Source organism: Oryctolagus cuniculus, chromosome 5 (genome assembly GCF_964237555.1).
Source record: "Oryctolagus cuniculus chromosome 5, mOryCun1.1, whole genome shotgun sequence".
NCBI classification, from domain to species: Eukaryota; Metazoa; Chordata; class Mammalia; order Lagomorpha; family Leporidae; genus Oryctolagus; species Oryctolagus cuniculus.
The window spans coordinates 104,724,730-104,796,818 of record NC_091436.1 but is presented as its reverse complement, the minus strand read 5'-3'; the positions used below and the strand labels follow the sequence as shown (position 1 = coordinate 104,796,818).

Here is a 72,089-nt window from a genome sequence, read left to right as displayed (position 1 = left end):
GTTCAAGTGGTTCCCATCTCTTTGTTGGCCTTCACTTTCTGCTTCCACTCAACTTACTCAACAAGTTGTGAAAACTTTTTGTTCCACATTTTCTAACACTGTATTCTATATTGGGCATGTACATGGGTTTCTAAAGTCCCAAATCTAGTGTCTCTCCGTTGTAATATTTTGCCTGAGATAAAATGTTCAGTGTCTTGCTACAATGAGTGAGCTCTATTTGAGCTGAAATAAGGGCATTTTTTACCATTAAATATAGACAAAATCATGGAACTTGGCACTGTCTGATCCTTCTCCTTGAACTGTGTATTTAATTATTCACAAGTCCCAGAATACCAACCCTAGTTTTCTCTCAAACCTTTTCTGGTACTCTTATTTTGAATTGTAAGAATATAGTTTCTGGAACCAAATATCTCTTCATTATGTAGACCCTTGCAAAGTATACCATATTGCGTACTCATTCCAATTTACATATCTTCTACATATTTATAACATATTTGTTTCAAAATCTCCCCAATTTGATAAACTTGTATGTCTTTTCTCTGCATTCCTTTGGCTTCTTTGGTGCTCTATTACATGTATTGTGCTCTGTATCTTAGTCTATTTCTCTACATCATGAAGTTCTTACATATAACAAACGTATGGGGCTGGCCCTGTGGTACAGCAGGTTAGGCTGCCTTCTGCAGTGCTACCACACCATATGGGCACTGGTTCGAGTTCCAGCTGCTCCACTTCTGACCCAGCTCCTTGCTAATATGCTTGGGAAAGCAGCAGAGGATGACCCAGTCCCTTAGGCCCCTGCACCCATGCAGGAGACCTAGAAGAAACTCCTGGCTCTTGGCTTTGGACCAGCTCAGCTCTGGCCATTGCAGCCATTTGGAAGTGAACCAGCAAATGGAGGATATTTCTCTCTCTTTCTCTCTGTTTCTCCCTCTCTCTCTCCCTCTCTCTCTCCCTCTCTCTCTCTCTTGCTCTCACTCTCTCTGTAACTCTACCTTTCAAATAAATAAAAAAAACTTTTTTAAAAAATAAGAAATATATTAAAGATTGATATAGATAGAAACATATAGATAAATAGATGCAGAGATAAATAAATCCTGAAATTAGTATCATTCATCTCTATTTTCCAAGAGTTTATCATTTACTTTGCCTAACATAAATGTGAAATGCATATTTGTTGAATTAAATTGGCAAGAAGTAAACTAGATATTTCTTGATAGTGAATCAATGCATTCTGACAACTTATTTACCTACGTATTATCACCAAACATAAAACCTCATGTTCTATAAGAGAGTACTTGTCTATTCTTTTTTATTTTCCAGTTTTCAAGGAAAATAGAAAACAACTATTTATCTCAATGTGCTACATTATTTTGAATTGCTATTGTCTTGACTTTCTGCTTCAGTGTACACTTTATAAAGTCAGTGATGAAATTTAATGAATATGATGTAGCTTTTGAAAATATTAGTGTTCCTCTAAATATCACATTTTCTCATACTAGTGGAACATTACCTTCAAAATAGTTTTTTGAGATACCAATTTATATAGACTATATCTCTCATGAGAATATCAAACACAATTCACAATCATTATAGTACATATTTATAAAATTTATGAGTGCATTTTAAATACTATTTTGTAATTTTAGCACATTTATCTTATATTTAACTAACAAAAAGAGAACAGACTGTATGCTTCTGAGATATTCTACCATGTTCTACATTCTTGCACACAAAAAGATATTTAACTTCTAGGATTCTAGGGTGCTCTCCTTAAATAATGAACCAGATAGATAGATTGATGATAGATAGCTAATAGATTTTACGTAGGTGGATAGATAATAGATAGCTGATACATAGATGGCAAATAATATAAAATTTATGCTTAAAATCAATATTGAGAGGCAAAATCAAAATGGTGTCTGAGAAAGAGGCTCTGGTAGCCACCTTTTCACAGAGACACCAATATGAACAGCTATTCACACACCAACTCACTTTAATAAGTGAGTTGGCTATGGATGCCAGATAAGAGACCATAGTGCTCCAACTTGTTATGATCCTAAGAAGAGTGACATTGAAAAAAATAAAAAGGAAAGTGGCTTGTGTTACCCCTCCTACAAATTCAAGGGGTAAAAAGGTGGAGAAAGACACTTTGCACTTGGGAGAGGAAGAGTGAGCAGAATCCCAATGCCAAGCCCATTTTGAAAAATTCAACCAGACTGAGCTTTCAGTCCTGCCTTAATGATCATGCCTATCAGGTGAGTGCTGGAAACTTCCACCACCACCAGCTGCTGGCAGAGAAATAAAGTTAAACCACCCAGAGATGTTTTGATAGGGAACACAAGACAATAACTTAGGGCTCAAAAACAGGCCTACCATGCTGACAGCCAGCACCTAAAAAAGTTCCTAAGGCCTCTACCAACAACTGGTGCCAAAGACTAAACCTCTAGGCTTGATAAAAATAATACAGAGCCTTGTGCTCTGGTCAGTTGGGTTCATTAGAACATCTGTCACTGTGTATCTTGAGTGGGCTTGGTGGTCACTTGTGGGACTGTGTGGATACTAAGAACTTCCAGGTGTGACCATCCTGTGGCCAATCTGGATGGATAGATATTGTCTAAATCACTCCTTCTTCCAGCCTTGGGAAGACCAAAGGCCAAGTGACTCTGTCTCGAAAACAGTTTTGGGCTGATAAAGCCCAATGTGGCTCTCAATCAGTTCTCATCCCTAGGCCAGTACCTGTGGACAAAGTCTCTGGGCTTGCCCCAGCATCATGTGGAGATCTGCCCCTGGTGACACTTAACATAGATGTGTATCACTACTAGCCTCCCATGAACCTGGTATGTATGCCCAAGATTGGTACAGGTACAGGGCATGGTACCTATAATACTCACAAGGGACTCACCCGGGACCTGACTCGAGTGGCTAAGGGGCTGCCTCCATCACCCCTTATACATTCTTCAGCTGCCAACAAGGAATATTTTGAGACTCAATGTCAGGTTGATAACACCCAGCTTTGAGCTCCTGCCCCCATACCAATGCCTGCTGACAGAGTCTGTGTAACTACTTCAATGTGCAAAAGAGCTCTGTGGTCCTGATTAAGCAATCTTGTACCCCAGCCATTATTATCATATAGCAGCAATCTTGTACCCCAGCCATTATTATCATATAGCAGCATCATGCAGTAAGCTCACCTTAGCAGTACACAGACCATAGCTGAGTGAGTTTTTAGTCCTGCACTTGCCTTGTTGGGTTGTGAGAATGAGATAATATCTTGCATCACAGCTTTCATGAAAACATGAGAATAAGTTTCAGGTACAGAGAGAGGCTTTTAATAATAGACTAACCTTTCTTAAACAGTTCCCCAGTTAATATTGAACAACACATCAACTGCCGATTTGGGACAAATTTAAATTTAGGGAGTACTATGTAACTGAATCAGTAAAAACATATGAACAGAAGATATGGGGCAAACCTTGACATGGGACATTAGTACTAAAATAGCAGAACAATCCATAGGCCTTAGATAAAGTTTAAGAGATGGCTTAGAATTTCTAGAATGGCAGCCACAAACAAAGTTGGATTCCTAAAACTAATTCAATTGCTAGACAGCACTGTCCATCAAAAAACATCCAAAACTTCCAGAGACATGACCTCTGCCAAAGAGCAAAATAAAATTTCAGAAAGTAACCATCTAGGAATTAAAATTTCCAAATTCTTGGATGAAGAGTTTAAAAATTTGTTTTTAGAAAGCTCAATGTAATTCAAGAGAACATGGAGACATGACTCACTATTTTTAAAGAGAGAGTTGATGGAGAGATGGAAGTAATTAAACAAAATGAAGCAGAAACTTTTTAACTGAAAAGTACAAAGAGTGAAATTAAAAACATAACAAATGCATTAATAGCAGAATTGATCTAACAAAAGGAAGAATCAGCAAACTTGAGGATAGGCTATTTTTAAGCACACAGTTCAAAGAGAAAAAAGAATCAACTTAAAGAAACTTAATAGGAAATTAAATTAAAGAAACTTAATAGGAAATATAGGATTATATGTAAACAACAAATATCTGAGTTATTGGGATTCAAGAGAGATTTGATAATGCCTAACTAGTAGAAAGTACATTGAAAGAGATAATGATAGTAAATTTCCCAAACCTAGAGAAAGATAAAATTATCCGGATTCAGAAGGTCAAAGGTCACTAGTTAATCAACTCAACCAACTCTTCTCAAAGACATATTACAGTGAAACTCTTCAAGGTTAAAAACAAATAGAGGATTTTTACCTATAAGAGGAAAGAAGCAAATAATAGATAAAAAGGTCCCAATTTATGTGACTGCAGACTTCCCCACAGAACCCTACAAGCCAAGAAAGTGGAATAAGATTTTCACAGTACTTATGGAAAGAAATTGTCAGCCAAAAATATTTTCCATCAAACCTATCTTGTATATATGAGGGATTAATAAAGACATTCCCAAACGCCAAGAAAGTTTATCACCATTATATTTATGTTACAGGAAATATTAAATGGGCCAGTGCTGTGGCATAGCAGGTTGAACCTCCATCTGCTGTTCTGGCATCGAATATGGGCACTGGTTAGAGTCCCAGTCACTCCACTTCCGATCCAGCTCCATGCTATGGCCTGGGAAAGCAGTAGAAGATGGCCCAGGTGCTGTGGCCCCTGTACCCATGTGGGAGGCCCACAAGAAGCTCCTGGCTCCTGACTCGAACTGGCCAACCTCCAGCTGTTGCAGCCAACCAGGGAGTGAACCAGCAGATGTAAGGCCTCACATTCTCTTTCTCTCTCTCTGCCCCTCCCCTCTCTGTGTAACTCTGACTTTTAAATAAATAAATCAATAAATCTTTAAAAAAAGAAATAATAAAGGTAGTTCTTCAAACTGAAAGAAAGAGATACTAGTAAGAAGCAAATATCAGAAGGTAGAAAGCTCACTGGTTTTAATTATATAATCAAATATAGAATGCTCTAATATTATAAACATGGCATGTTACCCATTTATATCTTCACCGTGAAGACTAAGACAATTATAATTATTACATTAAAATGTTAAGAGTCAGGCACTGTAGAAAGAGGTAAAAAACAAAATGAAAAATTCAAAATGCACAAAATAGAGCATAAATGTAGCATTATTGTTATTTAATTTTTGTATATAATTTTAATTTTTTTAAACTTTTATTTAATGAATATAAATTTCCAAAGTACAGCTTATGGATTACAATGGTTTCCCCCCCGATAACGTCCCTCCCAACCACAAGCCTCCCCTTTCCCTCTCCCTCCCCCCTTCCATTCACATCAAGATTCATTTTCAATTCTCTTTATATACAGAAGATCAGTTTAGCATATATTAAGTAAAGATTTCAATGGTTTGCACCCACATAGAAACACAAAGTGAAAAATACTGTTTGAGTACTATTTATAGCATTAAATCACACTGTACAGCACATTAAGGACAGAGATCCTACATGAGGAGTAAGTGCACAGTGACTCCTGTTGTTGATTTAACAAATTGACACTCTTGTTTATGGCATCAGTAATCACCATAGGCTCTTGTCATGAGCTGCCAAGGCTATGGAAGCCTTTTGAGTTCACCAACTCTGATCATATTTAGCCAAGGTCGTAGTCAAAGTGGAAGTTCTCTCCTCCCTTCAGAGAAAGGTACCTCCTTCTTTGAAGACCTGTTCTTTCCACTGGGATCTCACTCGCGGAGATCTTTCATTTAGGTTTTGTTTTGGCTTTCCATGCCTGTAATACTCTCATGGGCTTTTCAGCCAGATCCGTGTGCCTTAGGGGCTGATTCTGAGGCCAGAGTGCTGTTTAGCACATCTGCCATTCTATGGGTCTGCTGTGTATCTTGCTTCCCATGTTGGATTGTTCTCTCCCTTTTTTATTCTATCAGCTAGTATTTGCAGACACTAGTCTTGTTTATGTGCTCCCTTTGGCTCTTAATCCTATCATTATTATCAATTGTGAACAGAAATTGATCACTGGGACTAGTGAGATGGCATTGGTACATGCCATCTTGATGGGATTGAATTGGAATCCCCTGGTATGTTTCTAACTCTACCGTTTGAGGTAAGTCAGCTTGAGCATGTCCCGAATTGCACATCTCTTCCCTCTCTTATTCCCACTCTTATATTTAACAGTGATCACTTTTCAGTTAAGTTTCAACACTTGAGAATAACTGGGTATTGATTACAGTATTCAACCAAAAGTATTAAGTAGAACGAACAAACAAAAAAAAAATACTAAGAGGGATAACATATTAAGTTGTTCATCAACAGTCAGGGCAAGGGCTGACCAAGTCACCATTTCTCATAGTGTTCATTTCACTTTAACAGGTTTCCTTTTTGGTGCTCAGTTAGTTGTCATCGATCAGGGAGAACATATGGTATTTGTCCCTTTGGGATTGGCTTATTTCATTCAGCATAATGTTTTCCAAATTCCAAACAGGGATCACTTTTCAGTTAAAATTTAAACACCTAAGAATAATTGTGTGTTCATTACAGAGTTCAACCAATAGTACTAGAACAAAAAAAAATACTAAAAGGGATAAAGTATTACATTGTACATCAACCGTCAGGACAAGAGCTGATCAAGTCACTGTTTCTCATAGTGTCCATTTCACTTCAACCAGTTTCCCCTTTGGTGCTCAGTTAGTTGTTGCCAATCAGGGAGAACATATGATATTTGTCCCTTTGAGACTGGCTTAATTCACTCAGCATGATGTTTTCCAAATTCCTCCAACTTGTTGCAAATGACCGGGTTTTGTTGTTTTTGAGTGCTGTATAGTATTCAATAAAGTACATGTCCCATAATTTCTTTATCCAGTCTACTATTGATGGGCATTTGGGTTGGTTCCAGGTCTTAGCTATTGTGAATTGAGCTGCAATAAACATTAAGGTGCAGACAGCTATTTGTTTGCCAATTTCATTTCCTGTGGGTAAATTCCAAGGAGTGGGATGGCTGGGTTGAATGGTATGGTTATATTCAGGTTTCTGAGGAATCTCCAGACTGACTTCCATAGTGGCTTAACCAGTTTGCATTCCCACCAACAGTGGGTTAGTGTCCCTTTTTCCCCACATCCTCTCCAGCATCTATTGTTGGTACATTTCTGAATGTGAGCCATTCTAACGGGAGTGAGGTGAAACCTCATTGCGGTTTTGATTTGCATTTCCCTGATTGCTAGTGATCTTGAACATTTTTTCATGTGTCTGTTGGCCATTTGGATTTCCTCTTTTGAAAAATGTCTATTGAGGTCCTTAGCCCATCTCTTAAGTGGGTTGTTTGTTTTGATCTTGTGGAGTTTCTTGATTTCTTTGTAGATTCTGGTTATCAACCCTTTATCTGTTGCATAGTTTGCAAATATTTTTTCCCATTCTGTCAGTTGCCTCTTCACTTTTCTCACTGTTTCTTTTGAAGTACAGAAACTTCTCCATTTGATGCAATCCCAAATGTTAATTTTGGCTCTGACTGCCGGTGCTTCTGGGGTGTTTTCCAAGAAGTCATTGCCGGTACCTATATCTTGCAGGGTTTTTCCAATGCTCTCTAATAATTTGATCGTGTCAGGTCATAGATTTAAGTCTTTAATCCATGTTGAGTGAATTTTTGTGTAAGGTGTAAGGTAGGGGTCTTGCTTCATGATTCTGCACTTGGAAATCCAGTTTTCCCAGCACCATTTATTGAATAGACTGTCCTTACTCCAGGGATTGGTTTTGTATCCTTGATCAAATTTGAGTTGGCTGTAGATGTTTGGATTGATTTCTGGTGTTTCAATTCTGTTCCATTGGTCTATCCATCCGTTTCTGTACCAGTACCATGCTGTTTTGATTACAACTGCCCTGTAGTATGTCCTGAAATATGGTATTGTGATGCCTCCGGCTTTGTTTTTGTTGTATAAGATTTCTTTAGCTATTCGAGGTCTCCTGTGTCTCCATATGAATTTCAGCACCATTTATTCCAGATCTTAGAAGGAGGTCTTCAGTATCTTGATTGGTATCACATAGAATCTGTAAATTGCTTTTGGGAGAATGGACATTTTGATGATATTGATTCTTCCAATCCATGAGCATGGAAGATTTTTCCATTTTTTGGTATCCTCTTTTATTTCTTTCTTTAAGGTTTTATAATTTTCATCGTAGAGATCTTTAACGTCCTTGGTTAAGTTTATTCCAAGGTATTTGATTGTTTTTGTAGCTATTGTGAATGGGATTGTTCTTAGTTGTACTTTCTCAGCCGTGGTATTGCCTGTGTATACAAAGGCTGTTGATTTTTGTGCATTGATTTTATATCCTGCTGCTTTGCCAAACTCTTCTATGAGTTCCAATAATCTCTTAGTAGAGTTCTTTGGGTCCCCTAAGTAAAGAATCTTATCATCCGCAAAGAGGGATAGTTTGAGTTCTTCCTTCACAATCTTCCTTCACAATTTGTATCCCTTTAATTTCTTTTTTTTTTTTTTTTTTTTTTTTTTTTTTTTTTTTTTTTTTGCCTAGTAGCTCTGGCTAGAACTTCCAGAACTATATTGAATAGCAGGGGTGAGAGTGGGCATCCCTGTCTGGTACCAGATCTCAGTGGAAATGCTTCAAACTTTTCCCCATTCAATAGGATGTTGGCCGTGGGTTTTTCATAGATTGCTTTGATTGTATTGAGGAATGTTCCTTCCATACCCAGTTTGCTTAGAGTTTTCATCATGAAAGGGTGTTGTATCTTATCAAATGCTTTCTCGGTGTCTATTGAGATAATCATATGGTTTTTCTTCTGCAGTCTGTTAATGTGGTGTGTCACATTGATTGATTTGCGAATGTTGAACCATCCTTGCATACCAGGGATAAATCCCACTTCGTCTGGGTGGATGATCTTTCTGATGTGTTGTTGCATTCTATTGGCCAGAATTTTATTGAGGATTTTTGCATCTATGTTTATAGGGATATTGGTCTGTAATTCTCTTTCAATGATACATCTTTTTCTGGCTTAGGAATTAAGGTGATGCTGGCTTCATAGAAAGAATTTGGGAGGATTCCCTCTTTTTCGATTGTTCCGAATAGTTTGAGAAGAATTGGAGTCAGTTCTTCTTTAAATATCTGGTAGAATTCAGCAGTGAATCCATCTGGTCCTGGGCTTTTCTTTGTTGGGAGGGCCTTTATTACTGTTTCAATTTCTGTCTCAGTTATGGGTCTGTTTAGGTTTTCGATGTCTTCCTGGTTCAATTTAGGTAGGTTGCAGGTGTCCAGGAATCTATCCATTTCTGATGTATTTCCCTGTTTGCTGGCATACAAGTCCTTGTAGTAATTTCTGATGATTCTTTTTATTTCTGTGGTGTCTGTTGTTACGTTTCCTTTTTCATCTCTGATTTTATTGATTTGGGTCTTTTCTTTTTTTAGTTGGTTGGGCCAATGGAGTGTCAATTCTGTTTATTTTTTCAAAAAAACCAGCTCCTTGTTTGACTGATTTTTTGTAATGTTTTTTTGGATTCAATCCTGTTGATTTCTTCTCTGATTTTAATTATTTCTCTTCTCCTACTAGATTTGGGTCTGGTTTGCTGCAGATTTTCTAGATCCTTGAGATGCAGTGAAAGCTCATCTATTTGGTGCCTTTCCAATTTCTTGATGTAGGCACCTATTGCTATAAACTTTCCTGTTAACACTGCTTTTGCTATATCCCATACGTTTTGGTATGTTGTGCTGTTATCCTCATTTACTTCCAGAAAAATTTTTATTTCTCTTTTGATTTCTTCTATGACCCATTGTTCATTCAGGAACATGTTGTTCAATCTCCATGTGTTTGCGTATGCTCTAGGGATTCCTGAGTTGCTAATTTCCAACTTCATTCCTTATGGTCTGAGAAGCTGCATGGTATGATTCTAATTCTTTTGAATTTGCTGAGACTTGCTTTATGGCCTAGTATGTGGTCAGTCCTAGAGAAGGTTCCATGTACTGCTGAGAAGAATGTACATGCTTTCTGTGTAGGATGAAAAGTTCTGTAGATATCTGTTAGATCCATTTGGGCTATAGTGTCATTTAAATTTACTGTCTCCTGGTTGATCTTTTGTCCTGTTGATCTGTCTATTTCTGAGAGTGGATTATTGAAGTCCCCCAGTACTATTGTATTGGGGTCCAAGTCTCCCTTTAAGTCCCTTAACAAATCTTTTAAATAAACCGGTGCCCTGTAGTTAGGTGCATATACATTGATAATCGTTATATCTTCCTGTTGAATTGATCTCTTAATCAATATATAGTGCCCCTCTTTGTCTCTCCTAACAGTTTTTGTGTTAAAGTTTATGTTGTCCGATATTAAGATGGCTATGCCTGCTCTTTTTTCATTTCTGTTGGCATGGCATATCTTTTTCCAGCCTTTCACTTTCAGTCTGTATGGATCTTTATTGGAAAGATGTGTTTCTTGTAAGCAGCAAATAGATGGGTTTTGTTCCTTAACCCAATCAGCCAATCTGTGTCTTTTAACTGGACAATTCAAGGCATTAACGTTCAATGTGACTATTGATAAGTAGTAGCTTTGCCCTGCCATTTGCCAAAGATGTTTTCTAATATATGTTTTGAACTGCCTGTGATCTTTTGCTGTGAGATTTCCTTCATTTACCTTCTTTCATATTGATGACCGTGTTTCTGTGTTTCTGTGTGCAACACATCTTTAAGCATCTTTTGCAGGCCTAGACGAGTGGCGACAAATTCTTTCAATTTCTGTTTGCTGTGAAAGGTCTTTATTTCACCTTCATTCACAAATGAGAGCATAGCAGGATATAATATTCTGGGCTGGCAGTTTTTCTCTCTTAGTACCTGGGCTATATCTCGCCATTCCCTCCTAGCTTGTAGTGTTTCTGATGAGAAGTCTGCTGTGAGTCTGATTGGAGATCCTCTGAGAGTAATCTGACGTTTTTCTCTTGCACATTTTAGGATCTTTTCTTTATGTTTCACTGTGGTGAGTTTAATTACAACATGTCGTGGTGAGGATCTCTTTTGGTCATGTTTATTAGGGGTTCTATGAGCTTCTGGTACTAGGTTGTCTCTGTTCTACAGGGTTAAGGGTGTGCCAAAGGTGATTCACCCTGATTATTCTCTTGCTCGATCTCACTCTCTCTCTCTTTCTCTCTTTTTTTTTTTTTTTTTTTTTTTTTTTGATTCAGTTGGGAAGTAATTCCACACAGCTGAGTGGAATTAAGCGTAGTTGATGTATGAAATCTGGCCCCTGTGGTATTCGTTTGCTTACCAGAGTCAAGTTTTTCTGCTTGGCTAATGAGGGGCACCCGCTTTACATATGCAAAATGGCGCGCACAGCTTTACTTATGTAAAATGGCGCCTGCCCTTTGTCTTGCTCGGCTTTGTAAGGTGAGTGGAGAGAGAGGCTAAATTTCTGTGCTGGTTCCCCTTATTTATTCGATTTTTTTTCTCCTCCAGCCAGCCTGGTGAACTTCCCCAATGGGGTTTCAGGCCTCATTCTCTTCATGCTCTTTCTGCCTTTCCCTGCCAATGTCTCGGGTTACTGAGAGGTTTTTGTCTCACCTCCCCTTCCAACACTGGCACGCAGACTCTGAAGCTCAGGCGGGTCCGGTGGCTCGGCGGCTCCTGTGGCTCGGCTTCCACGCAGTGGGCGACCTTGCTCTCCATGTAGGTCCTCCGAGTCACAGCCACTAGATCCGGAAGAGTTTCCTCTGCAATTTTTCCCTGATCCTTTTCCTGAGGCTACCGTAACTCCACTTTTATTAAACTATCTTTTCCCGGACTACCGGTGCACGCCCTCACTATTCCACCATCTTGGCTCTGCCCTCAAAATTTTTTTTAAAATACAGCATACATATCATGAAATGAACCTAAGTGTAAAGATAAATGAATTTTTTGTCCACTGAGCAAAATAATAACCAGAATCCAAATTAAGAACAAATCATTACTAATATTCTCTCTCCATTTCTTTACTTTTTTTTAACACAAGGGAAGAAGAATATATTATAATTTGTATGGTATGATTCAGTGAAAAATATTTATAACTATTTCAGATGATATGACATCCACACAATGTTTATACTCTCTGTATATATTAATTTTCATAAACAAGAAAAATGTGATATTTGTCTTTCTGACTCTGGTTTATTTCACTTAGCATAATAATCTCCAATTCCATCAATTTTGTTACAAGTATCAGGATTTCATTCTTTTACATTACTGAATAATATCCCATTGGGTATATATATGACATTTTTTATCCAATCATCATTTGATGGACATCTAGGTTAATTCCACATCTTAGCTATTGTGAATTGAGCTGCTATAAACATGGGAGTATGGTATCACTTTGTTTCCTTTGGATATCTTCCCAGGAATGGGATAGATGGCTCATATGTAAATCTATTTTTAGCCTTCTGAAGAATGGTTGTACCAATTTGCATTACCACAGCAGTGTATTACTGTACCTTTTCCTCTTCTATTCCTTGTCTCTTTCTGTATATGCATAATAAACATTGTTACCATTTCTAGATAGCTTGTTACAGGCAAAAGAAGTTTCTGTAAATATCATGGCAACCAAAAAACAAATGCCTATGATAGACTTACCAACAAAATAGGCAAAGGAGTCAAAGCACAACAATAGAAGAGGTCATTTAACCATAAATGAAGATCTTAAGAGAGGGAGAAGCAAAGAAAGCAACTACAATGAAATACCAAACAAGTGTCAAAATGGCTGTATTATTACTTTACATATCAATAGTTATTTTAAATTTCAATGGACTAAATGCTCCAGTTAAGAATCATAGAATAAGCAAATGGATTACAAAAATCCTACCATGAGTTGCATACAAGGGACTCACTTCATCTTGAAGGACATGAATAGGCTAAAAGTGAAAGATGAAACAACATATTCCATGCAAGTAGAAAACAAATGAAAGCAGGAATACCCATACTTCTATCATATGAAACAGATTTTAAATCAACCTCAGTAAAAAAGAACCAGGACTATCATTATAAGATAAAAGGCTCAATCCATCAAATGGAAATAACATTTGCAAATACATACGCATTAATAGGGAGCACCCAGATGCATCAAGCATATAATAGCAAACCTAAAGTGAGAGATAGACTCCAACACGATAATAGTAGGGGACTTTATCATCCCACATATAAAAATGGACAGATCATCTAGATAGAAGATCAACAGAGAAATGGCAGTTAAATTGCACCTAGATCAATTGGAGTTGGCATATACCTACAGACTTTCCACCTAAGAGCTGCAGAGAACACATTGTTTTCAACACCACATGGAAGATTTTCTAAGATTGATTATAAGGTAGGTCACAAAGTGAGTCTTAATAAATTTTAAAGAATATAAATCATATTGAGTATCTTCTCTGACCACAATATAATAAACCTAGGAATAAATAATGATAAAAACTTTGGAAGATTATCAGGGAAAAAGAGGAACATTATTGTTAGGCTTTGAATACTCCATCCAAAATGTTTGCTGAAATTTAATTGCTTTTTTGACAATATTAAGAAGTGGGAATTTTAAGAACTGATTAGGCCATGAGGTCTGACTCATGAATAGACTAATGTCCATATTTCAGGAATCCTTATAAAAGGGAAAGGTGGTCCTCCTTTCACTCCTTTCCTCCATGTTCCCATCCCCCTCCATCTCCATCCCTACCAGTTGTATTTTCCCTCTGCCTTCTGCTGTGAGATGACACAACAAGAAGGGCTGTACCAGGCTCTAGACTAACTTTACAGTGTCCAGAACTGTGAGGCAATCCATTTCTGGTCATTACAATGTTCATTCTATTATAGCAGCAAGAATGAACTAATTACATAATTATATTACTTAATTATAATTATAATGTGCTCCATTCTCCAGGACTATGTAAGAATCAGACCATACATAACATCATGGAAACGGTTTAATCATATAAATCAAATATTTAGAAGTGAAGCATAATTTTTATAAAATTTATAAAATGTGATTATAGTCTATCAGCTAATTGACTAATTTACTTAGCCAAATTCTTACAAACTTCGAAATGTGAGTAATCATTTAGAAATTGCAAAGTGGAGGAAAAACAATAAGATAAATAACAAAAGCATAACTTATTGGGCAAATTAACAAGTGGATTGAGTTTCCCTAGGAGGATATTTTGATCAGTAAGTTATCACTTGTTAAAGCTTTTTTCATGCGGTATCACACCTTTCTATTTGATACCCTGTATCTAAAACCTAAGCAAAACAAAATAATATATACAAAAAGGTTCTACATTCTATGTGGCTGCTTTATTGGGTTATTCCAGTCCCTTCATAACTGCTCTGGTCTGGGAATGTCCTCCTATTTTTGTTGTGTGAATATTGAAAACACAAGGTTTATCCTAGTGTATTCTTTGCTTTATAGGATGATAGATACTCTGTGTAAAATTGAAGCATAAGTATAGGTTACTGTGTTTTACAAACCAAAGTAATACCTGAGGATGCTAGTGCTTACTAAAATAGAATTTATTTTGAGCAGATGTCCTGGGTCAAAATATATGTTTTTCTGTCACTTTGTAGATAGAATTTGCTTATTGCTATTTATAAGGCATATATAATTGCAACTAAGCATATAGTACTATATATAATATCTAATATAATAATCTAATATAATCGTAACTTTTCAAATATATTTCACTGAACTGAAAGAAAATATCACTAGTATACTATATTAATATAATTTTATAAAATAAATTACTAATTACCAGTATGAATTTAGGATTTGTATAGATTCCAATTGTTGAATCATGTGAAGTAGTTATTTTTACCTTCCTGTATTTGAAAGCAATATTTCAATTAATCACAGTAAATCACATTTATAAATAAAACACATTTTATTTTTATATGGCTTTGATATTCTTATTAATGCTTATCTTTGTAGATACGTTGTATGCAATAACAACGTATTTCCTATTTTTCTGGGCAACATAGGCAGCCTCTACCATGACCCCTAATCATGGCCCCACTTTTGTCTTCATTACCTTGCCCAATTCCTTCTCTTTCAATATGGGCTTGATTTACTGTTAGTTCTAGAGGATGTAGTATCACAAAAGTGATGGGATATAATTCCTAACATAAAGTTAAAAAAGAATGTTGTGTTCAGCACCCAAACTTTCTGTCTCACTGGCTCATTCTGAATGAAGCCAATCGGCCATGTGAATGTTTCTCGAATGAGAGACTCAAGCCTTCAGAAACAGCCAGTTAGAATAGAATTAAGTCACTTAACCCAACAGCTTTCCTAGGACCTGAACAATTTGGAGTAAGATGCCCTACCAATGGATGAAACTATAGGTCCAACATTCACAATGTGAATGCAACTTCATGAGAGATCCTGGCCCAAGGCTCTCATTCAGGTTCTGATCTACAAAAATAATAAATGTTACTTTAAGTGACTAACTTTGGGGATATATTGTTTTGTAGCAATTGATAACTAGCAAAAGGGAATAAGTGATCTATAAAATCAAATATTGAGAAAGCAAAGCTTGGAAAAAGGCCAATAATTTCAAATAATATAGACAATCTTTAATTTGGATTTATAGTGGTTTGAGTAAGAAACAAAGAACTATGATTTATTAAAATTGACACCAAATGGGGATTGGATTAAGATGGCAAAGTAGGGAGGGAGCTACTGCTCTAATCTAGGAGAAGATGATTTTAAAAAAGTGGAGAAAGTGCAGTATCAGGGAAGAGTTAGGGAAAAAATGGCAGAGAAAACTCCATGCAAATTAGAGGGACACAGTGGACCTATGTGGAGTGTGTGGACACACACAAATCGAGATCCAGCAGCTGAGAGCCTCCACATCAGTTTTGAAGAGTGAGGTTATCATCACTGAAACCAATGGAGTAAATGAGTATGGAAACTCACATTAAATAAGCAACAAATTGAGAAATAGGAGCCAGAGTAGAGGACTGCTTATTCTTCCCATAATCCTTATGATAGTTGATTGTCATAGAATTGCAAAGTTAATATTTGTGCTTATTAAATATTCCTAAATAATCTCAGAATCTATTTAGTGTCAGGATTTTCAATTCCAGAGAATCCAATCAAAGATGTATAAAAAGCCTCAAGACAACAGTACCAGTCTGCTTATCTCCTTCTTTTTAGGGTTATTAATAAAACAGTTCAACAATAATCAAGTTGCAGACATCTCTGTAAACATATATATGTGGTTGCCCAAATCTGAGCTGTTCAACATGGTAGCCACAGTAATTACATGTGGCTACTGACCACTTGAAATTTGGCTTTTGAACTATTTTATGCACAAAAAAAAGTTTTGAAATTTTATAGAAAAGTATGTAAAACTTCAATAATATTCCTATAGTTGTTACATGTTGTAATAATATTTTAATGTATAAGCTATATATATATCCTAATAATGCTAAATAAAATTAATTTAGTCTGAAAAAAATAAAAAAAAATTATTAAAAATTTGACACCTACTGATTATCATAATAGGAGAAAGTAGGTACAACTGCTTTCTTCATTTTTAAACTTCTTGGAGTACATATTCTTGGTATAGAAAAAAGTAGTAAAATTGGCATTCTTAACAGTGAGTACAATTTCAAAGGTTTTTTTTTGCATATACATTCAGTTTGGCTTAGGTGGGCAGAAACAAGATATTAACTAGAATCTGTCTACTTACATAAAATTGAAAAACTTGGTAGAACTCCAGGTCTCTCTGTAAGATATTATTATTTGCCAGAGAACTTACAGATTCAGGATTACTTGCAACTCTGGGTCCTCCTTAAGGTCTTCTGGGATTAATTCAATCTTAGAAGCAAAATGACATATTTTATACTATAAAAATGTACAATTATTGTTAATTACAGAAATTTATAAATAAGGAATCTTTTTAAGATTTATTTATTTATTTCAAAAGCAGAGTTACAGAAATGCAGAGAGAGAGAGAGAATCTCCCATCCAATGTTTCACTCCACAAATGGCTACAAAGGCTAGAGCCACTAGGAGCCAGGAGCTTCTTCCAGATCTACCACATGGGTACAGGGTCCCATGGAGTGGCCATCTTCTACTGCTTTCTCAGGTCACAGCAGAGAGCTGGATCAGAAGTGGAGCAGCCGGGACTCAAACCGGCACTTCAGGCAGAGGCTTTTACCTCCCATGTCACAGCACCCAACTCTGGAATCATTTTGACTTCATTCTTTTTCCCTTTCCTTTTTTGTTCCACAATATTATGGTGTCTTCTTAGCAGCTTCAGTGAAATAATTAAAATTTAAAAGTGCTAATTGTTTATGTTTCTATTGACATTTATTCTTATGCAATCTACTAACCTATTCCCAAGAAAATTCTCGAGAATTTTTCTTCAGGAAACTCTGTGATCTAAGAGGATTGCTGGAGCAGGTTGAGATACACACATACACCAGGATACTTCAACTAGTTAGTGTAAAAATGGAAGTAAAAGATAAGTGTACATTGGTGCAAACATTTTTAAATCTATGCGTAGTTTTTCTTTTTTATGGGCAAGCATTTCTGATTTTATTTTAGTTTTTATTTTTATTTAACTTTTGCTAAATTATTTGGAGATATCATACACATACATATGCACACACACACACTCACACACATATGTGGATCCATAAATCATATGTCTTATTGACCACTGGAATACTTCATGGTTTACATCCATGCTCCTAAGGTGAATGGTAGTGCTCTTTATGTCTTCATCAAATGCTGTAAAAGAGACAAGTGAATAAAGTCACCAATAGAAAAGTGACATAGTTTAATTTCCTTCTGCCTTTGTGAAGTCAAACTTTTCATTTCAACCACTTTTACTACATGATTTTTTCTAATACATAAAAAAGAGAAGGTGTTTTTTCCAGAATTAAATGAAGGAAATAAGAGGAACAAGACATCACTGCTGAGAACACTGGCTCCCTCAGTGAAGAACAGGGCGGTCTATTAATAAGAAGCTCCTGAGAGAAGCATTGACCAGGATTTTACGTTATCTTGAATTCAAGGAGAAACAAAACATATGTAGACCAAGAAAAGCAGGAGCTGCTTTAATAGTAGCTTAAATAATAGTCAAAGGTATGATCAAGATAACCTTAAAAGTGCAAGCAGTACTGAGAAGTCAGCCAAGAATGCACAAGCTCAGTGATGGAATACACTGATTTAAGAAGTAGGACTCCGGTAACTCTCTTAGATAGTTTTTGGTCTCCATAGTTCAGAACAAATACGCATAATTGGAAATTTAAAGTTATCATGAGGCTATTGTGGGTATTTGGGGAGTGAATTAGTGGATTGGAGCTCTGTGACTCTGTGTGTATATGTATGTGTTTCGCCCTTCTGCCTCACAAATTTAAAAAAAATTAATTTTAAAAATGTAAATTAAAAATTTTAAATCCAAAAGTGGAAGGATGGAGCTATAAATTCTGAAACTATTTTACATGTATACTCTAAGTATTATACTAAGTAGATGATTATAACTAATGCCATCAGGTTTCTCACTGTTGGAACTTCTTTAAGTTAACATATAAGGAACAAGCACAAAGCAAAGAAAACCAAGAAGTATTACAGTAGAATGTGAGATATAAATATAACTTTTATTTTTAATGCATATAGATTCAGAAATACATATATGCATGTGTGTGTGTATAAATATGTCTGTACACACATGTTATTTTCCAGCTTTACTGAGACAATCTAGAAGCAATGAGACTTCAGTAGCAACATGCACACCTAAGGCCCAGACCTTAGTCTTTAATAACTTTCCCCAATTAAAAAGAACAAGGGTTTCTTGGAGAAGTAGTTGTTGCCAGAACTGGAAAAGAGGGGGTACAATATAAGTCTCAAGCATCTTGTGGAGCCAGAAAGTATAAGAAATGGCTTTATTCAAAAAAAGAGGCTGGAAAGGCATTTGGTGCAACACCCATGTTGCTGCTTTGGATGCCCACATCCATATCAGAGAGTCTGGTCTGAATGCCAACTTATTCACATCACACTCAGTTTCCTGCTAATGTCCATCCTGGAAAGCAGCAGAAGGTTATTCAAGTACTTTGGTCTCTGCCACCCATGTGGGAGACCACAAGGAGTTCCAGGCTCCTGGTTTTGGCCTGGCTCAGTGCTAGCTGTGTGGGCATTTGTGAAGTGAACCAATAGGTGGAAAAGCTCTCTGTGACTGTCCCTCTGCTGTTCAAATAGAGTAAAAACATTTAATTCAAAAAACATAATGACTTTTAGAAAGAAGATAGGAGTGGAAGTGATCCAGGAAGTACAAACAGTGGATCTCATTAAGGTTGTTAATCCACAAATTACTATGGTAACAAAGAACTCCTCATCACAAATGAAGTAGATCTGCAAACATGTAGTGATGGTCCACTAGGTTTAGTACTTCATAAGATGTATCCAGAGCAGCAGGTTGGGAGGAAAAGGTATGATTACCCAATCTAGTTTAATGAAAACGCAAATGTTGAGATTAAATGCGCAATTAAAATCAGAATTGCGATAACAAATTAGCATTTAGAAAAGACAAAGAATTTTTATTACAGGTTGTTTCGTTCCCCTTAGACATGACAACTCTCATTCATAAATGATGCTTCAAATATGTTTAAAATTTTATGTTAATTCTTTCTCTGCTTCTTTTATTATAACAAAAATCTTTGGTCCATTAGTTAGAGGCAATCAGAACACCTACTCCGTAGCCTCACATTCGTTCTATGAAGGACAGGGACTCCATAGAGACTAGGCAGGCTAGTATTTGCTGCATTGAGTCTGTTTCGGTGTCAAGCTTTTTTGGAGTAATTACAGTGTGGATGGGGAGATGAATGTTATACCTCCTCTTCTGCCCTATCTGTTGAGGGTCAAATATGATGCAGAAGCAAGTGCAAAGTGAATTTCTAATCACTACAGCTCTCACTCATCTCCAAAATTGATACAAGTATTTGGCTTCTATTTGGAAACCCAGTACTCATTGTTTGTTTCCTTTTTTCCACTTAAATTTTAAAGTCTATTTTTTATGTTTTTTTTTTTTTTTGTATTTTAAAGAATTTATTAATACATTAGATTCTCAGAGTCACAGCAAAGGCATTGACTACCCTGGTACTAAAATTCTTCATTGATGGCATTTAGACAAGTACACTGCTTTACAAGATCATAAAATCACTTTCACAGACAGCTTGGAATGCCCTGAATTAGACAATATTTTGAAACTTCAATTATAGTTTTTCCTAAGCATAAGCACTATCATTTTCTAATTAGAGAAATTTTTCAAAGGCTACCATTTACTGAAGGCAAGCTACATCAGGAACTTAATAATTTTTCATAAACTGCATATCCTTGGTATAAGATTGAACCATAAGTACAATTTTAAAGTGTTGACATATGGAAGCTCAGTCAGTTTAGTAACTAAAATTAGAAACTATTTTTAAAAGGTAAGATTTGCATTCAGATTTCCTCAATCTAAGCCTGAAGTATTTTCTCAATACAACTGAAAGCAAAACAAAAACAAAATAACATTTAAATATTCAGTCCTAGTGTTATGATTTTCAATTCTAGGATTCACATCAACATCTGAGGAAATTTGGAAAATTTAATTAAGGGAGAGTGAAGCTATCCTCATTTTAAGGAAATACATGGTTGAGAAATTGAACCAACCATAACATGTTCAAGATTTCCTTCTAAGGAATAATCTCTTGTGGTTTTATTTCTTTTTTCAAGAGTTATTTATTTGAAAGTCAAAGTTACAGAGAAGCAGAGAGTAAGACAGAGAGAGAGAGAGGTCCTCCATCCGATGGGTCACTACCCAATTGGTCGCAATGGCCAGAGCTGTGTCGATCTGAAGCCAGGAGCCAGGAGCTCCTCTGGGTGCAGGGGCCCAAGGACTTGGGCCATCCTCTACTGCTTTCCCAGGCTATAGAGAGAGCTGGATTAGAAGTGAAGCAGCCAGTCTCAAACCGGCACCCATATGGGATGCTGGCACTCAAGGCCAGGGCGTTAACCCGCTGTGGCACAATGCCTGCCCTTCATGTGGTTTTAGATAAGAGGATCATCCATAAGTCAAACATAAAATCCAGAAGGCAGAAAGACTAATTTGCATTATTAAATACATGTTATCTACTAATATGCATTGCACCTTTTCAACAGTCCCTATGGGGTGGTAGCTGGCACTACCCAATAAATGGCCACAGACCTGAGTAATTCAGGTGGTTGTTGCTTATGCGATCTATTCTACTAAGCAAAATTTGTGCCATTCTGTTGTTGTTGCCTCCAGAAGGGAAGTGGGGGGGAAAGTAGTAGTTAGACTCTATGTTTAACCTGCATTCCCCTAAAATTACATTTTTCAAGGAAATTGGGTTTTGGATCTAATCCCTAAAAACCCAGCAGCAAAAAATAAAAAATGTATCCAAATCAATCAGCATAAATTACTGATGTTTCAGAAAGGTATTCATTGAATAAATTCTGAAGGACATAATTTAATTAACACAATTCCAATGCACTTTCCAAATTAAGAGGGTGAATTATATATTAGTTTCTGAGATTTATGTTTTATTTAATTGAATGACAGATCTGTTATTTTTATTTCATTTGCCCATGGAAGATTCTGAGGATATTGCTGTATGCCTATTTCATGCTCTATGAATAATATTTAAAACATGAAAAAAGTATTAAAATTTCATTTATACTAATTTTGAAGTAAATATCATAATAGGATGAGAAAAAATAATTCAATAAATTTAACTTTTGACAATGTTGCTGTTAGTCATTGCTGATACATCTTAATTGGTTTCTTCATTATTATATTAGCAGTATCATTCTCAGTTCCTAATTAACACTACTAAGTAGGTTTTACTCACATTTTATCACTGTCACTAATCTTCCTTGAATCAATAATAAAAATTTCAAATGTAATAATTCAGGTTTGATGTTATATACTGAAAATGAAATTGCCTCGCTTCATCTAGGATGCTCTATCCTACTAATAAGGTTTCCTAGAGAAATGGAAAACACTCTCCTGCTTAATGTATAGTCTACAAATGAAAATCTGCTTCTCATATTTTACTTTGCTGCAATCATGAAAACCTTTTCCCATTGTAATCAGAACTACATTAGAGTCCTCTTATTCTCTTGATTTTGCTTTCTCAATATGCATTATGCTCATTCAAATCGTATAGACCTTTCAGTATTCAGGGAGCACTAATTCTAATGTCTGGTTCATGCCATCTCAGAGAAAATGGTCTGCAGTTTCTTTCCCACATGTCAATCTAATTAAACAGCCACAGTAGAAAACAAATGTGACATATGTAGTGGAGCATAGAAATGTTTACATAGTTGTTTTCAGGTGTAAAACAACACTGATTAAAGTGCTGGATTGTTTATTTGCTCATTATAAAGCAAGAGGGCTCAGCTCAATGTAATGCAAAGATAGAATTTTTGTTCACATTACTCTTACAGGAGTTAAGCGTCATTCAATAATGAGTGATAGAAGGAGCAACTAAAACAATCCAGCTGCAAATTAAGCAATTTAATTATCTTGTACAAATGGCTGGGACAAGACCAAATGCTAATGGGATCTAAAAAAGGTGTTTTTTCAAGGGATCACTCATTATTTGTGGATGCTATTTCATTTTCTCACTCTCCAGGAGAGCAGAATTATGCTCCATTGTATAGGGCTATTTGAAAGGAAAAAAAAAAAAGAAACTCTTAAGTTGGTTTATAAAGAAGTACTAATATGGAAGAGACTCTATTATTTATTTCACTATCTTATAGAGGTAGACCTCTTGTATACTGTTGTGTTGAATATTTGCCTTAGTTTCCTCTGCAATTTATCTAAACTTCACTATACTAATCAATTATGGAATTTAAAGTGTGCAAGGAAACTAACACTCAGATTAACTTTGCTTTTGCAAAATTTATTATAGAAGGGATAAGACCCATGCATGCGCTTTGAAACAAGATCTACATATCAGGTAACTTATGGATGTCCAATAAACATTGGTTGTTGATGATGAGCAAGGCAATTTAGCCATCCACAGAGGAAGAAGCAAGAAAAACATGGGGTGTAGCTATATTATCACATTACTGGGTCATCAGTCTCCTTTTACAACACGTTAGCAAAATTTCATGGTCTTGCTTCCCCACTTCCTTTTGAAAGGCACAAAAGGCTTCCATTTAAACATCATACTTTTATAGACTCAGTACCACCTCCAGCCTTTACAACTTTCTTTTAATTCCCACCAACAATATTAAATACAAACTGGGAATGAATAGAAGCATTTTAGAACTAAGTACAAACTATACTAGGACAGATAGGCTTTAGATGAAACTTAAGCAAAACAATCCTTTAAAAATGGTGTCTCAGCCGGCGCTGCGGCTCAATAGGCTAATCCTCCGCCTTGCGGCGCCGCCACACCGGGTTCTAGTCCCGGTTGGGGCACCGGATTCTGTCCCGGTTGCCCCTCTTCCAGGCCAGCTCTCTGCTGTGGCCAGGGAGTGCAGTGGAGGATGGCCCAAGTGCTTGGGCCCTGCACCCCATGGGAGACCAGGAGAAGCACCTGGCTCCTGCCTTCGGATCAGCACGGTGTGCCGGCCATGGTGGCCATTGGAAGGTGAACCAACGGCAAAGGAAGACCTTTCTCTCTGTCTCTCTCTCACTGTCCACTCTGCCTGTCAAAAAATAAAAAATAATAAAAAAGGTGTCTCAACTGTCCTAAGTTTACACATTAGTTCTTCCAAAATAATGCTGTTTGAACTATTCTAGTGATGTGTTGAGTTCAGCTAAACAAACAGAGGAAGATATCTACAATAAGGCCCATCCAAGAGGGAAGTGATATTCATTTAAAATCATCAAAAAAGTTTTCCCTTCACAATAGTTATGTGCCAAAGAAAGCACTCTCTTGTAATATATAAATATTTTTTAATCTTCTTAATCCATCATTCTGTAACTCTTTTTTATGTTTATACCAGACACTCAGTACTGAGATTTTTAAGAACGCACATAGCCGCATAAAACCGAGTCCCTGCCTCCTGAGCTGAAGGAGATAGCCTATTTAATGCTGGAACAAGTAATATCCTTACCAGATAATGCATTACAAAAGAAAAAGAAATTGAGAAAAGAAGCTTTATCACCGAATAAATGTCCATGAAAAATGGAAGCAGAAGGTAACAAACCAGAAACTTAAGACAAATGTTTCTTACAACATTTTTAAGTTGGTTTTGGGAAATACTGCTTTTAAAAAAGTTTTTTAAAAATGTGAAGTGGGCAAAATTCAATAGCTTTCTTCTTGCCCCACTTGTTTCATTTTTCCTTTGTGTTCATCAAAATTCACAGGCAATATAGGTGTAGCTAGGGTGGCTTGACAAGACTGGTGACTTTGATAATCCAGCCTGGAAATAGCCCTACAGAAATGTTACTGATGTAGTTGCTCTTTATTTTGTTGCCTTCAATGTCTTTGGCACCTGTCCTGCGTCTCCTTAGGCTTCCAGTTAATCAGCAATTCTGTATTGTGCCTTTGGTCTTTCTCTCCCCAGAGTAATGGTGTGGCTGTGGTATTTTTGCAATAGAAATGGGAAAAGTGTGGAGAGTGTATTCACAGCCTGGCCCTATCATTTCAAGGTTACATGTGTATTTCAGAAAAACCATTGTTTTCACTGGAGTCTTGTCTATTGCCCTCTGAGCTACTCATAACATCAAGCAGGAGCCTACCTTGACTGGCACCTGCCTGGAGCTTTACTTAATGGATCCCTTCAGTTTCAGATGCCTGAACTGCATAAAAATGTGTACTTTGGGGAAAAAAACTTTTGGAGAATCTTTTTCCCTTCTGAATTGTTTGAAAAAAAAAATAGTTTGGAATAAGAATGTGAATTGACAAGAGAGGGAATTGTAAAAGTGAAGGAAGAAGAAAAAATAATAGTCGAGAAGATTTGTGTGCATATAAGTTTAGGGATGTCCCAGACTTGTCACTTTAATGGGAAAGCTTTTTGACTAAAATTATTAGAAAGAACACATTCTTCAAGAGACCCTTTACACTGTCAACCTAGCCTAAACTCCAAAAAGCGTTAATGAAATGGGAGTAAATGTAAAACATTGACCTTATAGAAAATTGCTGGGCTGGCGCCGCGGCTCACTAGGCTAATCCTCCGCTTTGCGGCGCCGGCACACCGGGTTCTAGTCCTGGTCGGGGCACCAGATTCTGTCCCAGTTGCCCCTCTTCCAGGCCAGCTCTCTGCTGTGGCCAGGGAGTGCCGTGGCAGCCATTGGAGGGTGAACCAACGGCAAAAGGAAGACCTTTCTCTCTGTCTCTCTCTCTCACTGTCCACTCTGCCTGTCAAAAAATAAAAAAAAAAAAAAGAAAAGAAAATTGCTTTACATCATTTTAACTGTTAATGTAAATTCTTCATTTTAGAGTATGAAGAAAGAAGAACATCTGTTTTTTTATGATTCTTTTAAAAGACTATTTATTTGAAAAGCAGAGTCTCTCTCTCTCACACACACACACACACAGGTATCTATCTTACATTGGTTCACACTCCAAGTGATCACAAAGACAAGAGACCAAAACTCCATCTGGGACTCACATATGTGTGCCTGGCACCTAAGTGATTGGACCATCTTCTGCTAGCTTCCTGGGTGCATTCGCAGGGAGCTGGAATGGACGGGAAGCAACAGAGACTTGAAAAAGCACTGATATGGAATACCAGCATTGCAAGCCACAGATTAACCCACTGTGTCACAATGCCTTTCCCTATGGTTCGTTTTAAACTAATAAGTTTGGTTCTTACTCCTTCCAATATATATAAGCTCAACTGTTCTCTCTTTAGTTTTCCTGTGTCACATTTCTCTCTATTAGTCTCAGTCCATTTCATTCTTGGAATTTTTTTAGTTTCTGTTGTCTTTAAATTTTTTTGAAAATGCTAAGCAGTTCTTTAGCATTGTCTTCTTTAGCTGTGAGTACATTGTTTTTAGAAGTATAGACTTCCTCAAAAACACAGATATTTTTTAACCCTCTTATTCCACAGTCATTGTATAGACACCAAGATAATTTTTAAAGTTTATACTTGCATTTTCCTCAATTGACATACATACTTAAATGTTATATTTTCTAACATAGAGATCCATGAGTTATTTTTAACTCACTTCATTTGGAAAATTACTCAGATCTTTCAGATATGTAGAACTAAGTGTAATCAAAGTCCACGTTAATTAGTTATGCAGAGTTCTAATTTTTTCCTTCAATTCAGATTGAGAAATCATATTGCTAGTGGTGGTCTTTCCTCCAAGATTCTGGAGTAAGTAGAACAAGAGAGAAGCTGAATTTCAGCTAGACATTTGTTACAGCCAATCTAACAGTTTTCAGAATTACTTTGGAGCCTTTTAATTGGTAGATTCTGGTCTCATCATGTTCCTACAGCACTCAAGAATAAAAGGACAGTAGTAAAATAATTTTGACATCACAAAAGAAGTTAGAAATGTGGACAGAGGCTTGCAAGGCAACAATGAGTCCCTTTCATAAAGCGACAAACTGAAGTTTGCAACCAATATGGGTCTACAATTAAAAATATTATTCCTAGGAGGATCTTTCATTTCCCTCGCCATTATTAACATTTAAATTGGGAACAGGAGAGACAGAGTGATGCATGGAAGAGGATAAAACAGAATATCTGTAGTTATCCTATAGTTAAATAATAAATTAGAAAGAAATAATTAAAGATAAAACTATATAACCAGATCAGGCATATGGTATAGAAAGTTACAAATTTGATATGACTTTATTTGGGTGATTTGCTCCGGTGTCTTGACCTCAGGCCCCTTTTCAGTAATGAGAACCTAGGTAGAAAAATGCAAAAGGAATATTAGTGGGCATTCTTAAAGTGCTTAGCAGATACAGCAATAATATTAGGTGACTTAAAATGCACTTAAATATGCATATGAATTTAAAAGGGAAATGGCTCAAAAGCTATTTACTCTTAAAACTTTAGATTTGAAGTATGGCAGCACTGTGTGAACAACAGGGTATCAGTGATTAAGCATGGGAATTTTTAATGACTTAAATGTGCCCTTTGAATGAAGCACTGACTCAAACATAGATTTTCAAATTTTATTTTTAGAGTTTATATACAACCCAAATACAAAGTGTTTCACATCTTAATTGAAACATGTTTGTCTCTAACATTTTCATCACATTTACTGAATTGTATCAATAAAAAAGTTCATAGATATTGAAGGTGTTTGGATAATTTAGCTATTGTGTTATTGTTAAAGGCATGCTTTCCTGATTTAGTCATCACTATGAAAGCATGTAAATGCAGAAAATCTCCCAGTAAAAGAAAAAGGAAACCAAAGTTAATAAGAATATTTATGGGAAAATGGCAGGGCCAAATGATTACTAACCAATAATTATCTAAAATGTAAATAGCCTCAACTCTCCAGTTAAAAGATACAGACTTGGCAAAATGGATTAAAAAATAAGACCCTTCAGGGCTGGTGCTGTGGCATAGTGGGTAGGGTACCTGCCTACAGTGCCAGCATCCCATGTGGGTGCCAGTTCGAGTCCCAGCTGCTCTACTTCTGGTCCAGCTCTCTGCTGTGGCCTGGGAAGGCAGTGGAAGATGGCCCAAGAACTTGGGCCCCTGCACCCACATGAGAGACCCGGAAGAAGCTCCTGGCTCCTGGCTTCCGCATGGTGCAGCTCTGGCCACTGCAGCCTATTAGAGAGTGAATCAGCAGATGGAAGATCTCTCTCTCTCTCTCTCTCTCTCTCTCTCTCTTTTTCTCTCTCTCTCTCTCTGCCTCTCCTTCTCTCCGTGTAACTCTGACTTTCAAATAATTAAATAAAAAATCTTAAAAAATAAGACCCTTCTTTTTGCTGCCTACAAGAAACACATCTCACCAATAGAGATATCCATAGTCTTAAAGTAAAAGGATGGAAATAGACATTCCATGCTAATGGAAATTAAAAAAAGAGATGTTGTAGGTATCCTAATATCAAACAAACTAGAATTTAATACAAAACTATTAAAAGTGTTAAAGGAGGGCACTATGTAATGATTAAGGGATCAATTCAACAGGAATATTTGAGTAGAATAAACATATGCACCCAATTACAGGACACCATTGGCCCAACTAACAACAACAACAACAACAACAAAGAAGACTCAAATCAGTAAAAATCAGAGATGCAAAGGAAATGTAAAAAGAGATACCACAGAAGTAAAAAGAATCATCAGTCATCAGAGCATACTACAAAGAGCTGTATGCCAACAAATCAAGAAACCTAGAAGAAATGGATAGAATCCTTGGCACATATGACCTACCAAAATTGATTAATGAAAATATAGAAAACATAAACAGAATAATAGCCAAGCTGGAAATTGAATCAGTAATAAAGACCCTCCCAACAAAGAACAGTCCAGGATCAAATGGTTTCACTGTTGAATTCTACCAGGCATGTAAGAACTAACTCCAATTCTCAAGCTTTTCAAAACAATTGAGAGGAAGGGAATTCTCCCAAGTTCTAAGAAGCCAGTAACACCTTAATTCCTAAACCCAGAAAAGATGCAACAGAGAAAGAAAACTACAGACCATTTTCTCTGATGAAGATAGATTCAGAAATCCACAACAAAATTCTAGCCAATCAAATCCAACAACACATCAAAAAGATCATTCACCTGGACCAAGTGGGATTTATCCCTGGTATGCAGGGATGGTTCAACATTCACAGTCAATATAATGTGATACATCACATTACAAACTGCATAACAAAAACCATATGATTATCTCAATAGATGCAGATAAAACATTTGATAAAATATAACACCCTTTCATAATGAAAACCTTAAGCAAATTGGGTATAGAAGAAACATTCCTTAACACAATCAGGCAATTTATGACAAACCCACAACCAGCATCTTATTGAATGGGGAAAAGTTGAAAGCATTCCCAATGAGATCTGGAACCAAACAAAGATGTGCACTTTTATCATTGCTATTCAATATAGTCCTTGAAGTTTTAACCAGAGCCATTGAGAACCAAAAAGAATTTAAAGCCATACAAATTAGGAATGAGGAAGTCAAACTTTCCCCATTTGCAGATGATATGAATCTATATATTGGTAATCCAAAATAAACGCTAAGATCCTATTTGAACTCATAAAATAGTTTAGTAAAGTGGCAAGATATAAAATTAGCACACAAAATTCAATAGCCTTTGTATATAGTTAATGCCATGGCTGGAAAGAACCTCTAAAATAAGTCCCATTCATAATAGTCACAAAATAATTAAACAACTTGGAATACATGTAATCAAATATTACAAAACATTAAAGAAAGGAATAAATGAAGACACAAAGAATGGAAAAATCTTCCATGTTCATGGATTGGAAGAATCAATATCTTAAAAATTTCCAAACTACCAACAGAAATTTACCTTTTAAATGTGATCACAATCAAAATACCAAAGATATTCTTCTCACATTTAGAAAATACGATGCTGAAATTCATATGGAGGCAAGGAGATCCTGAATAGATAAAGAAATCTTACACAACAAAAATAACACTGGAGGTATCACAATACCAGATTTCAAGACATAATACAGGGCAGTTATAAGCATAACAACCTGATGCTGGCAAATAAACTGCTGAGTAGACCAATGAAACAGAATATAAACTCCAGAAATCAATCCATGCGTCTATAACCAACTTATCTTTGACAAGAAAACTAAAATCATTCTGTGGATCAAGAACAGTCTCTTCAACAAATGGTGCTGGGAAAATTGGATCTCCACATGCAGAAGTATGAAGCAAAGAACCCTACCTTACACTTCACACAAAAATTCACTCAAAATTGACAAAGACCTAAATCTATGACCTGATATCATGAAATTATTAGAGAACATTGGGGAAACCCTTAAAGACTTTGGCATAATCAGAGATATCTTACAAAAAAACTACAGAAGCACAGTCAATCAAAGCCAAAATTGAAAAATGGGATTACATCAAATTAGAAGCTTCTGTATTGCAAAAAACACTCAGGGATGTGAAAAGGCAACTGACAGAATGGGATAAAATATTTGCAATCTATGCAATTGATAAAGGATTAGCATCCTTAATCTATAAAGAGCTCAACAACAACAAAGCAAACAATCCAGTCAAGACATGGGAAAAGGACTTAAGAATTTTTCAAAATATGAAATGCAAATGACCAAAAGACACATGAAAAAAATGCTCAGGATTACTAGCCATCATGGAGATGAAGTCAAAACCACAATGGGTTTTCACCTCACCCCAGTTAGAATGGCTTACATACAGAAAACAACAAACAACAAAGGCCAGCAAGGATGTGGGGGGAAAAAGTATGTGAATCTACTGTTGGTGGGAATTTAAACTGGTACAGTCACTGTGGAACACAGTAATGAAATACCACAAAAATCTGAATACAGATCTACCATATGAACCAGCCATCCCACTCCTGGAAATTTACCCAAAGGAAATTACATCAGCACATGAAAGTGTCATCTGTACCCTCTTGTTTATTGCAGCTCGATTCTCTATAGCTAAGATATGGAATCAACCCAGATGTCCATCAACTGAGGACTGAATAAAGAAAGCATGGTGTATGTACAGTATGGAATACTACTTAGCAGTAAAAAAAAAAAAATACTACACTTTGTGTAGTAATTTAATCGCAAACAAATACCATATGTTCTCCCTGATCTGTGATAACTAACATAGTACCTAAAAGGTAATCTACAAAAGTGAAATTGACACTTTGTGATGCAATGTCTTTGAACAGCTGATGCCTCGATTTTTGATGAACAATTTTTTTCATACATTTGTTAAACTCTTAGTGTAAGATTAAATTTATGTGTATGCAGGAGCAATCATGCCTGACTCAGCTCATTTTTCAAGATACCTTCCTGCACCCCCAGCAAATTACTATGCCAGTTAAACAGAGAAGAGCTGTGCAGAGAAGAGCAAACCTTGAAATATTTTGTTTGTGTCACATAAGCCCTGCACATCCGTAATCTGCACCCAATATCCAAGTGATCTTTCTCCCTTGAAACCATATCTCTTTGAAACAACCAATAGTACAACTTCTAAGGACACTCATTGGAGAAAGACTTTTGCCTAGACTATTGCTGCAACCGAGGAAGAAACTAAGAAGATAGGGTGCAATTCTGCATATTTGGTTGCATCAAGAATCAAGCTTGTGCTTGCCTTGATGTCACCAAGTAATGTAGGAATGGCATCTGGAAGCAGAAACTTTATGGGTTTGTCTGTGACTTCAAAGGATTTACCAAAGATGAGCGGTTGTAGCTAAATGGCAAACAACTTTAATCTGGTATATTAGCTTTTCACTCTAATGAAATACTTGAGGCAGCTGATTTACAAAGAGAAAAGAAAACCTCAGGAGAAAACAAATCAAGAATCCCTAAGGAAATTTAAAGAAAAGAGTTTAGCATAAGACTTGCGTACCTCAATAAGCTCTTTAAAAAGTTTGCAAACATGGACCCCAACATCAAAAATTTCCATTAATACAGAGAAATTTCCATGGTGTATTTCTGGTTACAAGCCAACCTACAATGAAAAAAGAAGAAAAAAAAAATCACAGTGGATATGTTTCTGAAAAGACACCCCTTTGAGAAGAATGTCAGGCTTGTCCTACAGAAGGTGTCAAGATTGGGCATCAATAGCATAGCAGAGGATAGTTTTCGCCCCTGAAGACCTGCTGGTCACACAAGATGTGGAGATAGAAGACGGTGGTACTGATGATCCTGACCCTGTGTACAACTAGGCTTATATTTATATGTTCTTCTATTAGTTTTTAACAAAACTATTTTGAAGCAAGAAAATTTAACTATAAAATTGAAACATAAAAACCATCAAGTGAAATGCAGGAAAGTTTATAGAATAGGAATATGTAAAAGGAAATTGTTTTTATATTGCTTTAGATAGTGTGATTTAAACCAAATGTTCTGCAGGAGCCCAGTGTTTAGAAATTAATTTAATAAGTAAAAAAACTTAAGTAAGTTAAAGTGAATTTATAATTGAAGAAGAGAAATATGTTTTAACAGTTTAGTGCAGCCTGGGGACAGCACTGTGGCACAGCTGGTTAAGTCACCACTTGTAACACTGACATCTCATGATGGAGCAGTAGGTAGAGTCCTGACTGTTTTGCTTTCAATCCAGCTCCCATTCAATGAATCTGGGAAAGCAGCAGAAGATGGCTCAAGTGCTTGGGTCCCTAAAGTAGACCATGATGGATTTCCTGACTCGTGACTTCAGTCTGCCCCAGGCTTCACTGCTCCAGGCATTTGGAGAGTGAACCAATGGCTGGAAGTTATGTCTCTCTGCCTCTGTCTCTCTCACTCTACATTATAAATAAATTAAACAAATAAATATTTATTTTAGTATAGGGCAAATGTACAGTACTTATAAACTCTATAGTCATACATAATAATGTCTGAGGCATTCTGATTCACCATTCATTCATTGACCTAGAGGAATTCCCAGAACTGATAGCTCCATTCATGATTATTTCTCTCTAAAGGAGTACCATTTGTTACATTTTGTTTCACTTTTTTTCTTACCATTTCTGTGATGGATATGTTTAGATGCTCAAATATTTGCCACTGTTATATAATTACGTACAGTATTCAATATAGTAATATGCTGCACACATTTGTAGCTTAGTAGCAATAGGCTAAATCATAGTTTAAGTGTATAGTAGGCTATACCAACTGGGATTGTCTAAGTACTTTCTGTGAAATCCACACAGTGATGAACTTAGCTAATGACGCATTTCCCAGAATGTATCCTCATCGTTAAGCAATTCATGGTCATACCAAAATGTTTTTAAAAATCTATTTTTATTCATAGTCTCTTTGTGTTGAAGTTTAAAAGCCCTTTACACTTATAGCTAACTAAGCAAAGGTAATGGCATATAGAAAGAATATTATTCTCCAAGTACTGTGTTTCTCATCTGATTAGGTAGCAATTTGTACAATTACACCTAAATGGTGCAATCCTGATACCACTGCTTGCTTTATTATGGCTGTAAAGCAAGTACAGTGCTATCTGTCCTGCTTGCTTATAATATTACTCATAAACAATTTTGTGTATACTCTATTCAATTTCCCAGCTTGATTAGCTAACAATCTGCACTAAAACCTTCAAGGTAAAATGGAAACCTAATTGCATAGAGATTTTTAAGCTCATTTACACACAACAGGATTTATTAATGCCAATGAAGATAAAAAACAGGATGGCTTCACTTGTATCCTTACTAATTCCCTATGCTAATTCAAAACGTCCACAGGAAAACTAAATGGGGTAGAACGCGAATATAGCATTTTTTGGTAAGGGCAGTATTTGGAGAGGAGAAAAGGTTCTTTGGGTTTATATACAGGTTTCTGGATTGCTTTAATGCTGGAATAATGCCCAACTTTTAGAAGGCACATCTAATGTTGTAGAAAAAGACAAAAGTTCTTTATATTACAGGCTGATTTCTATTCATTGCATATTCTTACAATTTTCTATTAGATGTCTCTACCTTTTTCATAGTAACTAAATGATGCCAATTATAGGATATCAAGGAAGGAATTCAGGTAATAAAAAGCCCAAATATATAACACAGAGTAGCAGAATAAAAATATTTTACCCCACAGTGGAAAATAGAAAAGTTTACACTAAAATTTTCATAAGGAACATAAAATATGCCAAGGTTGAATTCCCTTAAACTTTGAAGACATCTTAAAAGTAATTATAAAATGCAGTATTTTTAGCACAGTTAAAGTGATAGTAAATTGAATTGAATTACAAATATGAAATATTGCTACCACAAATATTTATGTGCTTAGAGGTCAATAAATTCTAAGTATGCTCAAAAATAAAAATGAAAATTTTCTAGTAGAAAGTAGTAAGGGAATGTCTGAAACTTTTGCTAATGATGTTGAAAGTCACAGAAAACATTGAAGTTCTTTCTTAGCTTGGAATGAATTTAGTTATTTCATTGTTTTTAAATGAAAATTTTTCCATCAACTTATTAAGACACACGATATTTTATTTACCTTGCTTATCTGAGTCAGATAAATTATCAGTTTTCTTTTCAATATTGCAAATCCTCTCTCTGTGTCCATCATTCCCCATCACTTGAAGGAATCTCAGGCATTTGTCAGTTTTAATAAGTAAACGGACTTCTTTCTTCTGTATTGATGGAAAAATATCCAGTCAAAGGGTCATCATTTTGGTACAACAATTTAAGGTGCTGCTTGGGATGCCTACATCCTTTATCAAGTCCCAGCTACTCAACTTCCAATCCAATTTCATAATAATGAATTCTTAGAGGCAGCAGATGATGGTTCAATCAATTTGGCTGCTGCCATTCATGTGAGACATCTAGATTGGGTTTTGGGTTCCTGGTTTCTGCCTTGCTCAGCCCTGGCAGTTGCAGTTATTTGAGGAGTGAACGAGCAGGTAGAAAATCTCTCCTCTCCTCTCCTCTCTTCTCCTCTCCCCTCCCCTCCCCTCCTCTCCCCTCCCCTCCACTCCTCTCATCTCTTCTCCTCTCCCCTCCCCCCCCTCCCCTCCCCTCCCCTCCCCTCCCCTCGCCCTCCTCTCCCTCCCCTCCCCTCCCTCTCCCCTCCCCTCCACTCCCCTCCTCTCCTCTCCTCTCATCTCTTCTCCTCTCTCCCTCCCCTCCCCTCCCCTCCCCTCCTCTCCTCCCCTCCCCTCCTCTCCCCTCCCCTCCCCTCCCCTCCCCTCCCCTCCCTTAACCTTCCCTCCTCTCCTCTCCTCTCCCTCTCTCCTCCCTCCCCTCCCCTCCCATCCCTTCCCCTTCCCTCCCTCCTCTCCTCTCTCCTCCCTCCCCTCCCTCCTCCCCTCCCTCCCCTCCCCTCCCCCTCCCCTCCCCTCCCCTCTCTCTCCCTCTTCCCCTCCTCCCCTCCCCTCCCTTCCTCTCCCCCCCTCCCCTCCCTTCCTCTCCCCTCCCCTCTCCTCCTCCCCTCCCCTCTCCACTCTCCTCCCCTCCTCTCCCCTCCCCTCCTCTCCCCTCTCCTCCCCTCCCCTCCCCTCCCCTCCCTCTCCTCTCCCCTCCCCTCCTCTCCCTCCCTCCCCTCCCCTCCCCTCCTCTCCCCTCCCCTCTCCCTCCTCTCTCCTCCCCTCCCCTCCTCTCCCCTCCACCACTCCTCTCCCCTCCCCTCCTCTCCCCTCCCCTCCCCTCCCTCCCCTCCCTCCCCTCCTCCCCTCCCCTCCTCTCCCCTCTCCTCCTCTCCTCTCCCCTCCCCTCCCCCTCCTCTCTCCTCCCCTCCCTCCTCTCCCCCTCCACCACTCACTCCCCTCCCCTCCTCTCCCCCCCTCCCCCTCCCCTCCCCTCCCCTCCCCTCCTCTCCCCTCCCCTCCTCTCCCCTCTCCTCCTCTCCTCTCCCCTCCCCTCCCTCCTCTCCCCTCTCCTCCTCTCCCCTCCCCTCCCCTCCTCTCCCCTCCCCTCCTCTCCACTCTTCTCCCCTCCCCTCCCTTCCCCTCCTCTCCCCTCCCCTCCCCTCCCCTCCTCTCCCCTCCCTTCCTCTCCCCCCTCCCCTCCCTCCCCTCCCCTCCCCTCCTCTCCCCTCCTCCCCTCCCCTCCCCTCCCCTCCTCTCCCCTCCCCTCCCCTCCTCTCCCCTCCCCTCCCCTCCACTCTTCTCCTCTCCACTCTTCTCCCCTCCCCTCCCCTCCCTTCCCCTCCTCTCCCCTCCCCTCCCCTCCCCTCCTCTCCCCTCTCCTCCTCTCCCCTCCCCTCCCCTCCTCTCCCCTCCCCTCCTCTCCACTCTTCTCCCCTCCCCTCCCTTCCCCTCCTCTCCCCTCCCCTCCCCTCCCCTCCTCTCCCCTCCCTTCCTCTCCCCTCCACTCCCCTCCCCTCCCCTCCCCTCCTCTCTCCTCCTCTCCCCTCCCCTCCCCTCCTCTCCCCTCCCTTCCTCTCCCCTCCACTCCCCTCCCCTCCCCTCCCCTCCTCTCTCCTCCTCTCCCCTCTCCTCCCCTCCCCTCCCCTCCCCTGCCCTCCCCTCCTCTCCTCTCCCCTCCCCTCCTCTCCCCTCCTCTCCCCTCCTCTCCTCTCCTCCCCTCCCCTCCCCTCCCCTCCCCTCTCCTCTCCTCTCCTCTCCTCTCCTCTCCTCTCCTCCTCTCTTTCTATTTCTCTCTTTCTCTCTCTCTTTGCCTTTCAGTTAGATTACAGTAAATACATCACATTAAAAGCAAAATTAAAAAAAAGTCCAGTCAAGTAATAGTACCAAGCTGCAGAGTTGTGTGTTGCCCAACACAACAATTGTCTGGTCCCAGTTCCAGTCCTCTTTAGTCTTTCAAGTCTGCAGGTGGCAAAGGTGCTCTCCACCCTGCTCCCTCGTGTCTTCAATCTGCATTTTGACTGAACTACTGGCCCTTCCAGGGCTGGAGCAACGGTGAGAGAAGACAGAAGTCAACAGCCATAAAGTTTATTTGAATTCTAGATATGTAATACATCTTTGGATTCCTGAGTATTAAGGATCCTGTGGCTTAATTCTAACTACTCTTGGAAGAGGAGGTGACCTTTCCACCTATTCATGGGTTGCAGTTGTTTTTAACAAACCATGTGTCCTCTGACTTATTCTGCAACTCTACACCAGATTTCTGAAATCACCTCTGGGGATTCACCTGTCCTTTGTATTGTCCCCTTGGGCAGAATCGCACTCAAGGTGATTTGATCCAGCTGTCTTCTCAGGAGACACTTTAAACCCATGTTCTCTGTGCATGCGACTTTGCACTGCATTTCACTTGAAAGCAAAGGTACTCACAGACAGATCTCTTTATTTTACTATTTGAAATGGCTTCTTAAATGCTGGCTTTAGATTTCATCCTTTTCAGGATATGTCAGATAGTGGTCACTCACACTTCAAGTAGCAGCATAAACTTTTTATATGATTCTCCTGGAATCCTGAGGTGAGAGAGAATTTTATACACAAACTCACCATGCCAATCAGGTGAAGCTTTGGAAATTCAGTCTTGAATATTTTCCTGCAAATTAAAAACTACTTTAGGTTTTTTAATTGTTCAACTAATACTTTTCTTTCTTTTATATAACCATGAGATCACTGATGAGCTACTGAGAACTAAACTATTTCATAATATTTATTTTTTATAGTTTTTTTGCCTACCATAATTGTTTATATTTATGGAGTGCAAACTGATGTTTTGATACCAGTACATATTGTAGAATGATCATATATGACTAAGTAGCATATCCATTACCACAAATATTTAAGTTTTTTTTCACAACGAGATATTTAAAATATCCTTTTAACTATTTTGAAGTAAGAGTACAAAGTTATGATGAGATAGGAGGACGACTATCTGATGTTCTGTTGCACAGTGTGGTGTGATGATCATTCTTAATAACAATTTATTGGGGCAAGTCTTTAGTATAGAATTAAGATGCCACTTAGAATACCTGAATCTTGAAAGAGAATGTCTATATTTGGGTCCAGGCTTGTTGTCTTATTTTAGCTTCCTGCTAATGCACACCCTAGGAAGTGGCAGAATATGGTTCTAATACTTGGGTCCTTGCCAATGTTGTGCAAAACCTGGTATAAATTTTAAGCCCCTGGCCTTACTCTTGCTCAACCCTTAGTATTACAGTTATTTGGGGAGTGAATCAGTGGATGGATCATCTCTCTGTGTGTCTGTTTTCCATGTAAGTAAATAATAAATAAATGAATAAGATTATAAAAAAATAAAAAACACAGTGCATTGTTTACTTTTCATTTTCACTGTATTTTATCAAAAGAAGCATATATATTACTTTACATAATACAAGTACTTGGAGTACCTGGTTCTTACAATTTGTTTATTGATCTTTGAACATTAAGTCATATCCATAATAATTTGTTTACAGTATTGCATTTCTCGCTCCCTTTTTTACACACACACACACACACATACACACAAATTCTTAAAAGTAGACTCAGTTTATTCATCACTATGTTCTTTTTTTTTTTTTTTTTTGATAGGCAGAGTGGACAGAGAGAGAGAGAGAGAGACAGAGAGAAAGGTCTTCCCTTACCATTGGTTCACCCTCCAATGGCTGCTGCGGCCGACGCACTGAGGCCGGTGCACTGCACAGATCCGAAGCCAGGAGCCAGGTGCTTCTCCTGGTCTCCCATGCGGGTGCAGGGCCCAAGCACTTGGACCATCCTCCACTGCACTCCAGGGCCACAGCAGAGAGCTGGACTGGAAGAGGAGCAATCGGGACAGAATCCGGCACCCCGACCGGGACTAGAACCCGGTGTGTCGGCGCAGGTGGAGGATTAGCCTATTGAGCTGCAGCACCAGCCTATGTTTTCCATTTTGAAAGCTGAAACAGAATGGTACCAGTAAGAGAATTACTACCTACTAATATTGATTTACATTTCTAATGATTAAAAGGTTTGGTAATTTATCTTTAAATCTCTTATAAGATGGTTTTCCTCAACATTTTTGCTCATTAAATTCTGAAAAACTTGCTACCTCTTTTTTAATCCTAACATAGTCACATATAAAATATACCTACTGAAAATATAATATGTATGGGGCCAGCGCCATGGTGCAGTAGGTTAATCCTCCACCTGCGGCGCTGGCATCCCATATGGAAGCCGGTTATAGTCTCGGCTGCTCCTCTTCCAATCCAGCTCTGTGCTGTGGCCTGGGAAAGCAGTAGAAGATAACCCAAGTCTTTGAACCCCTGCACCCATGTGGGAGACTGGGAAGAAGCATCTGACTCCTGACTTCAGATTGGCGCAGATCCAGCCATTGCAGCCATTTGGGGAGTGAACCAATGGAAGACCTTTCTCTTTGTCTCTCCCTCTCACTGTGTGTAACTCTACCTCTCAAATAAATAAACAAAATCTAAAAAAAGGAAAATATAATATGTAATAATACAGAGTGTTCATGTATTAGTAGATCACACAATTCTCCTTTGTGGATACATACTAAAGGTCCTGAAGTCATGTTTAGATTTTGAAGCTTTTAGATGATATTACCTAAACATACATGGAATGGAAAATCCTTGTTCTGTGACTTTCCACAAAAAAAATCATTGTCAAGGAATACAAAGCTGCAGGGTCTTAGTCCACCCGTACAAGGATGGACTGGGTCCCAGGAAAGGTAAGTGCACCGCTTGCCCGTTCCCCAGACTCCTGATCCCGGAGACAATCAGATGCAGCGGGGAGTCAAGTCTAGCAAGAACTCGTTTATTTCACCTGTAACAGACCCTTTTATAGCACAACACTGCAGAGTCATTGGGGCAGGGCATAAAGACCAACCAATCACTTAAAGGGTCATTTTATGGGGCAATTTTCATAGGACTGGCCATATGTCTATACACTTGATATCAGTTGTTGCCACTTCAACTGATGTTGCGTAGCCAATTAGTTTTAGTGGTAAACAACTTTGGATTCCGCCCACCTTACTTCCTTTCAGCACCATCTTTGAATTGCTTCGTGTAACTAATTTCCCCACACAAACCCGAATAATAATTGAAACACAACCTCCTAAATGCTGCACAAGTGAAAGCACATAAGATCAAAATCAGAGGTACCTCTGGCTTGGATTCAAGTCCTACTGTGTCCTAATCTAAAACTTTGGCATGATGTCTAAGTATGCCTTCACATGCCAGAAAGTAAAGAGAGAGAATGCCACGGATACACACATGTGCAAACACACACACATTATTGCAGCATAAAAATCTACACAATTTCAATCACTTAAAGCAACAGATTTGCTTATCGTTCACAGTACACATCCAATGTACATTAGAAAAATCATCAAAACTTGGAGATTCATAGCAGGAAAAAGAAGACAGAAAATGTCATACTATCTCCTAAGCTTCCCTGGAAAGCAGGCTATACCACACAGACCTGATTTTTTTTTTTTTTTTATGTAAAGGAAATAATACATCCAGATTTAACTTTCTTTCTTTTTTTTTTTTTTGACAGAGTGGACAGTGAGAGAGAGAGAGGCCTTCCTTTTTGCCGTTGGTTCACCCTCCAATGGCCGCCGCGGCTGGCACACCACGCTGATCCGAAGCCAGGAGCCAGGTGCTTCTACTGGTCTCCCAGGCAGGTGCAGGGCCCGAGCACTTGGGCCATCCTCCACTGCCTTCCCGTGCCACAGCAGAGAGCTGGCCTGGAAGAGGGGCAACCGGAACAGAATCCGGCACCCGACCAACCGGGACTAGAACCCAGTGTGCCGGCGCTGCAAGGTGGAGGATTAGCCTATTGAGCCATGGCGCCGGCCTCCAGATTTAACTTTAAAGGGAGATAAAAACATACTATTCTACTTGGAGAGTAGAATAAATAGAGTACTCTAAATGGAGAGTAGGCTCAGAATGTTTGGAAACATCCTTAATGATTTACATGAGTCCATTAACCCAACCAGCTGCAAGGTTCAGAAGAGAAAGACTAATGAAATCCTTTTTTAAAAAATAACAGCTGCACTCAACAGCAGAGTTCTGATGCAACAATTCTCAAAGCATGAACTAGGAACAGCCTGATGTCTCCAAACCCAAAACATTTTCATAATACGACTACAATGCTACTTGTTCTTTTATTTCTATTCTCTCACAAGTTTACAGTGGAATATTTGAGAAGCTACGTGGCATTTCCTGTCATAGGACATTTCCATGTCATAGGCATTGAATCCAGCTCTCTTCCAGTTCAGGAATTAAATAAATTTATATAAGATAATGTTACTCTTCACTAATTTATTATTTTTTTGGTCTGCAAAATATAGTTAGCAATCATGAAAATACATTATTTTAATGTAGATCTCATTTATTCTTACTTGAAATAAGTTGACCATTATCTGATTCGTGCAGCAATTTGGAACAACTAGGAGGATATGTCTAGTTTCAGAGCTCCCCTGAGTTAGACTGAGACCTTTTTTGTTGCTGTATAATAGTAAAATTCCCTCTGTGCAGCGTTCTTTCATCCTCTCTTGGTGCCTTTCTAAGAACATTCCCCAACACATTTCCTGGATGCAATCTCTGTTTCAGTGTCTGTTTCCCAGACAGTCCATTAACATTAAGGTGCATAATACAAGGAATGATCCAATGAAACAAACTCTAAAATTGGATTTTAGAAATCCATGACACAGTAGACAGTGAGCAATGAGGGTCTTAAACTGGTGGTACAAAAAGCCTGGGTGAAGCCTGATAACCTGTGTTAAGTGGCTATAGTGCATTTACTAGCAATGTCACTAGTGGTGAACTGAGCTTGCGTACCAAAGGGGTGCTGCTCCATGCTAAGTGTAATGGGTATAAAGAAGTTGCAGAAGTTATAAAAGACAAAGTTAATAAATTGTAAGTTAGCAAAATTGTTTTTTCCCTCCAATACCCAATGTTGCAAGAATGAAAAGAAAAGCTAATAAAGTTTATAAATCATGTCCATGTTAAAGAATATGTACCCAAGATATATAAAGATAATGAATATCGGCCGGTGCCGTGGCTCAATAGGCTAATCTTCCGCCTTGCAGCGCCGGCACACCGGGTTCTAGTCCTGGTCGGGGCGCCGGATTCTGTCTCGGTTGCCCCTCTTCCAGACCAGCTCTCTGCTATGGCCAGGGAGTGCAGTGGAGGATGGCCCAAGTGCTTGGGCCCTGCACCCACATGGGAAACCAGTAGAAACACCTGGCTCCTGCCTTCGGATCAGCACGGTGCGCCTGCCGCAGCGGGCCGGTGCGGTGGCCATTGGAGGGTGAACCAACGGCAAAAGGAAGACCTTTCTCTCTGTCTTTCTCTCTCACTGTCCACTCTGCCTGTCAAAAAAAAAAAAAGATAATGAATATCAATAATATCGAAACATCAGTTTTTTTAATGATTCAAATTTTGACTATTTAACCAAAGTGGGACTGGCATTGTATTGGTGGGTAAAGCTACTGCCTGCAATGCAGCCGCCAAAGCACCCCATATGGGCACCACTTCCTGACTCTGCTGCTCCACTTCCAATCCAGCTCCCTGCTAATGGCTTTCAAAAAGCAGGAGAAGATGAACCAAGTGCTTGGGCCCTTGCCACCCACAAAGCTCATGAAGAGGATCCTGGCTTCAGCCTGGCCCAGTCCTGACTCTTGCAGCCATTTGGGAAGTGAACCAGTAGATGGAAGATCTCTGCCTCTCCTTCTCTCTGTAACTGACTTTCAAATACATAAATAAATACTTCAAAAAAAAACCAATGATGGGCCGGCACCATGGTTTGCTTGTTAATCCTCTGCCTGCGGCACCGGCATCCCATATGGGCGCCAGTTCTAGTCCCAGTTGCTCCTCTTCCAATCCAGCTCTCTGCTGTGGCCTGGGAAAGCAGAAGATGGCCCAAGTCCTTGGGCCCCTGCACCCACATGGGAGACCAGGAAGAGACTCCTGGCTCCTGGCTTCGGATTGGCTCAGCGCCAGCTGTGGCAGCCATTTGGGGAGTGAACCAATGGAAGGAAGACCTTTCTGTCTCTCTCTCACTGTCCATAACTCTACCTGTCAAAAAAAAAAAAAAGCAATCATATAAAGTATAGAAAATAAGCATATTATATGATATTCAATGCCATTATTTATTAGGAAAGGTTAAATAAACTACAAAGAGATATCATTACACACCACAGGTTAGAAGATCTAAAGTATGTCATTGTAAAAATTAAAAGAAAAATAAAAAAAGAGGGAGAAGGGAGAGTTTGAATGACTAAGGGAAGAGGGTATAGTGGGGAGTTTCATTATCCTCTTATAACCGTATATATGAAATAAAAAATGATTGCTGGCCGGCACCGCGGCTCACTAGGCTAATCCTCCGCCTTGCGGCGCCGCCACACCAGGTTCTAGTCCCAGTTAGGGTGCTGGATTCTGTCCTGGTTGCCCTGCTTCCAGGCCAGCTCTCTGCTGTGGCCAGGGAGTGCAGTGGAGGATGGCCCAAGTACTTGGGCCCTGCACCCCATGGGAGACCAGGAGAAGTACCTGGCTCCTGCCATCAGATCAGCGCGGTGCACCTGCCGCAGCGTGCCGGCCGCGGTGGCCATTGGAGGGTGAACCAACGGCAAAGGAAGACCTTTCTCTCTGTCTCTCTCTCTCTCACTGTCCACTCTGCTTGTCAAAAAAAAAAAAAAAATGATTGCAAAATTAAAGAAAAAAGAAAGTAAAGAAGGAATGGGGTGTGAGGAAGGGAAAAGGGACACAAGTATAGTTGTATTCTTAGAATTACATCTATGAAATACTAAAAATCTGTTCTCTGTTAGTAAATTAAAAAAAGTTAATGAAATTAATTATACCACTGAAAGTGAAATTAAATAGATTAAAATGTAAACATAGAACAAAGGATAAAAAAGTACTAATTATGTTTGTAAATGGCCATGTATATATATCATAAAAATTGTTAAAGAAACACATGCACAAAGTGACCATATCATGTATTGGGAAGCTACATGAAAGAACTGAAACTTCCATGCACTGCTGGTAGAAATACAAGGTGAAACCATTAAAAAATTGACTGTTTCTTCAAAAGCTAAACACATACCTACTCTAGGATATAGGCAGGCCACTCATTGGTATTTACCAAGAAAAATTTAAGTATATGCCCACACAGACTTGTACACAAATGTTTACAGCAGCTTCTTTTGTTAGAGATAAGAAAAAACTGTGAGCAAGAAATTAGCCCACTGATTAAGGTGCCCACTGGGATGCCTGTATCCACATCCTAGTGCCCAAGTTGAAGCCCCAGGTCTGTTCCCCATGCCAGCTCCCAGTTATGTCTACTCTTGCAGGCAGTGGGGGATGCATTGAGTAGTAAGTTCCAAGCTCATGGCCCTTTCCACTGTTGCAGTCATTTGAGGAATGAACAGGCAGACGTGAGTGCTCACTTTGTCTCTCTCCCTCTCAATTAAGTAAAATATAAATAAAATTATAAAAAACTAGAAACATATCAAGTGTTTACCAACAAGAGAATGAATAAACAAATCATGATGTGTTCATCCAGTGTAATACTACTAACCAATAGATGGAGCAAAGTACTGGTACATGCAAAATCATCATGTATCTCAAGATAATTATGCTAAGTAAAAATAAAAATGGGAAAAAGAATAGTATCTCATTCAGATAATTAGAAATTTAAAATTAATGTAACATGACAGAAAATAAAACAGAGCAGTAGCTACTTGGTGAATAGGCAAGGACAAGGGGTGGAGGAAGGTTGAAAATAGTAACTGTGGGGAGCAACTCGGACTAGACTAAGTTACTGGAATTAAGACTTATTCTATGCATCTGCTCCCCCACAGTATGGCGCTGGGAGAGGAGGAAAACAGCTTCTACACAGCTGCCTCCAGTTCAACCAATAAACTGTAGGACCTGCTCCTGATTGCAGGAGAGCAGCGCGCTCAGCATGTGGGTAGCAGAATTGGGATTGGTGGAAGAGGACTATAAAGGAGGAGAGAGACAACATGCAGGAGGAACATCTAAGGGGAACATCTATCTGAAGGAACACCTGTGCAGCCCCCGGGAGAGCCGGCCAGCGGTGTGCCGCTCCCCTGCGGAAGTGGGGAATGTGGCAGGGGGAACCGCCCTTCCACGGAGGTGGAAGGGACGGTAGCCAACCCGGGAAGAACCAGCAGCAAACCCGGGGAGGGCCGAGCAGACAAAAGAACAGCGCAGGGTCCTGTGTCGTTCCTCCACGAAGACGGGGAGCGACATAATGGTGCCGTGACTCGGGTATGAAGCCTAGGCAGGGTTTAGTGTCATTCCTCCATGAAGAGGGGGAGCGACAAGTAACCTGGGAATTTTCTTCAGTTTTTAAAATTAATATAAAGAGAACAGATTTTATTTATTTAGAGGTACAGTTCTAAGGACACAATTATACTTCCCTCTTTCCTCCCTCCTTTCTTTTTCTCCTTTTTGTCCTTAAATTTTTGAGATAATATACTTTCTTTTTTTATTGAGTAATGAGTGGGGTTTTTATTTATCTAGCTTATTATAATTTAATGCATAAAATAAAGTTAATATTTAATATACATACTTTTTGACTTTTATAATGAATTGTTTTTTAAAAATTTTATTTAAGTTATACAACTTTCATGTATTTCATATATACAGATTTAGGAACATAGTGACACTCCCCACTCACTTCCCCAACCTCCCTCCTTACTTTATAATCACAGGCTTGATGTTCCAGGGAATACAGTGTTCAACCAGTAAAAAAGCAGAAATTGAATTATGAGAATGATTATTAGATTATTGCTTGTAGTCCTTGTCTACATTCCTGCAGAACGTACAACTTTTTTCTGTCTGTGAAATTCCATGAGTGTGTAGGTATGTCAGAACTTCCTATCATACCCTTTTCTTTTTTTTTTTTTTAGATTTTTTTTTTATTTTATTTTTTGACAGGCAGAGTGGACAGTGAGAGAGAGAGACAGAGAGGAAGGTCTTCCTTTGCCGTTGGTTCACCCTCCAATGGCCGCCGTGGCCAGCGCGCTGTGGCCGGCGCACCACGTAGATCTGATGGCAGGAGCCAGGTACTTATCCTGGTCTCCCATGGGGTGCAGGGCCCAAGCACTTGGACCATCCTCCACTGCACTCCCGGCCCACAGCAGAGAGCTGGCCTGGAAGAGGGGCAACCGGGACAGAATCTGGTGCCCCGACAGGGACTAGAACCTGGTGTGCCGGCGCCACAGGTGGAGGATTAGCCTAGTGAGCCGCGGCGCCGGCTCTATCATACCCTTTTCATACATGCAGTTATGGTATATCAATTATCCTTCAATAAAGCTGTTACAATATTGTCAGCACCCATGCAGCCTTATGTAAAGGCTGTATAAATTTATGGCAAAAATAATTATGATTCTCAAATCGCTCATTATGTCACAATGTCTTTATTGATATCACAAAACTGATAACTTTTTCATTCCATCTGGACTATTTCTATTCTGGGGAAAAAATCATTCTCAGAAGAAAGCATATACTACAAACAATGAAATAGCTATCAAAGAATAATGTTTATTTACTATTTAAATTGAATACTCAACCATATGCAAAACACTCAACTAAGCACTTGATGAACAGCAGCTCAGCAATCCTTTCAACAGCCCTAGATGATTGAAACTCTTAACTTGCACGTTCAGCTGCTGAAAAGCGAAGATGCAGCCCTAGATCTGTCTGACTCCAGAAAAGTGACTGCTCCCACCCTACTATATAACACACTAGAGGCAAAAGAGTCCTTCAGCAATCTTGTCATCTTTTATAGGGAGTTGCTTTGAAATCAGCAACTGTGGCTTCACAAACATTCATGCACACAAAATCAATAAACTTTGCTCTCACCAACTTTTTAAAAATTCATCGACTCATTAATAAATTTTCCCTAGTGGGTCTTTAAGTGTTCTTCAGTGTTTATTGGAGCCATGTGCTCCATTTAAAATTATATGAGGCAGTATAATATAGTGGTTAAGCAGTTAGGAGCCAATTTTCCAACCACAAGGAGGAATATATTATTGTGAAGGAATCTAAAATTCCTCTACCTACCCTAGAGGATCTCCCCTCCCAATCTAATATCCACTTCAAATCTGTGAATGTAACCTTGTTTTATACACTATGCCATCATCATACTAACATATTCAGGAAACAAAGTATGCTATTTTCCACCAGTCTATCCAAGTTAGTAAATCTTTACTTTTTGTAAATTTTAATCTACCCCCTCTAAATTCTATATTTGAACCCTACATAAAATTGCTTTTATTTGCACCAAAAAATGACTTGAGATTTCTCCCTAACCAGAAATTGGGTTCATACACTCAGTTGTCCAATCTAGGCCCTCACTAAATATGAAAATTTGAGCATATTTTTCCATCTCTGAATCTGTTTGCTTGCTTGTTGAGTGAGAACACTAGTGATCTTATTTCATTGTGTTATGAATTGAAATAGTTCAAGACACTGACATGATGTTGTTGTAGGCAGGCATATAGAATAAAATTGATCAGGTTTGTGAGCCTGAAGACCATGTCTTCACCACGCCCCTGTGTGATCTCATGCCCCTACCTGGCCACACCTGTTTGCCCACCAGCCAATTAGGTTAATTGACCACTCCCCTTTGAAAGTGGGTTAAAAGCCTGGGACAGCGTGTGCCCAGACCCTTTTTCCTCTTTGGCTTCTTGCCATTTTGGGCCTGCATGGCCCTGTGCCTCCAGGGCGCATGGCCTTCGGACCACCTGCCCTATGCTTCCTGGACTAGATGATCCTCCACGTGGCTGGTTCCTGGTACTTGGTATGAACCCAGATTTACCTCTCTCCTCTAGACAGGGCCCTCACTTTCCTATGCATCTTTCTCACCGAATGAAAGCTTAAAAACGTACCATGCTGCCTTGTTTATCTATGCCAGTATTCAGAATTCTCTGAATATTAGGCAAGAACCCTCACGGGCTTATTAATATTGGGAAGTTATTAAGTTATTAATAAGCATATGGTGATATCATTCGGTACCCCATATTCCACTTTCACACAGCACCCTAGGTGGGACTTTTGGGGGACTCTTAGGGGAACCATATTCCAATATCATATTTTAGGGGGCCGATTCGATATCAATGTCATTTGGTAAGCCTGCAACCCATAGCAGAGTATCTGAGTTCAAGTCCAGGCATCATTTTCTTTATTTTTTTTTTAAAGAATTATTTTATTTATTTGAAAGACAGAGTTACAGAGAGAGGTAGAGACAGAGAGAGAGGTTTTCCATCCGTTGGTTCACTCCCCTGATGGCCGCAACGGCCAGAGTTGAGCTGATCAGAAGCCAGGAGCCAGGAGCTTCTTCTGGGTCTCCCACGTGGTGCAGGCTCCCAAGGATTTGGGCCACCTTCTACTGCTATCCCAGGCCATAGCAGAGAGAAGGACTGGAAGAGGAACAGCCAGGACTAGCACCAGCGCCCATATGGGATGCCAGTGTTTCAGCGCTTTAGCGCTTCATGCCTGGGCTTTAACCAGCTGCGCCACAGTGCCGGTTCCCAGGCATCACTTTCAAAAACAGCTTCCTGTTCAGACACACCCTAGGGGACAGCAAATGATGGCTCAAGCACTTTAGTTCCTGCCACCCACTTGGGAGACAGTGATTGAGTTTCTGGCTTCTGGCTATGGCCCAACCAAGCCTAGATTTTGTACGCATTCAGGGAGGAACCAGTGAATAGAAACTGTATTCATGGTTTCTTTTCCATTAAAGACTTTAAGAAGTAAGAAAAAAAAATCTAGGTCATTTCAAATAAGGCCTTTTATCTGATTCTGCATAAGAATAATACTCTTGATGAGGATATTAGTAAAGAATTTCCTGGGCTTCTTATCAAAGTCTAGTATTATCTTTCTTTAAGACACAGGCCATTCCCCTAGATACTTTTTAAATCCCAGTCAGGATTTAATTTCCAAGGCATTATAAAATATATTGATTCCTAGTCTCATTCATGACAAATCAAACTTTCTGTGACAGCTGCAAGGTGCCTCCTTCACATATAACTCAGGCTTTCTAAAAGGAAATAATCATTGTCTCTTCCTATTTTAAATACAATAGAGATTTTGTGTGTTGGTCTTCAAAACAATACCTCTATTTCCTTGAGTTTGCCATACTGAAGTTGTTTTATTAGTTCTCTGAGATTTATGTATTTTCAATGTACAAGTGCCTAGAGGGGAAGATAAATAGAGGTACTCTTATAGTAAAATTTGAAAAATAGTTCAAGGCTTGAAAAAGCAAGGCTTATTAGTTGTTCAAAATTAAAATGAATGTTTTCCCTTCCTTGCTCTTTTTTTGCAAGGGGCATAAGACACGTGAAAAGAAGTTTTCTGATATTCTAATTTTTTGTTTTCCAGCCATTGCATATCAATGTCTAAACTAAATGCTAAGTCATTTACTGTAGATACTTGTATACTTCAGAAAAGAATTATTCTGAGAGCTGCAACCCTCAGGCTGAGGTACATGAATCCTAGAGCACCCAGGCCTTTTTTCTTTAAGATATATGCTAACCAATACACCAATGAAACTAATGCACACAGACATTATTATGGCCTTTCTTCTTCATTCAGAAAGATAGGATTTCAGTGATTCATTGAAATACTAAAACGTTTTAATGTGTTTACTAACACTGTGTTAAAAATAAATCTCCAGACATTTGTATACCTCTGTGTTTGATCAATTATAAGGGAATTTCACATTTTAGTGCTCCAGAGGGGCATCTTACTGCCTGTGGTTCCTGAAAAAGATATTTCTCATATGCTCTACACTAATAAAAAGCAGAGATCACACCTATTTTTCCTAAAACTCATTTCTGAATTCATTACAAAATTACACACTGTTACTATTATTCCCAATAGTATCAGTTTTGCAGCCTTAATACTAATTTCCCATTAAAATTAAATAATTCTCCAAAAGTCCGATGCTGTCTATATTCATAAAAATTGATTGTTATATCTGTAATGTTAACATACAGTTTTATTTAAAAATATATGAATTAGATTTGGTTTAAAAATCAAAGTTAAGGATTTTGAAGGAAAATATTCTTATTTGGAACAGAATAAAAATAATTTCTACACTCTGCTAGTTAAATTAATAGCCATAAACTTAACAAAATGAGTGCCAAATAGCACTGAGTAGCAGAGAAGTGTTCTGGAAAGGACTGAGGTCAAATCTGAGTTGCTGATGCACCTTATTACTCTCAGTAATAGATATGGCTCCTAATGTTGGTTCATAACCTGTATGAAGGTGATTAAAATAAGTATTCAGGCAATCAGCACAAGTTTTGATGAGGTACACAGGGGCAATGAACAGAAGGGGAAAAGTACAGGGTCATGGTTAGGCCTGGTGAGCATGGATATAAAATAGATGACAGAAAAAAATATAAATGAAAGTACCTGAATAGAAGCTGGAATATAGGGGAAAACAGAATAGAATGATTCTAGAAAGTCAGAGTGAGAGATTCTACAAAAGAGAATGCAGAGGCCAGGCTGGGGCAAACACTTTCCATAGAATTTTTGATGAGGGCAGAGCAAGGACCTGATAGGCTAAGGTGTAAATAGGAGGTGATGAAGTGAATGAATGAAAGGTAGCTTATCATTTCAAAAGCTTGTTTTAGGAAAACAGACATCATCAAACAGAAATAAATGTAAGTCTGGAAAACTCATTTTAAAAAAATATTAAATAGGCATTGTTGTTCGTATACTCTGAGAATAAAAACCAATAAGGAGACAAAGGTTGCAAGTGAAGATGCAAGATATTTGAGATTTACCATTAATAGAAATCAAAGCCCATATACAAGGATTTACAGTTATAGGACAGGGCATACCATTTTCTCTGGTGACAGAAATTGGAAAGTGAGTGGACAAAGGACTGCTTATTCATAAAGAGCAGAGAAGACAATAGAGACATATGTGTGTTTAATTATCTTAGTGTCCTATAAAACAAATTTACCCTAAGAATGAGACAGCAGCTTGTAGGATAGGGAGTTGAAAGGAAATTTCAAAATTTGAAAGAACTGCTTAAGGCAATGAGGGAAGAATCTGACTAAATTTTTCAGAGCATCTGTAAGTGGTATTGGGGTTGAAAATATGAGTGGAGAGTACAAATTTATGTAGACTCTAATATGCAATCAAAATTAATTTTCTTTAGGCACTTTCGATGGACCCCTTAAATAAGCAACCAAGTTATGATATGAGTTTATGTCAATTCAAAGCAGTTACAATGAAACAAAAATGAGGTCAGTATTTAGGATACTAGGGAGAAAGGAACTTTATTTTTCATAGTTGGATAATAATGTAATTTATCATCCAAACTGGGGCATATTTGGGAGTAAAAAAAAGCAATAACCAAACAAGATGTCAAGAAACAGGAATAAACTGGTCTGTCACAGGCAAAGGGGAATAAATCACCATCAGGTTCATAGTGACTGAAACTTTTTTTTTTTATTTGACAGAGTTAGACAGTGAGAGAGAGACAGAGAGAAAGATCTTCCTTCCTTTGGTTCACCCCCTAAATGGCCACTACGACCGGAGCTATGCCGATCTGAAGCCAGGAGCCAGGTGCTTCTTCCTGATCTCCCATGCGGGTGCAGGCGCCCAAGCACTTGGGCCATCCTCCACTGCCTTCCTGGGCCACAGCAGAGAGCTGGACTGGAAGAGGAACAACCAGAACTAGAACCCAGTGCCCATGTGGGATGACGGCGCTGCAGGCAGAGGATTAATCCAGTGAGCCACGGTGCCAACCCCTGAAACTTGATTTTAAAAGACCATGTAGGTTGAGACAAAATGTTCAGTAAATGCCTAAACTTAGTTAAGGTTGAAGAAAGACTAGATTATGGGTAAGGATGTGAAAATTGTGGAAGTATAAAAATACCTTAGCTAAAAGAAAATGGGCTGTAAGGGTTGAGATCTCACAAGTTTAATAGATCCTGTGATTATGGCTAATGAAACAATTTAGTACTACTGCAATGGAGAAGGTGAGAAGTTTATTGGGGTTCAGAAAGTCACAGTGATCCAAGGTTAAAGTGTGGATGTTTATTTTCCTACGCACTTAAAATTGTCCAGGAAGATAGTAGAACTAATGATGGTGAGAAATTTTAAAAGCCAGAGGCCACAGTTCCCAATGAATGTAAAGGGGAGATATTGGGGGAGGTCAGCCAGTGAAAGGATGAGGTCCAGGTGACGTGAGGCTCAGTGGAAAGAGTTTTATTAGACGGCACAAGAGGCTTGGTAATGGCTCTTATGAAAATGAATACATTTGGCTTTCATTGCTTCTGGTCATTAAGTACTTGAATCACCCCTGATCTATGCTCATCCAAAAACTTTGATTATAATTTTACACCCACTGCCCACAGTGATCAAATTCACTGTGATAACAATTTTATCAAGTTATGCATATCTTTTATAATCCTCACCTTAAATTACCAAATTGGACTTCTTGTTAATGTTTTCATTTTGATTAACAAGGGTTCATCCATAAACAATAATCTATTTCTGTTCTGCTGATAAAACTAAGATGTACTGCCAACAAAAGGGTCAGACATTAGACTAGGAAGAATAGAAGAAATGAGCTGCCACATTTTGAGACACCATTGAGAGTCTATGTCTTGAGATCTGACTATTTTCTATGTACTAAATTTAAATATCAATAGAAGTTAAAAATTAAATGCCTTCATATCTTATTTATGACAATATATACTCTTGATATCTTCTCTCCTTGCTTTTCATTTTAATAAACAAAAATTCAATTGTACACGCAAGTATTACTTAACTTTATATGTCATCCTTTTCTACCATTAATGAAAGGGATATTGTTAATATTTGTAAAATGTCTCAGATTATCCCTAACTAGATAAGAATTTGACAAGAGAAAATTAGATGTGAAAACAATATTTTTGATGCTACAATATTTTTCAACTTTCCATTTGTGATACATTTTTTCACTACACTGAAATGGCACACAGCAGGTAAGCCTCTTTTGAAACCTTATAGAATTTTGCTTGCACCAAAAGATCAAAACTCAATGACCCGCAAATAAAGTGAGTAATTTTCATTCATTAGCATATCCAGGATTTTAAATTAGTTTGATTACATAAGATTGGTGAAATTATAGCTAGTTATAGAGATTAAAGGTATCAAAATATTATTTTAACATTTAATAAACATACAAATTATTTAAACAAGGGTTATACAAACTATGTGTTTGCATTCATACCATTTTAATTATATAGTTATATACAATATGCAACCCCTAATATGGCAGCAGATAAAATCTCCCCTTGGCATGTACCTTTTTTCTTGAGGTAGGCTTACACATGAAAATATTGGCTTTCTACTTTCTCTTCTCAGCACTCTGAGGCCTCTGAATAGTTTAAAATTAATTTGTCAATTCCTGGGAATAGCATCAAGCTTCCAGAAATCATATTTACATATTCTCTCTATACTTATTTCATATGTTCTGACAATTTGTAAGATACTTCAGATAGAGTCAACCATATGATTAGCAATTTAAAGATACTGTATAATCTTAAAGATAAAAGTAAGTTAGCCTTAAATTATATCTTCACCAAATTTTACGAACACAATCACAAAATATGTTATCAAAACATACATCCACAAGAACACAAATGTTATCATAAGCTACAAAAAATATCAAGATATTGGAGGGTTTTATAGTAAGAAATTCAGAGCTTTCTTAGTCACAAAAAAATACAGAATCCAAAACACACTTCTAGAATTGGATCAAACCAGTCTGTTTTTTCAGCTCTATTTGTTGATCCTTTAAGTTATTGGATTCATTTCCAGAGAAGGGAATAACCTACCTTGCAAACTTGCTCAGTTATTGGCAGTGTAGAAATCTGTCAGATGTTTTGTTAAAAATAAACCCAAGTGTTCAAAATGGATTTTAAAATGTGGTATAAGTACAAAATGGAATATTATTCACCAGTAAAAAGGAACAACATCCCAGCATCAACTTGCATTGCAACAGTGTGGATGAAACTGGAGGTTGTTTTGTTAAGTGATACAAGCCAAGCACAGAAAGATAAATACCACATGGCCTCACTCACATGAAGAACATAAAACAGTTGATCTCGTAAAATTTAATAATAAATTGGTAGTTACTAGAGGCTAGGGAGAGTAGAGGAGAAAGATTCTGATAAAAATTATGATCCCCAAATGGAACCAGTTAAAAGGGAAATACAACATTGGTATATGTTCTACAACATAATTTTGAAATCTTTCTATTTCAGTGATTTGTTTTACCTAGTTTCAAACTCTACGGTTCTCCTGGACTTAAATTTTTTACATGTACTTTAAAAATTCTCTACACTCATTTTAAACCTGGGATATCTCTGTGTTAGGTTTAAATGGTGTACAATGAATGAACAATCAAAAGGTAAAGCAACATGAATTTTATTGTGTATTTGGTAAACTGAGTTAACTGATATTTCCCAAAGTATAAGGTCTGAACTAGTAATGTCCACATCACCTGGGAAATTAAAATACTAGAAGTTGGCAAAATAAAGTCAGGCTCCCTCACTGTGGTCACTACACCTAAGCCCAGAAGCTGATATATTTCTGCTATGTAACTGTTCAACTGCTTGCCAATATTTTCTGTTAGCATATAGAAGATATTGGGAAATTAGTGGAGTACCTGTTCTCTGTGAGTGCCTCCCAACCACTGTGAGAATAAAGTGCAGGCTTCACTTCTGTGCTTGCCCACCACCATAAGAATGAAGTATTCATCTGTGATCAGCTCTGCAGTTGTGCCTAATCCTGTCCCAATCTGGCTGACAAGGGCGCCTCTCCATGCACAAGAGAAACCAGAGCCTGTACTAGGAGAACAGGTCTTATATAGCTTAGCAGAGAGAAGAAAGTATGAACAGTAAATTCCACTGGATGGGGTGAAGGCAATGCATATGGTTGGACTATTTGGTCACCTGAATTCTGATAAATCAGACTGGATTTAGGAAAGCGAAACTTATCTCGAAGAAATCAAAACTTATTTTACAAGAAGGCAACTGGGCCAGAGCCTAAAATGGTGCCTGAGGCTTAAGATGGCACCTCAGATAAGATGGCACCAGTTTCACTCACATTCACTCCTTTTGTTTTTTATGAAATAAGTATTGTGTAGTATTCTATCAGCCCTAAAAGCCCAAGAGTGGGTAGAGGGACAATGATCTATTTTTGGGAGCTACTTTCTGCTGGCATGAGGCAATGTCTCAAGCCATAATCTCCTGGGTGGGGAGTCGAGTACACCCCTGTAGCAGCATTTAGTTGATCATCTGGTTGGCAAAGGCTTTGGTTCATTCCATTATCACCTGCTATAAACACTTTAACAGACAAGGTAGTATAAAAGCCAGGGTAAAAATAGCAACCAATGGACCTAGGAGTGGCATTAATCAAATAATGCGAGGATTCCATACAGATGGAGAGAAGAAGTGTTCTTTGGACCCCAGGGCAGCGTTTTTAGTAGATGTGGCAATTGATGGAGTGTTTTAGCATTTCATTCTACCTGGCGCAATTGATTAACATAATAGCAACATTGTTCTCTCAGAAAAACAGAAGTGGCACTTTTTCAGGTGCTATAAGGTCTAGAGCTCATCTATTTTGTAATACTACACCCACTAGTGAGGTGATCTGATATTGAAGGCCTTGAATAGCATCTGCTGTTTCAATGAAGTCTCAATGTGCCAGAGTCCATCTCTAGCCAGTCCAGGGGTCCCAAGGTGTGAGACATATTGGTGCTCAAAGAAATGATATGCACACAGCAATGCTGACGGCATGGCTCTTTCAAGCACCAGACTTTATTTTTATATTATGTCACATAATGAATATTTTTCTTATAATAACAAGTCTGTTGTCCATTTTCTGTTTTCTTTCAACTTTTATTTTATAAATATAAATTTTGAAAGTACAACTTTTAAATTATAGTGGCTTTTCCGCTCATAACCTCCCTCCTACCCTCAACCATCCCATCTCCGACTCTGTCTCCCATCCCATTCTTCATCAAGATTCATTTTCAATTATCTTCATATACAGAAGATCAACTTAGTACATACTAAGTAAAGATTTCAACAGTTTACACCCAACACAGATACACAAAGTATAAATTGCTGTTTGAGTAGTAGTTTTACCGTTAATTCACAGAGTACAACACATTAAGGACAGAGATCCTACACGGCGAATAGGTACACAGTGACTCCAGTTGTTGATTTAACAATTGGCACTCTTATTTATGACATCAGTAATCACCCAAGGCTCTTGTCATGAGTTGTCAAGGCTGTGGAGGCCTCTTGTGTTCACGAACTCCAATCTTATTTAGACAAGGCCATAGTCAAAGTGGAACTTCTCTCCTCCCTTTAGAGACAGGTACCTCCTTCTTTGATGGCCCATACTTTCCGCTAGGATCTCACTCACAGAGATCTTTCATTTAGGTCATTGTTTTTGCCACAGTGCCTTGGCTTTCCATGCCTGAGAAACTCTCATGGGCTTTTTAGCCAGATCTAAATGCCTTAAGGGCTGATTCTGAGGCCAGAGTGCTATTTACAACATCTGCCATTCTATGAGTATGCTGTGTATCCCACTTCCCATGTTGGATCACTCTCTCCTTTTTAATTATATCAGTTATTATTAGCAGACACTAAACTTGTTTATGTGATCCTTTGACAGTCCTATTATTTTATCAATTATGAACTGAAACTAATCACTTTGACTAGTGAGATGGTATTGGTACATGCCACCTTGATGGGATTGGATTGGAATCCCCTGGCACATTTCTAGCTCTACCATTAGGGATACGTCTGAGTGAGCATGTGCCAAACTGTACATCTCCTCCCTCTCTTATTACCACTCTTATATTTAACAGGCATCACTTTTCAGTTAAATTTAAATGCCTAAGAATAACTTTGTGTTAATTAAAGAATTCAACCAATGGTATTAAGTAGAACAAAAAAATACTAAAAGGCATAAAATAGTAAGATGTTCCTCGACAGTCAGGGAAAGGGCTGATCAAATCATTCTCATAGTGTCCATTTTCTTAGAACCATTGACCTTGTATTTTATGTTGCCTCTAGACTCTTATGTCCACATCTAGTTACAACTTCTTTGACTTTCAAGGGCATATATGGAGCATGGGTTACAATCATAGATACAAGATAACAGGTTGCCCACAGAAGCCAATGCCTGGAGTGCTGTCAAGCTTTGCAGAAATTGGTTGCAGAAGCTAGAGTATTACTTTACCAATCTAATCTTTACTAGAAGCCCCAATGTTCAAAGCAGGCCCCTTTTTAAATGTATCCCCTCTTTTGCAATTATTTCTGTAACTCTTTAATATTTTTATTGTACTTATCTAAAGGTTTGTTTAGATCTATTCCACAGTTTTGACATCTTAATCATTGTTGTATTTGTAGCACATATTGAATTAAAGCTTTAATAACATTTATCTTTATTTAGTGGGAAGTGTATACCAGGGAGCATGTTGCCTTTTAATTCTTTTCTACAAACAGCTCAACCTTGTGTAAAGCATTAACCCTTTCTCCTACACTAACATTCTGTTTGATTAAAATTCTACAAAACAATAGACATTTTGAGGATTTTGAAACTAAGCGCTCTTCCCTAAAATTAGAAATAAAGCAATCATTAGCAGGACCACCAGGAAGCTCCGGCTTTCTTACACAGAGTGTAGTTCCCAACCAACCTAAAACTACCAAGAGGACCGCAGCTGTCCTTCTCACTTCTTCCTGAGACAGACCTTCTGCTATGACCTTGTCAGCCAGCCAAAGTTGCCTTGGCCTTGCCATCAATGGATCTGGTGATCTCTTCTTGTAGTTGTTCTTGGAATCAGTTATCAGAGATAACATTGCGGCCTAGGGTAGTTCCAGAAATCACCGCAGAATAGAGGGAAGCTGCAAAGCTGATTCCAACCGAGATTGCTCATCTTTTCTGGGTCGAGGGGTTAGTTTATAAAAGAAACTCTGAGTAGTCATGTAGTGTTAGGCATGGGGAAAAGATCACCAATACACAGGGACCAGGGGTAGAATTGTTGATACAAGTGTATAAGGTATAATTACAAAGAGATGAGGCTCCAGGTGGGCTAGAGAAGAAAGCGGTAGAAGTGATGTTCATATTGATAACACAGGAAATGTTATGTGGCATAAGGTCATTGGGTTGTTCTGTTATGTTGGTGACCCAACAGGTCATATCTTATTCTCCAGAATGTAGAGGAAGATGACTGAAGATTTTCTGAGGATTGGGGGTACAGAGGTTTGTAGAAGCAGAAACATTATTGAGTAAAATATACATGATGGGAGAATCCTGCATATAAAGCATTGTTGTTGGTAAAGGGCAGAAGATAAAATAGAATTCAGTAATTGTATAGTAGGGTGAGGAAAATATCAATGAGTGGTAACCACGTTAAGGGAGTTTTGGCTGGGTTAATCAGTCAGGACAAGTGTTTAGATAAGCATGTATCAAAATATCACATGGTGTACTACAAATATGTATAATATTTATGTTTCATTTAATTTTTTTATTATGAAAAATAGTTTAGTAAAGTCTCTGACCAAGTGGTTAAGATGTGGCTTTTATTGCCTGCCTCCCATATTAGAGTTTCTGAGTTTGAGTCCTGAATCTGCTCTGAAATCCAGCTTCCTGCTAATGCAAACTTTAGGAGGTAACCCATGATGGCTTCAGTAGTTGGATCCCTGCTTCCTAAATGGGATACCTGGATTCAGTTCCAGGATCCTCGCTTCAGACAGGTCCAATCCCAGCCATCATGGGTATTTTGAGAGTGAACAAGCAAGTGAGTTATATCTCTCCCCTGGCCCATTTGCCACTCAAATAAATCAATAAATATATCACCTTTTATCTATTTTTATTAATATTTCATCACATATATTTAAGATTTTCTGTCATTAAATTTAATGGTTTGATTACTTGGAAGAATATTAAATTCTAAAGGAATTTTTAAAAATAATTTACATTCTTGTTAATTATAAAAGAGAAAAAGAAAACTCAAAGCAAAAGAAGGAATTTAATGTAATTGAAGAAGTTATAATATTTCAGTAATAATTTTATATTATTTAGTCATTAAATAAATTTTTATTTAATTTAGAAAATTTATAATGTTAATATAAGCTGTATTAATGATATTATGTTTACATCATTAATTATGTTTAATAGCAACAGAAATGTAACCCTTTATTGACTGAAAAACATACATTGAAGTGCTTATTTAATGGGTTTGATTTTTTTAATTTAATATATATAGCTTTTACTCAATAAGAAATGCCATTCTAGAACTTTGGTCCAGAAAAGTGTCCTTCAACAAATTCACAATTTTGAATGGGTTTCAATATTATACTAAGTGGAACATATTAATAAGCCATTTGGCAAAAAGATGCAAAAAATTCTGCATCTTACTATGCCAAATGCTGCCCCTTTTTGGCCCTCCTAACTTAAAGAAAGTGTTTCAATGGAAACTGTTTAATAATTTAGTGAGAGATAGAGATATTTTGGAAAGAACACTCACAAGAAGAGCATTTAATGGCTGGTAAGGAAAATGGAAATGAAAACAGCTTACAGAATGGATACTATAAATAAGAAATAAGAAAGATTTCTGAACTGTGTCTTAAAACTGAATAAACTCAAATTTACAAGGTGTCAGAATTAATTTGATTTATTTTTCAATGGTTAAATTAAAGATTAAAACATAAAGGACCTCAAGTTTCTATGGTACTGCTCTACTTTATGGTAGATAAGAATAAACGTTATATCCTTCAGACTATTAGATGATTACTCATTAATGCTAAGGTAAAGACACACAAATGAGTAAATAACACCAGGCAGAACTGTTTACCCCCAACTGATGAATCTACCAAGCACAAACATAGGAAGCAGTTAAGAACTTTGCTATGCAGTAATTCAAATTAGATTTTCTCAAGCCAAAGAAACTTACTTTGCACCAGAATTTTGGAAATGTGCTTGCTACATCAGGAATTAATTAAAAATATGCTGCAAATAAGGAATAGTCACTACGCACGCACACACACACACACACTGTTCATAACAACTATCTTAGAGTATAACGAGTCCCCTCAAGTCTGGGAGATCCCTATGCAGTTCGGTTGAGGCAACTACCACCACACAACCTTCAGCAAGTGTCCAAACCAAACCACTGTTTCTTACCTTACTGATACGAAATAATATATATTGTACTCCTATTAATGGATAATAAATTAATGTTAAGTAGGTGAATGAACAAATAGGTCTTGGAAGAGAGAGTTATCTGTCACTGCCTATACTATCCTTTTCTTTGGGCTTTGTGAACAAAGTCATCAACAGATAATCATATAATAGTCCCCTCTGGACCTCAAAGAGCAAATGCAGGCTTCTCTCACTATGGCTGAAGAGGACATTGCACAGCACCTGACTCAATAAAGTCTTATATTTTAAAGATTTATTTCATTTATTTGAAAGGCAGAGTTACACAGAGAGAGGGAGACTCATACAAACACACACACACACACACACACACAGAGAGAGAAAGAGAGAAAGGGTAAGAGAGAGAGAGAGAATCTTCCATCTGCTGGTTCACTCTCCAAATGGCTGCAACAGCCAGGGCTCAAACAAGCTGAAGCCAGGAGCCAGGAGCTTCATCGAGGTCTCCAATGTGGGTGCAGAGGCTTCAGGACTTACACCATCTTCTGTCCCAGGAGCATTAGCAGGGAGCCAGATCAGAAATGGAGAAGCTGGGACTTAAATGCCCATATGGGATGCTGGCATTGCAGGCTTTGGCTTATCCTGTTCTGCCACGATGCCAGCCCCATTACTAAAGTCTTAAAATAAGGTAATCTGTAGCTTGAAGTTTAAGATTGCTTTTCAGTATAATAAGAGAATACTGAGTTTTGAGACTTTTTTTCCATGCAGATCCAGTATTAGTAATTTTTCCTCAAATATGAGCAAGAGCTCTACAGTGCAATGTTGTATTTTTTTTTAAATTTTGAATACATTAAAAAAGTATGGTAGCACTAGCACTGTGGCCAAGTGTGCTAAGCCTCAGCCTGCACTCCCTGCAACCCATATGAGTTCTGGTTCAAGTCTCTGCTGCTCCACTCTGATCCTGCTCCTAGTAATGTGCCTGAGAAAGCAGCATAAGAAGGTCCAAGTGCTTGGGACCCTACCACCATGTGGAAGACAAGATGGAATTCCAGGCTCTTGGCTTTAGTTTGTTCCAGCCTTGGCTACTGGAGCCACATGGAGAGTGAACTAGAGGATGGAAGAAATTCTGTCTCCACATCTCTCTCTCTCTCTCTCTCTCTCTCTCTCTCTCTCTCTCTCCCCTCTGCCTTTCAAATAAATAAATAAAATCTTTTTTTAAAAAAGAAATATTATGTAAGTTAATGACAGCATGTCCCAGGAATAAAATGTATGCTTTTAGTAAGTATGAATGTTTGGTGTCAATGGTCTGTTGACGATATCTATCTGAAAGAGTCTTTCAAATAATACTGTATGTAAAACATTACATGAAAGATATATCTTAAGTATGTGAAAATGCACATTTCTAGGAACACCAGGTTCATTTTTTTCTGGCTAAATTGGCTTGTGAAGAACTACACCTCTAAGTAAACATGGATCTTCTTTTTCTTCTGTATGTGTTTAAATATCTGAGTCCTTCCATTAAAATAGGACAGGGTTATTTCTTTCCAACATGTTGCTAATAAGGAATTGTTTATTCACTTATTGCATTAAACTCTGTGTGGGGGAGAAGTACATGAGATATTGACTACCTGTATGTAAAGGTCTATTTTCAGTAAGCCAATTCTTTTACAGCCATAGTTTCTTATTAAAGGCCAGCACTATTCTGGACTCTGCTCTCTATATTCTCACATAGTAACAAGGTTTTAATCATTTATTCATCATTAGTTTTCTTATCCTTTATCAACATTTATTAAGACTATAATCTAAAAGAGTATGTTAAATATTCTCCATCTCTCCAAAAGAGGTATATGGAGAATTGGAAATTCAGAAAGATTCCCTTTAAAGCAAGCAAGGATGATGGCTACAAGCCAATAAAAGAGAATGATATTATTGTCGCCCTCAGTGTTGATGAGGTGTGGGAGCTGCTATTTTGGGAAAGGTGAGTGTCTTGAAGTCAACTTTGGGACCTACTGTACTTTTGTTCCTCCAAAAATGGGCCACAGTGGAGACAGTGTTAGAAATAGGTTCTTCTCAATGAAGCTGCCAAGGTGTGCATTGCACTATGGCTGCAATGCTGGCTTAAGCCTCACAAGGTCACTGCTCTCCTGCATTGGCCAAGCCCCAGAGACAGGCACAGAAAGGTGCTTGGAAATCTCTGCTAGACTTGAATTTACATGCAGCTCTGGCAATCACAGGCTCCAAGATGGTCTGCGGGGACTCTGCATGTCCCATGAATTACCTCTACACCTGCAACCTGCTTTACACCTTGATTTGTCTGCTGTGACTTGTAATTGCTGAGTGGGCCCACATTTTGGCTAAATTCCATCTGTGGGTGGTGGACGTGCTCACGAAAATTGGCATCTCCTTGCTACTGATTGGATTCAGCTTGTGAAATTCCATCTAGTATGGCTATTTTTCTTTTTGTTGTTGTTGTTGTTTTAACTTTTATTTAATGAATATAAATTTCCAAAGTACAGTTTATGGATTATAATGGCTTCCCCCCCCATAACATCCCTCCCACCCGCAACCCTCCCCTTTCCCACTCCCTCTCCCCTTCCATTCACATCAAGATTCATTTTCGATTCTCTTTATATACAGAAGATCAGTTTAGCATATATTAAGTAAAGATTTCAACAGTTTGCTCCCACACAGAAACATTAAGTGAAAAATACTGTTTGAGTACTAGTTATAGCATTAAATCTCAATGTATAGCACACTAAGGACAAAGATCCTACATGAGGAGTAAGTGCACAGTGACTCCTGTTGTTGACTTAACAAATTGACACTTTTGTTTATGGCCTCAGTAATCACCCTAGGCTCTTGTCATGAGCTGCCAAGGCTATGGAAGCCCCCTGAGTTCACCGACTCTGATCATATTTAGACAAGGCCATGGTCAAAGTGGAAGTTCTCTCCTCCCTTCAGAGAAAGGTACCTCCTTCTTTGATGACCCATTCTTTCCACTGGAATCTCACTTGCGGATCTTTCATTTAGGTTTTTTTTTTTTTTTTTTTTTTTTTTTCCCAGAGTGTCTTGGCTTTCCATGCCTGAAATACTCTCATGGGCTTTTCAGCCAGGTCCACATGCCTTAAGGGCTGATTCTGAGGCCAGAGTGCTGTTTAGCACATCTGCCATTCTATGGGTCTGCTGTGTATCTCTCTTCCCATGTTGGATCGTTCTCTCCCTTTTTGATTCTATCAGCTATCTATCTATTCTATCTAGTATTTGCAGACACTATTCTTGTTTATGTGATCCCTTTGGTTCTTAGTCCTATCATTATGATCAATTGTGAACAGAAATTGATCACTGGAACTAGTGAGATGGCATTGGTACATGCCACCTTGATGGGATTGAATTGGAATCCCCTGGTATGGTTCTAACTCTACTGTTTGAGGTAAGTCAGCTTGAGCATGTGCTGAATTGCACATCTCTTCCCTCTCTTATTCCCACTCTTATATTTAACAGCGATTACTTTTCAGTTAGGTTTCAGCACTTAAGAAGAATTGTGTATTGATTACAGTATTCAACCAAAAGTATTAAGTAGAACAAACAAAAAAAAATACTAAGAGGGATAACATATTAAGCTGCTCATCAACAGTCAGGGTGAGGGCTGATCAAGTCACCGTTTCTCATAGTGTTCATTTCACTTTAACAGGTTTCCTTTTTGGTGCTCAGTTAGTTGTCACCTATCAAGGAGAACAAGTGGTATTGTCCCTTTGGGATTGGCTTATTTCACTCAGCATAATGTTTTCCAAATTCCTAAGAGGGATCACTTTTCAGTTAAAATTTAAACGCCTAAGAATAATTGTGTGTTAATTACAGAGTTCAACCAATGGTACTAGAACAAAAAAAAAAATACTAAAATGGATAAAGTATTACATTGTACATCAACCGTCAGGACAAGAGCTGATCAAGTCACTGTTTCTCATAGTGTCCATTTGACTTCAACAAGTTTCCCCTTTGGTGCTTAGTTGTCGTCGATCAGGGAGAACATATGCTATTTGTCCCTTTGGGACTGGCTTAATTCACTCAGCATGATGTTTTCCAAATTCCTCCATCTTGTTGCAAATGACCGGGTTTCATTGTTTTTGACTGCTGTATAGTATTCTATAGAGTACATGTCCCATACTTTCTTTATCCAGTCTACTGTTGATGGGCATTTGAGTTGGTTCCAGGTCTTAGCTATTGTGAATTGAGCTGCAATAAACATTAATGTGCAGACCACATTTTTGTTTGCCAATTTAATTTCCTTTGGGTAAATTCCAAGGAGTGGGATGGCTGGGTTGAACGGTAGGGTTATATTCAGGCTTCTGAGGAATCTCCAGACTGACTTCCATAGTGGCTTAACCAATTTGCAATCCCACCAACAGTGGGTTAGTGTCCCTTTTTCCCCACATCCTCTCCAGCATCTATTGCTGGTAGATTTCTGAATGTGAGGCATTCTAACTGGGGTGAGGTGAAACCTCATTGTGGTTTTGATTTGCATTTCCCTGATTGCTAGTGATCTTGAACATTTTTTCATGTGTCTGTTGGCCATTTGGATTTCCTCTTTTGAAAAATGTCTATTGAGGTCCTTGGCCCATCTCTTAATTGGGTTGTTTGTTTTGATATTGTGGAGTTTCTTGATTTCTTTGCAGATTCTGGTTATCAACCCTTTATCTGTTGCATAGTTTGCAAATATATTTTCCCATTCTCTTGGTTGCCTCTTCACTTTCCTGACTGTTTCTTTTGCAGTACAGAAACTTCTTTGTGATGTTCTCTTACTTACATTTATTGTTTTGTTTTCTATATCTTTTGGCTGTTTAGCCCTGAACCAGGAGCAACAGGGTCAGCTTCTGCAATTTTTTGGAACGATGCAGAAAGGCATGAAATGACCCTCAGATAAATTTAACTTGCATGAGTTCCAACGTTTAACCCAAATGACAACTGTCTGGCTAGCGGTGTTAAGAGTGGACACCTCTGCTTACCATGTGCTTCAATAATAGGAGGATATGTTGAAAAGGTTCTGAAAGTTGTCAACAGCATCAGCCTCTTCAGTTTTAGAGAGATTCTGAGAGGTTGGTTGACCTATGGATACAGGAACCAGAATCATAGTGCATTCTTTTAATGAGAAAAGGAACTGTGATTTTGTTCACTTTCTCTAATTTTTAGGTAAGCTAATTTGCGCATTTAATAAAGGAAACCATATCTTTAAAAATTAATTATGGATGCTGGGGTTATATATTTTTTCATGTTTTTCTATTTTTTTTCTTTTTTCATTGCTAAAAAGACTTTGAACCTGTCATTTCCTCTGAACCTCAGTGGCACCTGCAGTCTGCACTATGCACAATATCTGGCACTGTCTACTGTGGCTTGTCTAGCATTTGTACCTGCAGAGAAACTGTGCAATGACACTGTTGTGTTGATCATGCTGTGAATCTAAACATGCATTTTACTGGGATAATTGAATGTAGCACCAATCTGTGTAGATAATCCCCACTACCAAAAAAATTTAAAGCTTATCAAAACCAGAAAGTATGAGATTCTATTATGTTAAGTTCAATAAGGGGAGTCCAAATTCCCTATATTTCTTTTCTTTTTAAGAAAGAGATGCTTTCGTGAAAAGTGTTAATATAAAAGTGATCTTTAACTTCTAATAGTCTTTTATGTTTACACCAACGTATTCTAGAAATAGCTCTATCTTTAGGAAATTGGAATTTAGTTTCTGAGTTTTCCAAATAAGCACAAAGGAGAAGTGGTCTCATGAAATAGATGTATAACATTTACCTTCTGTCTTCAAATGGATTGAGTTTCAATAGTTCAACAGGTGTGTCTCTTTATTCTTATATTCATTTTTAAAACTTAGAGGTCCAAAACACTACAACTTATGCTATGTATTACCCCACAAAGCAAAAAAGATATTTGAGTATCTTAAAAACTGTTAAATAATTTCATCATGAAATGTCTCAGTGCTGTTAACAGCAACTTGCCAAATCCAAGCATATTTGAATTTGATCTCCCATAATTTGCAATTGAAATGCTATTGTGTTTCTGTATATTATGCTAAAATATTAAAAAAAATGGGAACCTTCCTTTGGGTTGCATGTTTGATTTTTTAAAAACTAATGGAAGAATTCATTAAAAAAATTTGCTGTTACCAAAAGGCAATAATAATTAACCAAATTATACAAATCATGGCTTCATGTTATGATATAATTTTCAATTTAAGGGCAAAAACTAGAAATTTGTGTCTGTGACATTACTTTTCCAATCTGAGGTTTCGTCTAAATGCTCATATTAAATGCACATTATGAAAATACAATGAATTTCAAAGAATGCTTGCACAAAGATTAATTATTTATTTAATTAAAATTCCATTTTCCCAGAAACTTTTTGAAACATCCTTGTATCAACCAGATATTAGTTTCAGTGTTTACAAAGTAATGTCAAATGGTTAGTGCTTACGAGCAGCAGTTAAGTGTCATTTAGAATGCCCGTACACCATATCAGTGCCTGGGTTTCTGTCCTGGCTCTGCTTCTGATTGCAGTTTCATCCCATGCTAGTTTCATTATAAGGCACACTCTAGAAAGCATTAGATGACTCAGGTACCTGGGTCCTTTCCAGTCATGTGGGATACCAAGATGATGTTCCTGGCTCCTGTCTTTGATCTGGCCCCAGCTGTTGTGGGCATTTAGGGAGTGAACCAGTAGAAGGGAATATTTATTTTATCTCTCTCTCTTTCTTTCTCTTGCTATCTCCTCCACTTCCCTTCTCTGTCTCTTTTTCAAATAAAATGAAATAAGTATGAGAGTACTTATGAATAATGTCAGCTTTTCATTTACACTCTGTTCTATAAAGTAGATAATATATTTTAAGAATACACACATAGGGGCAGGTATTGTGGTGCAGTGGGTTAAGTCACCACGTGGGATGCCTACAACCCATAGCGGAGTGTGTGTTTAAGTACCACTTCCTCCCCTTCCAATGTAGCTTTTGTTAAAGTGCCTGGAAAACCAGCAGATGATGACTCAAGAATGTAGGTTCTGCCATCCATGTGAAAGGTGGAGTTTCTGGCTCCTGGCTTCTGGCTGGCCCAACCCTGGTTATTGTGGGTATTTTGAGGAGTGAACCAGAAGATGGAAGAATTCTCTATATATTTCTCTGTGTCTCTCCCTCTATCATTCTGCTTTTCAAAATAACAATTAAATCTTACAAAAAGGAATGCACATATACATAAATATGTGTTACCAAGTCAAAATGGAATTTTTTACTTGAAGACACTTTCTATTACCTCTCCTATTTTTAAAAATTCCTTAACCGACTTTCAGGCAAAAAAAATCATCTGTATCTTTCCCAAAGACTAACTGTCATCCAAGTACTATTCTTGACCTAAGTTACAGGTCTCCAGGACCAGGTATAGTGATATATTTCACTGATAAAATCATGACTTTACTGGGAGAAAAGAAAGGGAAAGTTATAATTTTGGGTATAAGGCATGCCAAAGAAAAAGCCAAATCCTAGGCAAGAAAAGCAAGCAAAAGTGTTCTAGCAGTTGATGTGTTAGGAAAAGAAGTCCCAAAGTCCCAGTGATGTGACATAATGTCAGTTGCCATACCCACAGTGCTATACTGAGAGGCGAGCACCCAGAGGATTTGGCTGACAATGGGCAACAGAGGAGAGGCCATGTGGTCACCCTCAAGGAAACATCACACTACAAACTAAGATGGAAACATACTGATGCTAACTGAGCTGTGGACAGAACCAGGTTCTAAAAGTTCTGGCCCAATAATCACATCACACTCAGGGTCAAGATAGGAGGACAGCTATGGTGGATCAGTGTCAATTTATGTTCAAAAAGGATAGGTGACATTAGTCATGAATTATAAGGATGGTAAGAGGATATTTATTGCAATGATCAAGGAATTTTTACCACCACAACCCACAAGTAAGAAAACCCGGACGAAAGGGAGAAGACGGACACAAACACTAGGAACTTTCCCTTGTGCAAGAAAGAGACAGGAAAAGACAAGAATATCATGGCACTGTTAATTTAGAGCATTCCCCATGAAGGAAGATCTGAGGAGCTGAGTATTAAAGATGAAGTATGTGTCTCATTTTTATGGATGACTATCCTTTTTTAGTCAGTCCACTAAACCCTTTACATTTTTAATGCAATTGGATCCCTCCACATCACATCTCATATTATAGCCCAACATAGGAGGAAGTGCCTGCCTAGGGCCCCACTCAGAATAACACTTATTTGCTAAAAAATTCCATTACATAGCTCCCATCCCAGCCCTGCTGTTTCTATAGTCTATGGGTTAAAGCTTCCTCTGTGAAGACATGCTCAGGATATCATTGCCAGATAGAGACAGAGGTCATTGCTGTCCATTACTATCCATGACAAGATCTCTAGGGTCCCACGGGTTCCCCTTAAAACGTATAGGGAAAAAATATGATTTCTCTCTCCTTCAAACAGGCTGCTGTCTCAAATCCTTCTACTCTCCACTTTCAGTCAGCTTATTATCCATCCTACCACAGATACACTCTCACATAAACACATTGTATTTTCAGGGTTTGGCAAACTATAACTAACCCATGGGTCAAATTCAGAACACTACCTGGCTTTACATAGCTAAGAACAGAATTTGTAATTTAAATGATTACATATTAAATGGTTATGTAAGTATCTATCATATGACTTCAAATTTGCTTCTTGGTCCATGAAATCCAAAATATTTATGACTCTGTCCTTTAAAAAGCAGTTGGAGCTGGCGCTGTGGCTTGGTGGGTAAAGCCTCTGCCTGCAGTGCTGGCTTCCCGGCAAAGCTGGCATCCATGGAAAAGCAGTGGCAGATGGCCCAAGTCCTTGGGCCCCTGCACCACGTGGGAGACCCAGAAGAAGCTCCTGGCTCCTGGCTCCTGGCTTCAGATTGGCACAGCTCTGGCCATTGCAGCCACTTGGGGAATGAACCAGCGGATGGAAGACCTTTCTCTCTCTCTCTCTCTCTCTCTCTCTCTCTCTCTCTCTCTCTCTGCCTCTCCTTCTCTCTCTGTATGTAACTCTGACTTTCAAGTAAATAAATAAATCTTTTTTTTTAAAAAAAAGGAGTTGCTGACCCTACTCCATATCCTGTTTTAAATAACCATAGTTTTTCCACATATATGTTTTAAATACATCATGCTTTGATCCCTGCTTTCAATATTTCCAGTCTACATCATATAAACTGATTCCCCACATCATTTATTCCATCTGGACCACGACTGCTTCAATTGAATCACCGTTTAAAGCACCTATTTTGTTACAAGTTAAATGTGATCAAAACGTGTTACCTGAAAGAACTGTGTGTGTTGTCATCCTACCTCCAAAATCAAATTGTTTCAGGGATCCTGGTATCTGGTATTTGCTTAGCTGAGCCATTCACTAACGTGGCCTTGCTCATGGCTTCCATCTTCACCACAAAGAAAGATATCTGCCTCTGTTCCTAGGTACAGGAAATCCATGTGTAGAATATACAATCTGAAAAATAAACCTATGCTACAAGCATTGTCTACTAACCTTTGAGTAATTGGTACATACCAGATACTTTCAAACATAATCGTATTTGATCCTTTCGACAACTCCACAGGATAAGTGTTATTCATACTTTAGAGCTGAAGAAACTGAGCCTCCAAGAGGTTAATTGCTCAACTTCACAGAGCATGCAAGTGTCAGAGTTCCAGCTGCGGTCTTTAGAGATCCAAATCCCACATCTCTTCTACTCTACTGTGTGCTCCAAGTGTCAGACGATGATGCAAGAGCTAAGCACATCAAGTAGTGCTGGGATAGTGTTAGGGAAACCATGTTTAGCTTGGGAAGGGAACTTACATATCATTAGATAGAAGAATTAAGATGGTCTTACTCTGCTCTGTGAGCCTCAGGTGATTACTGACATCATAAATAAGAGTGTCAATTGTTAAATCAACAATGGGAGTCACTGTGCACCTGCTCCTCATGTGGGACCTCTGCCTTAATGTGTTGTACTATGCGAATTAACTGTAAAACTACTACTCAGACAGTTCTCTATGTGTGTCTTTGTGGGTGCGGTCTGTTGAAATCTTCACATAGTATATACCAAGTTGATCTTCTGTATGTAAAGATAATTGAAAATGAATCTTGATGAAGAATGGGATGGGAGAGGGAGTCGGAGATGGGATGGTTGTGGGTGGAAGGGAGGTTATGGTGGGAAAAGCACTATAATTTAAAAGTTGTACTTTTGCAATTCATATTTATTAAATAAAAGTTGAAAAAAAAGAAAAACAAAAAAAGAAATCTAAGGATTGGTAAAGAATTCAGACTTACCTTCCTGGATTTTTTTTGTGCCACAACCTAGAAGTTCTCGCAAACAAAATAAATGTGCAGACAACCTCATTATTTCCAAAGATTTCTATAAATCAGGATGCTCAGCTGTGTTCTGTAACCTTGTGATTTTCTAGGTGGAAAAGCAGGGATGGCTTGATAGGAAGATCTTTCTGCTGAACCATGAAGGGCTATTGCTTAATTTCTTCCAAAAATAGAGAGGGTTAAGCTTATAATGGAAAAAATAGCCATTTCATGTGATAATTCAACTGAGGTTAAAATTACTTTTAATTAATGATTCAATAAATTTTCTTACCCTCCCCTTATCAAGAACAATTAACATAGCTTTTCCTTCTTCTATTCCAAGGTTTTCTAATACTACTAACCAGTTCCAATAAAGACATGCATACCTAAAAGGAAGTGAGCAATTCTTGTTTTGTAATTCAAGAAAATACTGAGCATGCGGGCCAGCGTTGGGGTGCAGCAGGTTAGCAGCCTGGCCTGAAGCGCTGGCATCCCGTATGGGGGCCAGTTCGAGACCCGGCTGCTCCTCTTCCCATCCAGCTCTCTGCTATATGGCCTGGGAAAGCAATAGAAGATGGCCCAAGTCTTTAGGCCCCTGTACCCACGTGGGACACCTGGAGGAAGTTCCTGGCTCCTGTCTTCAAATCTGCACAGCTCCTGCCGCTGCAGCCAATTGGGACCTGAATGGAAGACCTCTCTCTCTCTCTCTGCCTCTCCTCTCTCTGTGTAACTCCGACTTTCAAATAAATAAACAATTCTTAAAAAAAAAAGAAAAGAAAATACTGAGCATGATCTACAGACTGCATTTTTCATATCTTTGCTCTTTTAAGGTTAAATATAAAAAAATATGTTTGTCTACTTTTCAGTACTCTCAAAGTTAGTCTGTTATGCCTCCACCCTCTTTAGGGTTATAAGTTCTTCACAATTTTTTCATGAATCCTGTGCACTGACATTCTCCTGCTTCCATGATGTTAGCCTTGTCCAGTGGGTATTTAGATTCAGCATGAGGGACTCAAGAACTAACTCTGACTTGTGTCTCATTAGCTTTAAGTTGAATTGTCCAGTACTAATTTCCAATTTTTTCTGTGTGCTCTTCCCCAAAGCATTGTTACGTAATCCAAGTTTCCTTGTAGAAGCAGAGCAACAGGATTTTAAACATGTAAGATGCCCTTTTTAGGCAAAGGACTGAAGAGATCACACTTTTCTCAAACAATCCCATTTTATATCAACATTCATTGGATGCTGTGTGAGGCAATACACTTCAAATATATTAACTCGTTTAATGTTCAGAATAGCTCAATAAGTAATATTATTTTCCTCATTTGCACAAATGAAGCCACCAACTAAATAGATGGATTGAATAAATTGCTCCAATTCACATAACTAATATGTTTCAGATCAGAGATTTACATTGGGCCAATCTGATTCTAAACATTCTTTAACTTTAAAATTACATACTGCATTGGAAAAGTTGATTGGCATTAGGTTTTCCAAGAAGCTAGTACCACATTTTGTGGAATGAGCAGTGTGCCTTCACCATCAGTGGTCTCACGGGTTCATGATTTATTTTTCTTTCCCTTCAGTGAATGTGTATGGAGTCACCAAATGCCTGGAACCAAGTTGTAAAATTCACTGAGAAAAACTTTTGTTGCTACCCAAAGATTCTTATCCAACCTTCAATGCTAATTATTCCATCTGTCCTTATTTCTTCACTTATGGCTATGGAATATGCAAATACACAAGTGTCTATTTCTACGCTAATATCTGTCCCTGCTGTGTCTTCCAATCACCTTTAGCACAATGTGCGGTACCTAATATGTAGTCACTAAATAATGCTTTAATATGAGGGATATATTTGAGCAGAGGAAAGATACTAACAACACTGATTTTCTGAGGACAGTGTAAAAGGTGCTAATCTCAACGTTAACCCAATAGGTTCAATAAAATATTTTAAAATGTATGCATTGATAGTATTTGTCAACATGTTTTAAAACATACATTGTTGAGGCCGGTGCTGTGGCACAGCGGGTTAAAGCCCTGGCCTGAAGCACTAGTATCCCATACGGACGCTGGTTCTATTCCCAGCTGCTCCTCTTCCGA

At 38.3% G+C, this 72,089-nt stretch overlaps 1 long non-coding RNA gene across 5 annotated transcripts; it reads right to left on the bottom strand.

The window, feature by feature from the left end:
* Positions 1–26,697: 26,697 nt before the first annotated feature.
* Positions 26,698–69,556, bottom strand: LOC138849650 (uncharacterized). Of its 5 annotated transcripts, XR_011388654.1 has the most exons (8): positions 69,207–69,556; positions 68,960–69,111; positions 64,614–64,713; positions 36,950–36,995; positions 36,236–36,392; positions 34,042–34,177; positions 31,448–31,549; positions 26,698–26,801 (listed from the first exon to the last, which is right to left on the bottom strand). It is a non-coding gene; the product is annotated as an uncharacterized lncRNA (long non-coding RNA). The 5 variants fall into 5 exon arrangements; XR_011388655.1 differs by lacking the exon at positions 36,236–36,392 and having other exon boundaries at positions 36,776–36,995; XR_011388656.1 differs by lacking the exons at positions 36,236–36,392; positions 36,950–36,995 and adding an exon at positions 36,776–36,915 and having other exon boundaries at positions 69,207–69,555.
* Between the last annotated feature and the right edge of the window lie 2,533 nt (positions 69,557–72,089).